The following is a 72,089-nucleotide window of genomic DNA, read 5'->3' on the forward strand; positions in this document are numbered from 1 at the left end:
CCTACTCTAGAGTAAGAGGCACTCGGCTGCAGGCACTGCCAAGTGGTTGCTGCTTGCTGGGAAGGAGAAATCACGCACCTGTCAGTGCCTGCAGCCAAGCGTCTCCTCTAGAGTAAAAACACCAGGTAAGAAGAAGCCTCCTTAAAGCACACACCGGGAAGGGGAGCCCCCCCCCCCCCAATAGTGGTCCAATAGCAAGTGTATCTTTCAGCACCCCGGAGCACAAACAGATATCTGTCCTCCCGATTTCAGGAGGCCCCCAAAAACAGATCAGGGCCCCCATCGAAAGCCAGGACACGAAACGGGTGAAGGTTTACCCCGAATGCACAACCCTAGTAGGTACATTTGGGCAGATTTTGTGAGTCCCTTGATTATTTGTAGAGCATCTATTTTTCTGCTGCCTGAAGGGGTGAGAATCTTTCATTTTCTGGCCTTCATCCTACGAAACCCTGGCATTTGTATTTAGGCAAGGGCACTCAGAATTCTTAGCCAGAGAGCTGTAGTAACTCAATAAACTACTTTTTTCAAAGATTCTATAAGATACAACAGTGGCAGTAAAAGTGGAATCATACCAACAAAAAAAAAAGGTGTTAGAACTTACTTTCAGGGGATGTCTTCTTTTTCCAAATTGGCATTTTAATGAACTGTAATTTATTATTTTTGAAGTAGGGTTTATGTTTCAAGCATCCTCAAAATTTTGAAAAATCTGCTAGGGTTTATTTTCAGGGGAAACCGGGTAGTACTTTCATTGTGTAATATGGTGAGCTAGCAGAAAGGAGTGTGTGTAAGAAGAAGAATGAGATGGAAAGATTCAGGTGCTCATTTGGCCATAAACTTGCATGCCTCAGTCTACTATCGTATGTTGCATGCAGAACTATGCTGCACTGAGCTATTTACCACCACATCAGACCTACCACAGAGCTGTCAAAGCTATCCCAGGTGCTCTATGCTAGGTTAAAAGTGTGTGTGTATGTTGGAGGAGGGGGTGTCTGTGTAGTCAGATATGAAGCAATTACTCCATCCACTGAGGTTCACCAGGGTTCTCCTGAGGTCTAGGTACCTGATGTAACCATGTTGGATCTGGCTATGGGGACATTTTGTTTATTTCTGTTGGATGGAAACTTTGCCAAACTAGCATAGACTGGCACATCTCCCATGGTTGCAGTTTCCAGATATTAGGAAATCCTGTTAGTATTTAAAAGAGACCAAATGATTGGCTTTGGGCCCTTCCAAGCAGCTCTATATCCCAGAATATCAAGGCAGAAAATGCACATTAGATAACCCAGTTCAAAGCAGATACTGTGGAATTTTCTGCCTTGATATTCTGGAATATAGTGTCGTGTGGAAGTGCCCTTTGTCTCATGTGTTGCAACACCACTCTTTTCATCTCCTTGGGCTATCTAGGGGCTCTTCCAGATAGCCATATAATATCAAGGGAAATGATCCATAGTGTCTGCTTTGAGCTGGGTTATCAGAGTCCACACTGCCATATAATCCAATGTGGATTAGTGCAGCTGTGTGGACTGGGCCTAAAAGTCATTACCAGGGGAATAACAGGCAAAATCATGTCCACAACTTCCTCTTTAGATACGGAACCTTTCTGCAAATGTGGTACAAGTTTTGAGCTTCACTTTAAGTTCATGGGGGGCATTTTTCAAAACTCCTCTAAGGGAGTTTTACTCCCCCCCCCCCCACCCCACCAAGAGATATTTCCTTTATTCCGGGTGACAACCCCAAGTTAAGAACAAGTCAATTACAAGCAAAGGAGCAAAGCAAGGCAGAATCTGCACAGGAATGAAATAAGAGAAGCAGATTCTCCAGCAAGACAGAAACAGAAATATTCAGAGAATGAAATAGATTCCCCAAAACAGAAATTTCTGAAGATTCTGAAGCAGCAGATTCTCCATCAGAATGAGCCTTCTTGATGGATAGTAGGGGTGTGCAATTCGGGGGCGGGGGAGCTGTACCATTTTTGGTCCCATTTTTGGCTGCCCCCAGTGTCTGACAGCTGCTTGTAAGGGGAAAATTGCATCCAAAGCACTCCCGACAGGTGGCCATCCAGCCTCTATTTGAAAGCTTCCAAAGAAGGAGCCTCTACCACACTCTGGGGCAGAGAGTTCCACTGCCGAACAGCTCTCACAATCAGAAAGTTCTTTCTACTGTTTAGGTGGAATCTGCTTTCCTGTAGTTTGAAGCCATTGTTCCTAATCATAATCTCATTTGATAATGAATCATAAAAACATGGAAACAGTTTATTAAACTACCAAAACTTTGTTTTTGTGGGACATTCTGTAGCACATTTTGCTCTAGTTTTTCAGTGAATATCTCAGCCTTCTCTTCTTCAGGCTAAACATGCCCAGCTCTTTAATTTGCTCCTCATAGGGCTTGTTCTCCAAACCCTTGATCATTTTAGTCGCCCTCCTCTGGACACATTCCAGCTTGTCAATATCTCTCTTCAATTGTGGTGCCCAGAATTGGACACAGCATTCTCAGTGTGGTCTAACCAAGGCAGAAAAGAGAGCAGCATGACTTCCCTGGATCTAGACACTAGACTCCTATTGATGCAGGCCAAAGTCCCATTGGCTTTTTTGCCACCTCATCACATTGTTGGCTCATGTTTAACTTGTTGTCTATCATGTATCTATCACTATCTTTTCTAAACCAGAAAAAAAAGACACCATTCGAGGAATTTATAATAAAAGGATTAAAAAGAGAAAATAGTGAGCAATTAAAACAAATAAGTGAAATATATAAGAGACACAGGAAAAAAAGAAAAGACTAACATTAAGAGAATTGTGGAAGGAAGAAGGAGGAACAAAGATAACAGAAAAAGAATGGGAAGAGAGATGAAAAGCAAGACAAATAAAAAAACATGTCAATTAGAATAAAAGAAAATTATGCATATGAGTACTTACAAGAGGAGTCTGACAGGGGTCGTGGGCGGGGTCCACGGCGGGGTGGGGGAGGCAGCAGGCTGGCGGATGGCCGGAAACAGGGAGTGTCCCTCTGGGCCAAAGATGGTGGATGGGCCCTGGCGGGGAGGAAGGGGCTTGCAGGCGTGGAGGAGGGGGGCCGGCAGCGCCCCCTCGACCTCCCCCCCTGCCAGGAGGGCCCGGAGGGGTCCCTGTTTCCTCCTCTTCCCTTTGACCCTGGCCCCGCCTCTATCTTCGGGGGCCCCTGGGGCAGCTGGGAATTTATGTCCGAGAACAGCCCCCTCCGGTGGTACCTCCCTCCTCCTGTTCAGGAGGAGGGGCTGGAGGGGGCCCTGCTTCCTCGGTGGGGGCCGCGGCTGCCTCCCCTCCTGGGGCCCCGGGTTGGCCCCGCCTGGTTGCGATTCCCCGAGGGGGGGGAATATGGTGGGCTGTACCAGGCGGGGCGGCACTGCTTTCTCCTCGGAGAATTTTCGGGCACATATTAGAGCCCTGTGTACACTAGCATTTTGCGCTGCACGGTCACCAAGGGCCCAGAGGGGCCTCCTTGGACAGTGGGACACTCCAGGCATCATCTCACAAGTGTACTGGGGGGCAGGGAGCAAGGGAGGGAGAGAGGAGGCCTGGCTGTGATTGTGATGCGGCAGGAGTGATAGTGACGTGGCAGAGGGGATTTGGGTCCCTTCATCTGAGTCTGAGAGGCTCAGTCACTTGTCCTTAGAGGGCTTTGCCACAGCCTTCCTCTGAGTGTGCCCTGCCCAAGCCCATCCAGGGCCGAGCGAGGGGGGCTTTGGACCTTCCTCTTCACACTTCTAAGCCACGCTCATTCACTATAAAGAGAGCTTTGCCTGACCTTCCTCTGAGGCTGAGAGAGTATGGCTCGTCCTCTAACCACCTCCTCCCATTGAGAAATTTCTCCTTAAGCGGACACTCCAGCCTCTTTCCTGGCATGGAGAAGCACTGAGCTCATCATCCAATGTTCCAGGGTTGAAAAGAGGCTGAAATGTCCTGAAAGGAGGGAGCTCTGCACAGGGGCCAGTGATCTATCTATATAAATAAAAATGTAATGTTCGTTTGTGGGATTAACAGAACTCAAAAACCACTGGACGAATTGACACCAAATTTGGATAGAATGCGCATAACAACCCAATGGGTGACCATCACTCAAAAAAAAGATTTTATCATTTGGGGGTTGTAGCTGTTGGGATGTATAGTTCACCTGCAATCAAAGAGCATTCTGAACTCCACTAATGATGGAATTGGCACACAGGACTTCCAAAACCAACAGAAAACAGTAGATGGGTTTGATGGGCATCGACCTTGAGTTTTGGAGTTATAGTTTACCTACACCCAGAGAGGACTGTGGACTCAAACAATGATGGATCTGGACCAAACTTGGCATGAATACTCCATATGTCCAAATATGAACACAGATGGAGTTTGGGGAAAATGGACCTTGACATTTGGGAGTTGATAGAATTGAACCAAAGTTTCCACACAGAACCCCCATGACCAGGCATGTGTTAATGTTTTTAAATGTTTTATGGCAGGCATGTAGCCGGGGGGAGGGGGGGGGGCTCGGGGGGCTTCAGCCCCCCCCCCCCCCCGAAATTCTCATGGTGGTTCGCGAAAAGGCCTTACTGGTGCATTATTTAAACTGTTATGTTTATTCATATCATGATCTGATCACCATACTCAATATATCCCATATGCATGGGGGTATTGGGGTAATGATACAAAAGGTTTGCTAGGCTAGACCCTCTTTCACTCAGACTCAGCCCCCCCCGAAACTCAGCCCCCCCGAAACCCCCCCTAAAAAAAATTTCAGCCCCCCCCCCCCCCCGAAACGAAATCCTGGCTACGGACCTGCCCATGACCAACAGAAAATACTGTGTTTTCTGATGGTTTTGGTGACCCCTCTGACACCCCTTTGTGACCTCCACAGGGGTCCCAACCCACAGGCTGAGAAATGCTGCCTTAAGGCCATCCAGTTCAACTCCCTTCACCAGCGCAAGAAGACATAACCAAAGCCCTCTTGACAAAGAGCCACCCAGCCATAGATATCGATAGATAGATATGATGCACGCACACACACATATATGTATATGACAGATATAGTATCATAGATTTGAAAGGGACCCCTCAAGGAGGACAATGATATGTTGCATGTTCCAGGGTACACAATCCTGGACCACACAAACCACATAATCTCTACTTCAACACTAACAAAGAAACATCAAGAAATATTGTTTACCCACAAGCATAAAGAAATTACATATATTAGAAACCAACACTTTCTCATTACTTTATTTTCCAGATCGCCACGCTGGGCCACAGCAACGTGTGGCAGGGGACGGCTAGTATAATAATCTTAATAATGTGTCATTTATACACTGCCCTATCTCCCCAAAGGGACTTGGGCGGTTTACAGACAAAAGAACAAGGTGGCAAACATTCATTGCCAAAACGAACAAACATCAAACAGGAATAAATCACCGGGAGCCGCCTTGGGGAGGGCGATGGGGAGGCTCTCCTGGGCCTGTTGGTACTGTGGTGACCTTGGAGAGGGCAATACAGTCGGGCCAGCAATCCTGTTCAGAGCTTCTCCCTCTTACCACACCTTACTCCCATCTTTACAACTGAAAAATAGGTGGGGTGGGAACCATCAGAGTTTCCTCATCTTGTTTCATTGTCCAACCGTCAGCAGTCTCTTGTGTCCTATGGGGTTCCATGCAGATCAATAGGAAACCAAGGAAAACAATGGTTTAAACCTGGCTTGTTGTCTCTTGTGTCCTATGGGGTTCCATACAGATCAATAGGAAGCCAAGGAAAGCAATGGTTTAAACCTGGCTCGCTTCCTCTTGTATTCCCTGGGGTTCCATGCAGATCAGTAGGATCCCATGGAAAGCAATGGTTTTAACCTGGATCACTTTCTCTTGTATCCTCTGAGCTTTGGGACAGAACCATAGGATCCCATTAAAGAAGTGGTTTTACGACACCATAAAGCGGTGTTTTTCAACCTGGGGGTCGCCAGAGGGTTTGGAGACCCTTCTGAAACACATATTTCTGGTGATCTTAGGATTCCCTTTGGAAGAGGAGGCTGAAGATCTCTCCGCCTGTCCTTCTCTTCGTTTTTGGAAACGGATGGCAAATCCTCCCACCAAAAGCCCTCCTCTGCTCAGCAAAGAATATAATTTTATGGTTGGGGGTTACCACAACCTGAGGAACTGTATTAAGTGGTTACGGCATTAGGAAGGTTGAGAAACACAACCATAAAGTCAAAAGATCAGAAAATTCCAGTGACGAAAATGAAGGAGGAAGTCCTGATGGCTCTTCGTCATAGAGGATGGAGCGACACTCTCCCCCCCCCCCCCCCATATGACTGGATTTGAGCACACCTTCCAAAGGCACCAAAAAGCCAGAGTCAACACCACATGCCTCCTTTCTGTTCTGTTCTGCCTGTCTTTGTCCCATTCAAAATGGGATGGAATGTTTGCCATGTAGGTGTCCTGTGTTCCACCCTGAGTCCCCTTGGAGAGATAGGGCGGAATATAAATAAAGTGATATTATTATTATTTGTAACTGGTGTCAGTCTTCTTAAATGGAAGAGGCTTTGGTCAGGGGAAGGGATCTCTTGGTTTTTGGATATTGTTGTTTCTCCTGATTGAAAAAGTAATACTGACCTTGTGAGGAATGTAAAGGGTGAATGTGCTGTCAGCCCTTAAGTTTCCAGTGTGAGTCTGATGGGGAGGCAGAACTGCAAAAGGGCCATTCTCTCTCACCCATGCTTTCGCCTCTTAATGTGATGAGGTGGTGACTGCTTCCAACCATCCTCTTCACAGTTCCAGTCCAAACCACAATCACAATATCATGATGGTTTTTAAGAATGATTCCAGCAGAGGTCTGCCATGGCCTTGCTCTGAGGGCAAGAGAGTGTGATTTGAACAAGCTCCCTTGTTTATAGTTTATCGTTGATGCATTGCATGGAATAAAATGTCCTTGGTTGCCTCCTGCAGTTTCTGCAGTCAAACTCCTCTTATAGAGTAAGAGGCACTCGGCTGCAGTCACTGGCAAGTGGCTGCTGCTTACTGGGAAGGAGGAGGAGGAGGAGGATGAAGCGGAGGAGGAGGAGAGGAAGATACACACAAGCCCAGTCAACCCACCGACCTACTTTCCAAGGGGAATGCATGTGTGGCGTACAGGCCGAGCCCCCCCCCCCCCCCCCCCCCCCCGTGGTCCAATAGCAAATGTTTCTTTGGCACCCTGGAGTACAAACAGATATCTGCCCTCCCAAATACAGGAGGCCCCCAAAAACAGACCAGGGCCCCCATTGAAAGCCGGGACACAAATGCACAACCCTAGTGGGTACATTTGGTCAGATTTTGTGAGTCCCTTGATTATTTGTAGCTCATCTATTTTTCTGCCGCCTGAAGGGGTGAGAATCTTTCATTGTCGTGCCTTCATCCTACGAACCCTGGCGTTTGTATTTAGGCAAGGGCACTCAGAATTCTTAGCCAGAGAGCTGTAGTACCTCAACAAACTACTTATTTCAAAAATTCTAAAAAATACAACAATGGTAGTAAAAGTGGAAAAGAGATGTTAGGATTTCCTTTCTTCTTTTTCCAAGTTGACGTTTAAATAACTGTAATTTATTATTTTTGAAGTAGGGTTTATGTTTCAAGCATCCTCAAAATCTTGAAAAATCATACTAGGGCTTATTTTCAGAGTAGGTCTTATTTTTGGGGAAATAGGATAGTACTGTAATTGTGTGATGTAGTGAGCTTGCAGAAAGGAGTGTGTGCGGAAGAAGAATGAGACGAGGGAAAGATTCAGGTGCTCATTTTGGCCACAAATTTGCATGTCTCGTCTAGTATTGTATTCTGCATGCAGAACTTTGCTGTACTGAGCTATTTACCACCACATCAGATCTACCACAGAACTGTCAAAGCTATCTCAGGTGCTCTATGCTAGGTTAAAAGTTTGTGTGTGTGTGTTTGGGGGGGGGGGGGGAGGTGTCCGTGTAGTCAGATATGAAGCCATTACTCCATCCACTGAAGTCTACAGGGATTCTCCATAGGTCTAGGTACCTGATGTAACCATGTTGTTTGTTTATTTCTATTGGATGGAAACTTTGCCAAACTAGCATAGACTGGCACATTTCCCATGGTTGCAGTTTCCAGAGATTGGGAAATCCTGTTAGTATTTAAAATAGACCAAATGATTGGCTTTGTCTCATGTGTTGCAAGTCCACTCTTTTCATCTCCTTGGGCTATCTAAGGGGCCTTACAGATAGTCATATAATGCAGAATATCAAGGCAGATTGGAGGGGACGTGGTTTTAAAAAGGGAATTTTCATATATTTCCCCAATGCCCATATGTCATGATTTACTGCCATATTGGCCTATTTCTACAGTAGGCCTTTGTTCACAGAAAATGCTGATTGTTTGAGAAATCAGTGCTCCAAAGAAGAAGTTACTATTCAAGGGTAACAACATATCCGGACAAAACCAGCTAGCTGTTTGCTAGATAGAACCCCCAAGTTTCCCAGTCGCTCTGAAGCCATGTTTGCAACAGACTAACAGATAAGATACAGTCATGGTTAGAGAACAATGGACTATAGTTATGTTATAGTTGTGCCATTGTTAGGATCCCACGTGTGCTATAATGTCAATCAAAAATCATAAACAACTAATGAACAACTGCATAGTTAGCTTAGACCAATGAAATGATTTGTCTTTGGGAACCAATGAGATGATTGATTTCTATGTACCAATCAAACTGTTTTAATGAAAGTCATAAATAATCAATGCAACCAACTTTAGGTTGGACAAACCCCTTTATTGCATTTCTATATGCATGTTTGTCACTATTGCTTCAGCTGCGCAATAAATAGCATTTTGCAGTTTTAAAGATTCAACTTTCGTGGTGTCCTTAGAATCATAGAATCAAAGAGTTGGAAGAGACCTCATGGGCCATCCAGTCCAACCCCCTGCCAAGAAGCAGGAATATTGCATTCAAATCACCCCTGACAGATGGCCATCCAGCCTCTGTTTAAAAGCTTCCAAAGAAGGAGCCTCCACCACACTCCGGGGCAGAGAATTCCACTGCTGAACGGTTCTCACAGTCAGGAAGTTCTTCCTAATGTTCAGATGGAATTTCCTTTCTTGTAGTTTCAAGCCATTGTTCTGCGTCCTAGTCTCCAAGGAAACAGAAAACAAGCTTGCTCCCTCCTCCCTGTGGCTTCCTCTCACATATTTATACATGGCTATCATATCTCCTCTCAGCCTTCTCTTCTTCAGGCTAAACATGCCCAGTTCCCTAAGCCGCTCCTCATAGGGCTTGTTCTCCAGACCCTTGATCATTTTAGTCGCCCTTCCTCGCCCTCCTTGGGAAGGGGCAATCTGCTCTTGGATTTTGGATTTGTGGATTATCTTGATCGTTTTTGCCCCTACAAGATGATCCACAATATCTGCTTTGAATTGAGTTATATGAGTCCAGATTGCCATATAATGTGGATTAATGCAGCTTTGGAATGGGCCTAAGAGTCATTACCAGGGGATAACAGGCAAAATCATGTCCACAACTTCCTCTTTGGATACAGAACCTTTCTGCAAATGAGGTACAAGCTTTGAACTTCACTTTAAGTACATGAGGGGCATTTTTCAAAACTCCTCTATTGGAGTTTTACCCCCCCCCCCCCCCCACCAAGAGATATTTCCTTTACTCCAGGTGACAACCTCAAGTTAAGAACAAGTCAAATACAAGCAAAGGAGCAAAGCAAGGCAGAATCTGCACAGGAACGAAACAAGAGAAGCAGATTCTCCAGCACAGCAGAAACAGAAATATTCACAGAGAATGAAATAGAATCCCCGAAACAGAAATTTCCAAAGATTCCCCAGGAAAAGCAGCAGATACTCCATCAGAATGAGCATTCTTGGTGGATAGTTGGGGTGTGCAATTCGGGGGGAAAAACTTTATAATTTTTGGTCCTATTTTCGGCTGCCCCCTTGTTTTGTTTTCCGGGAAATGCCCAAAATGTGGAGGGAGGGGATATTGTTTTTGTGCTGGTAAAATTCGGTCCATTGCTGTGAATAGGGAAACTTTAGAGGTTTGTAGTTCCCAGGGGGGCTGTCTCTGGAGGAGAGGCCTGGGGAAGCTGTAGCGATCTACTGGTTATGGGGCAGAATTTAAGAGTAAACGTTAATGTTAGAACATGGCCTATATTGCAGGGTTGGAATAAGACCAGCCATTCTATGATTCTTAAAGGGGTAGTAGCAGTCGGGGCGGAGTTAATTTGCATAAGGGAATCTGATTGGTCATATTTAAATGAGCAGATGCCAGAATTTTAAAAAGGAGGGAGTTAAGGATGACAGTTGGAAGAAAAAAAACTGAACGTTCTGAGAAAGAAGTCAGTTAGAGAGAGAGGGAAGAAAAGCCGTTAGATGAGGATAAGTTAGGGGGGGGGGGGGGGTCCATGAATATAGGTCCCCATCTGTATTGGCTGAGCCTTGGATTGCCCTCCGCCTGGTCCATTGTCAGAGGTTCAGCAGCCAGATCAATGAATATCCCTGAATCTGATAGTGCCAAAAGGAATCATGCACACCCCTAACAGATAGTGGTGTTGCTTCATATTTAGCCATCCACCCGTGGGCAGCCACATGCCTCTTGACCCCCAGCCCAGTGTCTGAAAGCTGGTTATAAGGGCACCGAAGTGTGCAGGCAGAATCTTAGTCTCCTTCTACTTGATATAGAATCTTGCCCATTTTCCAGTTATAGTCTTATGTCAGCTATCACCTTCCAGAGCAGGACTACAGAACAGAAATCACAGGCTAAACTATATTATGGTTCTGGCCCAACTTATCTGTCTGAACGCATCTTCCCTTATGAACCTGCTAGGACTTTAAGATCATCCGGGGAGGCCCTGCTCTCAATCCCGCTTGCGTCACAAACACATTTGGAGGGGGCGAGAGGCAGGGCCTTCTCAGTGGTGGCCCTTGGCTATGGAACAAGACTTGGTTGTTTGAACAAACATTTGAAAATGCAAGGAAAAAGACATAGGAATTGGAACGACTGGATGACGAGGTGGGACAATGTTTTTATTAGGAGATGCATATTATGTATGCTTCTAGTATTCTTCTTATGATTTATATTATGTGTTAATGTTTTTAAATTTTTTATGGCAGGCATGTAGCCGGGGGGGGGGGGGGGGGCTCGTGGGGCTTCAGCCCCCCCCCCCCCGAAATTCTCATGGTGGTTCGCGAAAAGGCCTTACTGGTGCATTATTTAAACTGTTATGTTTATTCATATCATGATCTGATCACCATACTCAATATATCCCATATGCATGGGGGTATTGGGGTAATGATACAAAAGGTTTGCTAGGCTAGACCCTCTTTCACTCAGACTCAGCCCCCCCCCAAAACTCAGCCCCCCCAAAACCCCTCTGAAAAAAATTCAGCCCCACCCCCCCAAAACGAAATCCTGACTACGGGCCTGTTTTATGGTGTTTTGGGGCAACGAATCATTGCCATTGTAAACTGCCCTGAGCTCCTGAGGGCTGAGAAGGACAGTATACAAATATAGTAAAATAAATAAATAAATAAATAAATATTGCTCTTGAACAGGTTTACAAAAATCTTTTATTGATACATGAAATGCAATACCTAGAAACTCTTACATTCTGAAAAAAAATGCATTCTAGAGTTTAAATAGTTATAGTTACTACTAGTTATAAGGACCACAGGTAAACCTTCACAGTGATTGAGGTGGCTTTCAGACTTTACTGGAAGAAAGAAAAACATGAAAAATACGACAGGAACAGAAATATTCACAGAGAATGAAATAGATCCCCCAAAACAGAAATTTCCAAAGATTCCCCAGCAAAAGCAGCAGATTCTCCAGTATGAAATTCAGAAAAAACTGTACTGTTTTTGGTCCCATTTTTGGCTGTCCCTTTGTTTTGTTTTCTGGGAAATGCCCAAAATCCGGAGGGGGGGGGGGGTATCATTTTCATGCTGGTAAGATTCGGTCCTTTAAAGGCTTGTAGTTCCCAGCGAGGCTCTTTTTAGAGGAGAGGCCTAGGGAAGCCTTTCTCTCTCTTGGTTTTATTTGCCTCAAGCAACTGCTCCACTGAGGGGGGGGGGGGGGGCTTCAGGAAGGGATGGGGAGGTTGCAGGGGAAGAAAGAAGAGGAGCTACTGCTGCTAGGCCCCTGCTCTTGCCACATTTGCCTCAGGTAGACTGCCACTCAGCTCTGTTAGCCACCATTAGCTGTTATTGATTCGTATCAGCTGAGACTTCAACTGCCCCCCCCCCCCCCACCCGTCAGCCTGGTCTGTTTTTGGAGGTTTGGCAGCCAGATCAATGAGTTTCCCTGAATCTGGTATTGTCAAATGAAATTGTGCGCGCCCCTAGTGGATAGCGGTATTGCTTCATATTTGGCCATACTCCAGTGGGCAGCCACATGTCCCTTGACCTTCAGCCTCAGTAATGTTATCAGCACATTATAAGTAAATGTAGGTTATCTTATCAACATAGAGAAATGAATAGTAGACTAGAGATAATAAAGTCCATCCTTTCCTGGAGTCGGATTTCAGTGCAGGAATTCAACAGTCTCTGTCTTTATCCTCAAAAGAATTCTTCTTTTAGCAACACAGTCTTAAGGAGTACTTAGAACTCCTCCAGAACAGAGCCTGTACTACTGAAGAGAGTGTAAAGAGAGTTGCATTAAGTATAATGTGATAACAGACTACATCCTGAAGAAGATAATTTTTCGAAACAAGGAGAACATACTGGGAGACCTTGTAGAAATTTTGTTACCTAAGGAAGACTCTGCTGCATAAGAAGTACTCCTTAAGACTGTGTTGCTAAAAGAAGAATTCTTTTGAGGATAAAGACAGAGACTGTTGAATTCCTGCACTGAAATCCGACTCCAGGAAAGGATGGACTTTATTATCTCTAGTCTACTATTCATTTCTCTATGTTGATAAGATAACCTACATTTACTTATAATGTGCTGATAACATTACTGTTAAATGCTATAAATGCTATAAAGTCTAGACAATTTACTCCATTAGAGAACATATTATCCTGATTTATATTATTTTCTTGAGAGTCTTATAAAATACACATACATACATTCTTGTTTCTATGTTACTATAGATATTTGTGCATTGTTTGCTTCAGCCTCAGTGTCTAACCACATGCTTGCAAGGTCACAGAAGTGTGCAGGCAGAAACTTCGTTTCCTCCTACTTGATATAGGATCTTGCCCATTTTCCAGTTACAGTCCTATGTCAGCTATCACCTTCCAGAGCAATGCTACAGAACAGAAATCATTCAGGCTAAATTGATGTTACTCTCAAACAGATTTCCAAAAATCTTTTATTGATACATGAAATGCAATACCTGGAAACTTATATTCTGAAAAATGCATTATATTCTTATATTCTGAAAAAATGAGTTTAAATAGTTAAAGTTACTACCAGCTATGAAGACCACAGGGAAACCTTCACAGTGATTCAGGTGGCTTTCAGACTTTACTGGAAGAGAGAAAAACATGAACAATATTATGAGCATCATCCAAATATTTCATAAGATCATTGTGCAACTTTTAAGGAAACAGACTTAATGATAGTGTTTATATGTATTTTTCTCCCTGTGTAGTGTGTACCTTCATTATTCTTTCTGCTTTTAAATGGCTACAACCTGCTCTCAAATGCAACTCTTTCCTATCTCTATGTAATAAAGGGGCGTCATTAAAGAGTAGTTGTTGGAACATTGGACTGTAATTCTGGAGACGAGAGCTAGAATCCCTGCTCAACCATAGAAACTGGCTGGGTAACCTGGGGCAAGTCACACTCTTTCAACTGCAGGGGAAGGAAAAGTCATCCCTCCTTGAATACATACTGCGAAGAAAATTCTATGTAATGTCCAGCTTAGAGTTGCCATTCAAACAGTGGAGCAATCATTTTTTTCTCTTGTACTCTTTGAAAAATGACAAAGATCTCTCTCCAGAACCACTCACCAGCCATAGAAATCCATGGCCTTCCAGGCATCAATAACTTCAGCAATGTTTCCTGCTGTCTTCCCATTGGGCAGCATCAAGTCATCAGCACCATTTCCATTGAAGTTCCCACAAGAGGCACAGAGTTTTCCTCCCAGGCTCTCACTGACTTCCACCTTCACTTCTCCACAGGGTCTGAGGAGAACTTTGACTTCAGAAGCTAGATCAATCACAACCCCATGACGAGAGATGCTTATAGAAATATTTTCAGATATTGTACCTGGGAGTGATACTCGATGTCCATTTACCTGAAATGTAGACAAACAGATATCAAAGTGTTGGATTAGAGTTGAAGTAAAGAAAAAAATATATGCTGAAAAGACTTGGTTATCTCCAAAATGGAAGACACACATACATTCTATGTCTTCAAGAAGCCCGAGGGCCCTTCCACACAGCCTTCTATCCCAGAATATCATGGCAGAAAATCCCACAACATCTGCTTTGAACTGGGATATATGGCAGTGTGGACTCAGACAACCCAGTTCAAAGCAGATATTGTGAGATTTTTTGCCTTGATGTTCTGGGATATAGGGTTGTGTGGAAGGGCCCCAAGAGGCACGTTTGTTTGCAGAAAAGTACTTTATACTTGAATTTTGTAAGACTAATGGTGAATTCCAAATCCAGTTTTCAAGCAACCAAAGAGGCAACTGTATGCATGAGCATCACCTGAATGACTAATATTATAATTGGCCAGACTACATGATTGGAAATAGAAGATGGAAAAGAGCTGTTCTCTCTGCACAAACAACACTAGGAGCAGATTGTGGCACAGACTATGAATGGCATCTATCAAAAATAAGAGAGCATTAAATCAATCATTCTGTTAAAATACAACCTGAAGAACATCCCTGTAATATGCCAAGTTGTAGTGTAAAAATAGATTAGCCTTATTAAACCTAATTGATTAGGAACCAGAAGGGAGGAATGCAAAAATCCATTATCTGCAAACAAAAAATGAAAAAAAAAGTCTCGGTGATTGGCAAAGGAAATTCTTCAAGGACATTAATCAGAAGCAAAGTAAAAAAAATGTCAAAAAGAAAATTAAAATCCTGAACGTTTCATCCCTGTAGAATTCTTTCCAAAACTCAAAACATGTGTTTTTCAACCATTTCCTCTAATATTTAATTTTTGTTCTATCCATGTTACTTTTCTTTGTCAAATTTCCTCCACCAAGTTTCTTATACCCATTTGCCAAATTTGTTTTAAAGAATGAAAGTGAATACTCTCATCTCCTAATGCTATATTTTAGTTCTTATTTTCCAAATATATCAACTTTCCCACATAATGAATTGACTCTCTCTTCAGAACTATGTGCAAGCAAAGTTCATTGATTAATCCATTGACTATATCAACATTAAAGACAAAAACAAAAAAGTACACAAATAGACACTAATCACTATCCTAAGACTCCTGTAATAGTGAATGAACATACATTAAAACTTGATTAAGTTAAAAACAATTAAAATATCATCATTAAAATGCCAAGGTAAAAATTCATACCAAAGAAGTTAAAAACAAAGGCTAAACCAGCTATTACACTATTATTATTAAAATAGACCAGCTATTACACTATTGACTCTCTCTCTTCTTGCGCCCTAAACATAGGTATATTTTGTGCTGCAGCATTTCTAATATATATATTCCTGTGTACATTTTTGATGGAGTGACAGCACGCATCCCGCACTTCCCCGTGGCAAGAGTCGAGCACAGCCTCCAGATGTCAGAGATGGAAAAATATGGGAAAAATCTATACCTCTGTTTATGTACTGTCTGTCCTTGTTAAATGTATAATGGCATTGAATGTTTGCCGCATATGTGTTCTGTAATCCTCCCTGAGTTCCCTTGGGGAGATAGAGCAGAATATAAACAAAGTATATTATTTTTTTCTGGGTTGCAGACTACAGAAGTCTAGCCATTTTGGAGTGCAGGTGTGCTTTAATCTTTTTATCAGTGCAAGAAGTATTATACGTTCCATTATTCCTCAGCTTCTCTAATTGATCTCATCCTGCCTCAGACACTTACCCAAGTTTCATTGCTGCTTTTTACTGTGATAAACACTCCGTTGAAAAAGACATGTATGGTTGACACAGCTGCCAATTCCCAGTTGTGACAAACTTGGACCACTGCTATAATCCTGAACCAAAAGGGGTCATTTTGATTACAAAGAGAAGCTATTTCATAAATCCCTTCGGAGAGGATTTGTCCAGAGGTGCCATCAAATGAGGTCAGCTGTGCTCCAGGTTGGAGTATGCACTCTCCCATGGGCCCCATGCAACCACGCACACCGTTATGGAGGGAGCATATGGCGCCTTCTGGGCAGTTGGTTTCCTCACAAACGAATTGGCCGGAAGCGTGGCAGGTGCAGTTCTTCAAACAACCTTCTAAGATTATACCTTCGCCAGCCTGCAAAATGCACAGCATCAAAAAGGAGACGATGTTGAAAATGGAATGTAAATACTTGTGAACACATACTGAAATCAAGAGAACTCTACAAATATATCTTGCAAAACAAAAAAGACTATGCATGTAGGGGCAAATCCAAATGTTTCATAGTCCTAAATTCAGAGGTACTCAGAATAAAAATATTGTAAGACTAGGATTGGCACAAAGGGCCCCTTGGTGGTGTAGCAGGTTAAACCATGGAGCTGCTGAACTTGCTGACCGAAACGTTGGCAGTTAGAATTCGGGGAGCCGGATGAATTCCCACTGTTAGCCCCAGCTTCTGCCAATCTATAGTTCGAAAACATGCAACTGTGAGTAGATCAATAGGTACTGCTTCTGCGGGAAGGCAGAAGCACTCCATGCAGTTATGCTGGCCACATGACCTTGAAAGCGTCTAGGGACAATGCCGGCTCTTCAGCTTAGAAATGGAAATGAGCACCACCACCCCGAAGTCAAACATGACTAGACTTAATGTCAAGGGAAACCTTTGCCTTTAGGATTATGAAAATAATTCTATGAAGAAATGGTTTGCCATCCATGCCTCTACTTCAATTTGGGATCATAATTGTAATGAATAATAGTGATGATTTTTCTGTTTGGAGGCTCCTTGAAAAGTACAGGAGAGAATGCTTCTGGAGCATGGCCATACAGCGCGGAAAACTCACAGCAATCCACTTAGCGGTTCTCTGAAAACTTAGAGAATCATGTTGACTACCTAGAAACGTAACAGAAACTATATTTGGAAGACTCCCATTTCATCAAGACAAGCAGTACATTCTCCTCCATTATGTCATAAGCCTACTCGGGTCTCAGAGAGGAAAGAAGATTGCTCCTAAAACAGAGGTTAGCAATGTGTAACCTTCCAGATGTTATTGGATTACAAATCCTATCACACCTTGCCTTATGTTGGATGATGCTGATGAAAGTTGTAATCCCATAATACCCAGGGTTCCTAGGTTCTTTGTCCCCTTTCTTATGAGAGTCAAGAAAAGCTATATGCACACATGAGTGGATCAAAACTTACAACAGTTGAACTTACCTTGATGTAGCGCCCCTCGTGTACACAGCCACAGTTCTCCATTGGCACACACCTGTCTCCATCAAACAGGTAGCCATTGTCACACTGGCACCCTTCAAAGCATGTTTTGGTACATTGTCCTGGAGAGGACAATCCGGCACAGGTGAAATCACATGTCCTTGTACATAAGTCATAATGGCTGTTGGATGGGCAGGTGAGAGCTGAAAAAACAGAAAGAGAAACTAGTAGCAAGCGCTGACAGAGAAAGGATAACTCCTATTGGGTACAAGGTACACATTGCCGGAAAAATATTTTGCTGACAGATGAGACAGATTTTGTTCTGATAGCAAGAAAGTATGATGCTTTGAAAAATTTAATATGGGAAGCTTTTGTTTCTTCTTAAACTTTCTATACAACTTATATTAGTATCTATATTAAATCAGGGTTAAACAGAATATATTATTTGTACTGTACTTTGTGGTGATTTATAGCTATAATCAGTAAATATTTTTAAAAACAAATGCAATTTTAAAATTTATTTCATATAATCATTTAAACTAGATACATGTTGCATATCTCTTTCTAAAATGCTTGGAACCACTAGTGTTTTGGATTTTGCATTCTCTTGGATTTTTAAATAGGCGTATTGATACATGCACACCATGAGAAAACTTAGAGTTGGGATAGAAGTCCAAACATTAAAGTAATCTATACTTCATATACACTTTATACTTATAGGCGTAGTCTGGAGTTAGTTTCATACAACATTTTTTAAAAAATTTATTAATATCTACCTGAGTAGTAGCACCACAGTTGGTTTGATTGTGTGGAGAGATAGAGATAGAGAGAAAGGATAAAGCAGTGGTCCTCAACCTTTTTTTGACCAGGAAGCACTTGAACAGGGACTACTCTCCAACATTAGTACCAAAAGGGATGTGAATCGGTTTTTGGTCAACTTTACATTCAGTTTGGTTATTTGGGGTGCTGATTCAGAAAATTGCATTGGATAGACCACATCAGGTCTAGTTACAGAACATATGCCATCCAGTAGTCACCACCTGCTCGCCCACAGAAAAACCATTTTTAATAATCTAGAGCTGATGTGGTAGTATTTATTTATTTTGCTTATTTGTATCCTGTCCTTCTCACCCCCCCGGGGGGGGGGGAGCGGACTCAGGGCAGCATACAACAGGCAACCGTTTGAGGCCATTAAACAGATTCATATATAATAAATGCAATTGAAAAAGTAATTAAAATATTAAATTATTAAAACATTCATTTAAAACCATGTAAATAGAAATCATAGTCAAGGTCAAAACAATTGACAGTAACATAGCGTCAGTATTAATCCCAATTGCTGCATCTATTGTTTGAACGCTTGGAACCACAACTATGTTTTAAGTTGCTTTCTAAAGGATAGGAGGGAGGGGGCTGTTCTGATGTCACAAGGAAGGGAGTTCCACAGATGAGGAGCCACCACTGAGAAAGCCCTGTCTCTCATCCCCACCAGTCGCATTTGCGAGGATGGTGGGACTGAGAGCAGGGCCTCCCCTGACGATCTTAACCTTCATGGCGGTTCATAGTGGGAGATACGTTCGGACAGGTAAACTGGGCTGGAATCGTTAAGGGCTTTATAGGCTAACGGCAGCACTTTCGTGGGTAGTCACCCTCTCCCTCTCCTTTCCCGACAACCCCATTGCCTCAGCATTTTGACAGGGTTTCGCAAGACCAGTCACTCTCATTGCCACATGGTTTTGAGGCAACAGTGTAGTAATGGTGAGGCCACAGACCATATTTTCATTCTTGCGGACCACTGGTGCTCCGTGGACCACAGATTGGGAACCACTGGGATAGATAGATAGACAGACAGAGAGCTATATTAGCTATAGTTCAAAAAGCAGAGCTGTGTAATCTTTCCATTGTAGAAGAGATATATTGCAGCTATTGACGTAACATTAAGTAGTAGATGAATGAATGAAATAGTTCCTTGTCTTCACAGTGCACTCTCCAAAAACCATTTCACTTAAGGCTAACTTTAAAGTATTTCAGAAACAATGTTTGACTCAGAATCCCATTAGCCCTTCAGCCATCTTCATCCATTGTGCAGTAGCCATCCTTCTTGCTACCTTTAAAATCCGAACCACTTGAGTCACCTTTAAAATCCGAACCACTTGAGTCTAATAATTCCAAAGGGCAATGGACTAAGGAAATCTAAAGAAAAACATCTAAAGTCTTGATGTGCAGTGTGTTAACAGAATATTATAACATAAAAGGGATAACTTACGGCAGAAAGTGTTTGTTCTCCAGGCTCCAATTGCAACTCCAGCAGCCTGGCATGCAGCGACATAAGCTTGAATGCTCCGACAGAGGGTCTCTCCTGCACCACTGGATGCACACATTTCATACAAGCAACTGTTGAAGTATTCAGTAGGATTCACCAAGGAGTGGCAATCGTTGAATGGGCCTGTTGTGGCTTTTATTATTCCACAGGAACTCTCCGGCTGATATGGGGCTGTCTTAGTTGCATCACAGATGGGGCATTTTTCCCCACAGCTATCTACACAACTGACGCCACCAATAGGAACTTTCCAAGAGATACCAAATTCATCGATATTCTGGGTACTTTTCCCATTTGGTAGGGTGAAATCATCGGAAATATCATTATTGAAGTTACCACATAGGCCACTGACATGTCCTTGATATGTACTAGGTACGGAGACAAAGACATAAGAAGAGGAATCATAAAGGATTTTGAGGCCAAAGTTAGACTGGAGGATTATATTGTTCCCTTCTTGGTTGGCCCAGAGTTTCTCATCATTTGTACTCATTGGCAGAGTGTAGAGTTCTCCATTCACCTGTATTAATAGCAAAAAAATAAATAAAAATGAGACTATAGATACTGTCATTGGTACATATTTGCAGTGCATATGATTATAATTAGTTTAAACCACACATTTAATGGGAGAGATAGGACCTAAAGCATGGAGGGAAATTTTCTCTACTCTCCCACCTTGCAATCCATCCTCTAGCATATTTCCTAAAGATAGGATTGTGAAATCAGGATGTAGGTCCAAAACATGAGACATAGGATGTTTTTAGGATATGGTCCTAGGTGATGTTAATATGGACACTCTCTGATGATGTCACTAAGTTTGAAATCTTAAGCATCAGCACAAATTGCATGTAGTGTTCCACTCAAATCAAAAGCACCAACAAATAAGGTGTGTGTGTGTGTGTGTGTGTACATATACATTTTTAAGGCAGAGATATCTCCCAGATATTTCTCTTCCTTGCCCTAAGGACTAAAACAGTGGTTCGCAACTTTTTTTTGACCAGAGACCACTTGACCAGGGACCACTTTGACCAGGAACCCCTTGACCAGGGACCACTTTGACCAGGGACCACTTTGACCAGAGACCACTTGACCAGGGACCACTTTGACCAGGAACCTCTTGACCAGGGACCACTTTGACCAGAGACCACTTGACCAGGGACCACTTTGACCAGGAACCACTTTGACCAGGAACCCCTTGACCAGGGACCACTTTGACCAGAAACCCCTTGACCAGGGACCACTTTGTCCAGGGACTACTTGACTAGGGACTACTCTTCAACATTAGTACCAAAAGGGTTACGAATCAGTTTTTGGTCAACTTTAGATTCAGTTTGGGGTACTGATTCAGAAAATTGCATTGGATAGACCACATCAGCTCTAGTTTCTGATACAGAACATATGCCATGGTCAGCAACAGGGAAGGAGTGGTGTGAAATAAAATAAAGGCTCATGGGACCGATTTTCATACTCAGCCCACTGGTGGTCTGCAACCCACAGGTTAAGAATCACTGGACTAGAGAAAGGGTCCATGCCCTAAGTTTCAGAGTCAGCCACTGAAATTTGGCAATCCTGGTTCATGAAGTTTGAAGAAATAAAGGAGATGTATGTTTCTCTAAAATTATTCTAAGAACTTAGGACCCAAAAATTCTGGCCATGCACTTTACTACTGTTGTATTCAAAGTTAGAATGATCCTTCATACATATATTGCTCTTATCCTTAATGTTGCTACATGTCATATACACTTTACTTACTAGCACTATCCTCTGAATTGTTGTGCACCAGCCCACCCACCTATATCGAGGCTTGAATTATTCTAATGTTGTTGGTTTTGATGCTTGTTTTATATTTTGTTATAATTTTGTTTTATGTTGTTTTAAATTGATTGCTATGTATTCTAATGCATTACATTTTTAACTCTGTTGACCGGGCTTGATCCCCTGTAAGCTATCCCAAGTTCCTTCAGGGAGATGGCGGCAGGGTATAAAATAAAGTTGCTATCATCATCATCATCATCATCATCATCATCATCATCTTTGGGTTAATGTTTCTTTTTCTAAGAGACAAAACTCATGGTAAGACTTACCTTAATGTTCCACTTCATTGCTTTCTCAATAATAGCAATGTATTCATGAAAAAGGACCACAACCTTCTTGGTCAAGGACCTTTCATTCTCCACCAGAATGGAGAAGTTTGCCAACTTAGAATCTCTTGCATGAACTTCAGTTAAAATATAGGTGCAAGTCCCCTGGAAATCATAAGCCCGTCCATCAAAAGTCAAGTAGTGGGATCCAGCTGTCACACTGCATTTGCCGTGACCCACAGGATGGCAACCTTGGATGCCATTCTCCACTTTGCATTCTTCATGCGCACCACAAGAAATATCTTGGCATTCAACAACTCCATTGTCACTGCAGCGGCAGTGCTTCTGGCAGTTTGAAGTGGGATAGAACTCCTCTCCCTTCTTGTAGTACTTCCCCTGGTACGTACAGCCACAATCGCCAAGAGGAACACACTGATCTCCACTCAAGACAAACCCAGAATCACAATAGCAACCTTCTTTGCATGAGGGTTCACAGCCATATGGAGAAGAGATACCATAGCAAGTTGCTGGACAGCCGTTTCCACAGAGCTCATAATGGGAGTTTGGTGAACAAGCAAGACCTAGGAGAAAAGACAAAACAGAAGGTGGGGAATTTCAAGTTCACATTTAAGCTGTTGTATGTAAGAGTATGATTTGTTCTTTGGGTATTGGATAATGATGATATGTGAGGACATATTTGAAGTTATCACCTCTAATAAAGTCAGCTGAGTTCTTTTTTTTTTTTTTTTTGGTCTGATGCTCTTATTGACATATTCTAATTAATTGAGAATGATTCAACTTGTGTATTTGTGTTTTCACCATAGCTCCAAGTCCATGAAACTTGGGTATCTGAAACTTGGGCAGCACTGAAGGTGGGTTTTTAAAGGATTGATCAAGTTTTGTTACTACAAAGTATTTGTTTATTTTAGAGCACTATTTTCATGCCCTTCTCTGAGAAGGAGCAACAGTCTAGATTTGTCATAATCATCCCTCTAGAACAGGGGTCCTCAAACTTTTTAAACAGAGGGCCAGGTCACAGTCCTTCAAACTGTTGGAGGACTGGATTATAATTTGAAAAAGAAATGAATGAATTCCTATGTACACTGCACATATCTTATTTGTAGTGTAAAACACACTTAAAAACAATACAATAATTAAAATGAAGAACAATTTTAACAAATATAAACTTATTAGTATTTCAATGGGAAGTGTGGGCCTACTTTTGCTGGTGAGATAGGATTGTTGTTGTTGTTGTTGTTGTTGTGTGCTTTAAAGTAGTTTCAGACTTAGGTGGACCCTGAGCGAGGGCCAGGGAAATGACCTTGGAGGGCCACATCCAGCCCATGGGCCTTAGTTTGAGGACCCCTGCTCTAGAAGAAGCTTCAGAGGCAGCTCCATATGAGCTAGAATTTTAGTAGGGAAAACTATCAAGTAGAGAAGTTGCTTCCCTTTCAAGGTCTTCTGAAACTAAAAGGCTTTCAAGGTCTTCTGAAACTAAAAAGGTGTGTCAAAATGGGGAAGACCTTGGTGCCTGGTAAATTGAAGGGCGTTAAGAGGCAGACTGGACAACATTGAGGTGATTCCCTAATTGTGTGAAGAGGAAGAGAAAACAACTAGGGGATTAGATGGTGAAAAAGAGAAAATTAGCTTTATGGAAGTGGAGTAGATTGGAGACTCAGGCCCCTTCTACACTGCCATATAAAATCCAGATTATCTGCTTTGAACTGGATTATATGGCAGTGTAGACTCATATAATCCACTTCAAAGCAGATAATATGGATTATCTGATTTCATAATCTGGATTATATGGCAGTGTAGAAGAGGCCTAAGATGCAGTGGCTAAGTAAAGTGAGAGGAAAGCGCACCCAGGTGGTTGGAAGAAAAGAGTATCTGGATAGTGATGGTAATGGGGAAGACCTCAGGCAGATATCTGTCTTCGTGGTCAAATACATTTTGGCAGCACAACTGTCAATCAAAACATAATTCAATAAAACAGGAACATAAACACTTTTGCAATATTATTTTTTCAACACAAATAATTGTTTTTTATGTGCACTTGTTCAGCAGTTACCTACAGACTATTGCAAAATGAGTTGAAGAGATGATACTTACTGCAGAAGGTGTCCGATCGCCATTGTTCAATTTGGACGTCCAGGGCCTGACAGGCTGCCAAATAAACACTGATGGCATTACACAACGCGTCATGCTGACCATGGTACTGGCAGGTGTCAAAGACACAACCATCAAAGTAGGGAGTTGGGTCAATGATCCCATGACAATGTCTGAATGGGCCATCCTTTCTGATGAGGATCCCACAGTATTGGTCACCCTTATATATTCGTTTCTGTTCCTCTCCACATACTGGGCAGTCAGTGGTGCAACCCAAAGAGCAACCTGGGGTCTCTGCCACCTTCCAGCTCTCTCCAAACTGGGATACGCTAGAAGCTTGGTGCCCATCCTTCATTATCAAATCATCATTGGGGTCTGTATTGTAGTTGCCACAGAGGCCACAAAGGGCATTGGAATAAGTGCTGGGCACAGACACTTTGACATAACTCTTCCAGTCAAAGGTTACTGTCAGGTCAAAATTGGTCTTGATGACGGCCTCATTCCCACGGATGTAAGCCTGTATCATGTCTTCATAGTAGAAAGGCAAGTTCACAAAAACATCATTCACCTAAAATGTGATACAAGAGAAAGTATACGGTCATATTCCTACAGAGGTATTTAATGCATCATTGGATGAGCTCTCTGAGATACTTTGTTAATATGAAGACATCGGACATGACATTATGGACTATACAATCTGTAAATCTGTGATTTCAAAGACAGTTAGTAAAATAGATGGTTACTAATTGATGGCTACTTGATTGTTTTGTTCTGTTATGTCTTTTAAAGACTTTGAAGAAACCAACAACTGAATGACCTAGCTGGACTGTCACCTTAACTTTCCAGTCATTGTTGTCAATGCCCTTTGAGGTTCTGGAGAGCTCCTAGTCACTGCAGGGAAGGGATTGGGGGTGGATTGACACAGTGCCCACAATGGCCAGGAGCCCTGCAATTGTTTGGCAGTGCCTATGGTGACATGGTCCCAATCCATCCCCCTTTCCTTGTGTTGATACATCCAGAGTAAAGGAGATGGCCTTGTGTAGCTAAATTTCATTGAAACTCCACAGGATTCCATGACTTTCCTTAGTAAGGAGCTAAACCGGCCAATATGGTTTACCGTGCATTAAGGTCCATAAGTTTGTGGATGATGTTTAGACATTCAGTCGTGATTTCTGAGCCACTATGTTGTTGTTGTTTTTTTTTACTGGAATAGACAAGCCCCTTGGTATATAATATAAATTCTTGCAATCCTAAGAAATTCATTACTTTCAGTGTAGGAAGTTCTTGAACTTGGGTCTGTCACTTTGTTTGCCTTCAGTCTGCTTCCCATCAGAATGGAGGAACTGTGTATCAATAACCACAGATATCCCCAACCCCTCCCCCCACCTGATACAAAAACTTCCATATCCACTCATTTTCCTCTTGTCAATACCTGAATCTTGCGTTGATGCTCCTGGCTCAGGACAATGGTTACATTATAAGTCTTCAAAGTTACCACTTTAGTGTAGGACACCTTTTTGTTGCCTCGGTTGTTGTTTTCCACATCAACGGTGAAAGGTGTAAGGGTTTGGTCATCAGCGCAATAGCCTACCAGCTGGTAGACACAGGTCCCCATGAAATCATATCTTTTCCCATCAAAAGTGGTATAGTGCGGATCTCCAGATGCTAAACAAGTAGCGAACCCAGCAGGAAGACAGCCTCGGACGCCATTGTCCACTGCACACTTCTCATTAGCTTTACAGCTGGCTGGTTTGCACACCACTATCCCCAGGCTGGAATCACATGTACAGTGAGATTCACAGTTGTCATCAGCCCAGAATTCCTCCCCGGGTTTATAGTAGAAGCCATTGTAGGTGCAGCCACAGCTCCCAATGGGCACACATTTGTCGACGCTGATGACATATCCGTCGTCACACTGGCAGGTTTCCACACATGGTTCATGGCATGAAGAGGAAGCAGTGCGATCAGAACAGGTAGCTGTGCAGGCATTCCCACAGAACTCATAATGGCTATTTTCTGAGCATGGCAAGACTGTAAGACAGAAAGAAGGGAGGGAAGATGTTAAATTACAGGTACAAAGTAAGACCTTGGTAGAAAAGGGTTCAAAGAAGGAGAATTAATCCATTTGGGAATGAATAAGAATTGTGGGGAAACAACGAAAAGACAGCAAGAAGGGGAATATAAGTTGCAGTTCTCATATTGCATGGTTGTCTGGGACTGACTTGGATCCCAGCCATGCTACCCAGTAGCTATTTACATCATTACCTGGTATGGATTCCTAGTTCAGAAGACATTGCACCTTTAGTCTTTGTCAAAGCAGATATATAAGGGATAAATTTGCTACTGCTGTAAGTATTTATAAGTATATATAAGCAGAAAATTTTTGGAAGGACATAAATGATGTTATACGGATGATTCTAAAAATTAAAATCTCAAGAGATCCAGAATACTTTCTATTAGGAATGTTAGAGACAGAAGAAGATAAGAATAAAGAGTTATTGTTTTATTTTCTGACTACAGCAGTGAGAATAGTATATACCAGAGACTGGAGACTAAAAGAGATGCCCAAAAGAGAAGAATGGTTGAATAAAATACTAGAGATTATGAACATGGATAAACTTACCTATCGGCTTTCACTAAACCAAGGCTTACCAAAGAAAGAAACCAAGTGGGATCCAGTAAAGGATTATTTTAGACAGTTGAAAATAGAGCTTATATGCTAAAAAGATTCAATCGTAAGAACAAAGAATACGGAGGGGAAATAGACTATTCATAAGATAACACTTTCTAGAGGAAGATCACACGACCGACGGAAGGAAGAAGGAGGTCAACAGTTTTTTGTTTGTTTGTTTCCTTTTCTTTTTTCTTTTCTTTTCTTTTTTATATTTCCTACTTTACTATATATGATATTGTTCTCCCACTTTCAATGTTTTCTATTATTCTCTTTTACATTTCCTACTTTACTATATATGATTTTGTTCTCCCACTTTCAATGTTACAATATCTACTTTTTTACTTTAAACAAAACCCTAATATTATATATATATATATATATATATATATATATATATATATATGGGATGAATTTGCTACTACTGTAAGTTTTTATCCAATGAGTGAAATCACAGTTGTACTTGATGTCATTGTTGCCAGCTGTAGAGTTTTTAAATCATAGCATTTATCTCTGCCCTGCATGCACACCATGTATAAAGCCATATGAATTTACACGGCAATTACATGATTAAAATAATGGCCCTGAGCACTGGAAAGGAACAGGAAATGGAAACAAAGGGGCAGAAAGTAAACATTCCCATGGTAATGATATAGTTTATGGGGTGGGGGTTGCTTATTTACCTTCTGTCCACCCGTGCTCTGGGATTTTGTAAAGTGTGTCAACACTAGGGCTGTCCTGAAAAGCACTTGCCATGTTTCGGTCTCAGATTTGAGCCTTGCATAGGACATACTTATTATAGACTTTCTTGTGAGTTTTTTTGTTTCTGACTTGATGCACACTACAGCGCATATTGAATCATAGAATCATAGAGTTGGAAGAGACCTCGTGGGCCATCCAGTCCAACCCCCTGCCAAGAAGCAGGAAAATTGCATTCAAAACACCCCTGACAGATGGCCATCCAGCCTCTGTTTAAAAGCCTCCAAAGAAGGAGCCTCCACCACACTCTGGGGCAGAGAGTTCCACTGCTGAACAGCTCTCACAGTCAGGAAGTTCTTCCTAATGTTCAGGTGGAGTTTCCTTTCTTTCTTGTAGTTTGAAGCCAGTGTATCACGTCCTAGTCTCCAGGGCAACAGAAAACAAGCTTGCTCCCTCCTCCTTATGACTTCCCTTCACATGTCCTTCATTTATACATGGCCCTCATCATGTCTCCTCTCAGGCTTCTCTTCTGCAGGCTAAACATGCCCAGCTCTTTATATTATATTGGGGGTTTACATCTTTTGGACACTCTAGCCTTGAGCCAGCTTTGATCTGCATTATATGGACTTTGTACATGGAGTGTAAGAGAGCAAAAGAAAAAAAAACACAAGGCAGTGACACAAAGTCCATGTGAAAGGTGACAGAAGAGAAAAGCAAGTCAGAAAGAAAGGCAATATGAAAACAAGAGAAATAGCACGGTAACTGGAACAGCATAGGGCAAAGCTGGATGCCCTTACTGACATTACGTGTATACAGAAACATTCGCATCTGATACAAGAACTGTTGGCTATGATCTTGTCATCCAAATTACAATAAAGCTATTGTCTATACCTGGGACCACTTGATCCGGGACCACTTTGACCAGGGACTGCTCTCCAACATTAGAACTAAAAGTGTTATGAGTCGGTTTTTTGTCAACTTTAGATTCAGTTTAATTATTAGGGGTGCTGATTCATAAAATTGCATTGGATATACCACATCAGCTCTAGTTTCTGATACAGAACATATACCATCCAGTAGTCACCATCTCTTTTCCCACAGGAAACCATATTTAATCATCTAGAGCCATGGACCCTTATTTAGGTCTCGCGGCCCACAGGTCTATATGGAGAAAGAACACTCACCACATCCAGAGGGTGTCCTCCAATCATATATGGTGGCACCCGCTTTTCTGCAGGTCTTAGCATAGGCCTCCAAAGCCTGGCAGAGGATGTTCTGGGCTCCTCCATTTAGGCACACATCATAAATGCAATTATCAAAGAAGTCATCTGGATTGACTATGGAGTGACATTCTCTGAAGGGCCCTTCTGAAGTTTTGCTGATCAGTCCACAATAGCCTTCATCACCATACAAGTCTCTCTTGCTGTCATCACATGTTGGGCAATTACTTTGACAGTAATCCCTGCAGAAAGGGTCCCGGTCCCTCACTTTCCAGCTGCTGGCCCAGCTTACAATGGAAGGAGCCTTGGTCCCATTGAGAAAGGTCATATCATCTCCTGGGTTTTGATTGAAGTTTCCACAGAGCCCACACATAGCTCCGTAATAACTGCTGGGAAGAGTGATTACCAGATGCCAGTTCCAGTCATATGTAACTTGGAGTCCAAAATCTGTCTCAAGAACTGCATTGGAACCACTCTGGTAAAGCCTGATCTTCCCATCCTCAAGATTCAGTGGCAGGCTCACAATTGCATCATTTATCTTGGGAAACAAAGAATGAAAACAAAACAAACAAATAATTATTATTTTGGTTTGCAAAGAATTGCACAGCTGTATCAACAGCCCCATGTTACCATGAGCTTAGGAAAGAGGAACAGCTAAGCAAGCACTGGAAAAATCAGCTCTAGGGGAAACAGCACTAGCATAATATAAGATGAAGCTGTTTAGAAGGGTTTTTGGGGTGGAATAGATTTCCAAAAGGGGAGAAAGTTTCTTGACATCTGCACCTCCATTGCTTAATATTTAATATTGATTTTAGCCATTATCACAATTTTATGATGAGCAGGTACCTAGACAACTCTAGTCTGCTCCTCCAGACTACAGTGCTAGACCTCTTCGCAGCGAATGCTAATTTCCTCACCAAACTACAGATTCTAAGATTTTGTAGGATGGAGCCATGATAATTGTTTGTGGGGATGTGAAGTGTCAACAATGAATTCACTGTGTTTTCCAAGGTTTTCATGGCCAGAATCACTGGGTTGTTGTACGTTTTTTGGGCGTATGGCCATTTCCAGAAGCATTCTCTCCTGACATTTCGCCCACATCAATGGCAGGCATCCTCAGAGTTGTGAGGTCAGTTAGAAACTAGGCAAGTGAGGTTTTATATATCTGTGGAGTGTCCAGGGTGGGAGAAAGAACTCTTGTCTGCTTGAGGCAAGACTGGCTGCTTCCTGTCTGGGGGAATCCTTTGTTAGAAGGTGTTAGCTGGCCTTGATTGTTTCATGTCTGGAATTCCCCTGTTTTTGAATGTTGCCAACTAGCACCTCCCAACAAAGGATCCACCCAGACAAGAGTTATTTCTGCCACCCTGGCCATTCTACAGATATATAAACCTTACTTGCCTAGTTTCTAACAGACCTTACAACCAATGAGGCTGCCTGCCATAGATGTGGGTGAAATGTCAGGAGAGAATACTTCTGGAACATGGCCATACAGCCTGAAAACTCACAGCAATCCAATGAATTCATTTATACACTGGAGGGGTCTTTTATCATATGACCAGCTGACATACCCTGACTTTTCCAATTTCCTGCTTGTAGATGGAGATCTTATATCCATGCAGATAGATGTGGGCCAGACGCACATAGGATACTGCCTGGCTGCCCCTATTGTCATTTTTCTCATCGATAGAGAAAGGCACTAGTGTAGAGTCATTTCCACAGTATTTGGCAATGGTGTAAGAACAAGTGCCCTGGAAATCAAACTTCAGCCCATCAAATGTACTATAATGCGGGTCTCCCCAACCCCAGCAGGTTCCTTTGAAGTCCGGGACACACTGGGCTTCACCATCCTTAACTTTGCATGTTTCTTTTTCTCGGCATGGCAAAGCTTTACATGGATCTGAAATGGAAGGAAAACACAAAAGTGAATGCTAGATGTAAAGACAGGGTGTGTTTTAAACATAGATTTGAACCAATAAGTACATCCATGTCTAAATGCTAATTGTAATGAGGAAGGATGAGAAACCATGTACTGCCAAGTGGTACTGGTATTCTCAAAATGGGGCAGCAAATGACACGTTGTGATTATTGAGATGCCTATAATGGCCTCTGTTGGTATGAAGCAGTTATATAATCATTTTTTTCCAGGTTATGTATTGGAACTAAGCTTAGAGTGGCTTTTGAAGTTTGAGGAGGGGGTCATATAATAACACAATTCCTGTCCTACAAGTTCTGACTTCACCAATTGTTGGATTTGTGTGCCTTCAATTCATTCCTGACTTAAAGGTAAAGGTTTCCCCTTAACATTAAGTCTAATTGTGTCTGACTCTGAGGGGTGGTGCTCAATTCAATTTCTAAACTAAAGAGCCAGCATTGTCCATAGATGCATCCAAATTCATGCAGCCGGCATGACTGCACGGAGCTCCGTTACCTTCCCACCAGAGCAATACCTATTGATATATTCATATTTGCATGTTCTCAAACTGCTAGGTTAGCAGAAGCTGGGGCTAACAACGGGACTCATCCCGCTCTCCAGATTTGAACCGGCCACCTTTCAGTCAGCAAGTTCAGCAGCTCAGTGGTTTAACCCACTGTGCCACTGGGAACTCCCACTCCTGACTTAAGACACCTTAAAGAGACCCCATCACAACGGCTTCTAGCAAGATTTGTTTGTCATTGTGTTCCTTACTTTGATCATGTATAGATTCTCTAATAATATATATGAGGGCCGATAGATTCTTTATTAGCACTGTTTACTTCTGAGATCAAATACTGCTGTTTTATTTACAGCAACTGCTGTATTTTATTGTTTTTACCAGGGAATCCCATGACTGTATGATGTTGTGTTTATTGTCTGCGTGTATGCTTTGTTTTGCACTTGTATTTTACATGTCACACCTTGAATGTTTTGTGCGCCGCCCCGTGCTTCTGGCAGGTGGTGGTAGGACATAAATAAAAGATCATTATTGTTGTTGTTGTTGTTATTTGTAACACAACAAGATGAGGCCGCAGCAGACACTCTGCTGGCTGTTGTATTGGATCACACGTCAGACACTTCCCAAGTGTCTAGGACTGTGTGATGTATCGGTGAATAATGTGTACAGATCCCAGTAAGGTGGCTTTTGGCAACTGGCAGATGCTAATTTTGTCAGTGCCGATTGTGTTTAAGTACAGGCCAAGGTCTTTAGGCACTGCACCCAGTGCTGTTGTTATGATTGTTATTATTATTCCTCTGTGTCTGAGAAAATGTCACTTGCCCAAGGTCGCATAGTGAATTTCATACTTGAGTGGAGATTATAACCTAGGTCTTCAGAGTTGTAGTCCAGTACTCAAACTACCAAACCATGCTAGAAATATAAGATTCTGTAGGAAATAGTTAGTATCAATAATAAAGAGAACCATAGCCATTCATTGTGTTCTTAGTGATAGGGCATGAGTGGAACAAGATGGTCTATTCACCAAGCATAAATATTAGAATATGCACCTTAAACATATAGCTATCTGGTTAAGATTTTAACTCAATTTTTAGCAATCAATATGCTTGAAATAATCTGTTTACCCTTATTGATGCAACTCAGGACTCCATTGTGGATCTTGCAGGTCTCACCGGTGCCACATGTGTGGGATTCACAGGTTACCCCCCGTCCTGGAATGCAAGTACAGATGTCCTGGCATGCATTCAGCAGAACCTTCTCATTTGGCTGGTAGGAAATTTAACATAATGAAAAGTTGGGGCAATAATACTGGAACAAATAATGTGTACATTTATCAATAAACAATGCTTTTGACAAAAAATAAATAAATACAAATAAATAAACAAAGGCATTCGTAAATTAATGTGAATGTTTTATGTTCAGATTTTACATCATTATATAATTTTGTTTGATTATGCTTGGTTCAATTTACTGATGTTAGATCCTAATGTTGTTTTCATATGTGGGGTTTTTCTGGGATTATAATGTTGGTACTTGTTGTTTTGTGGAGGGATTAAATGTTTGCTGATGTATGTTGGAATCCGCCCTGAGTCCCCCTGGGGAGATAGGATGGAATATAAATAAAGTTTTATATTATTATATTATTATTATTATTTTGGTACAATATTGAAAATGAACAATTTCTCATTTGATGCACCTTTTGTAGCAAGAAGAATTTACTAAGTAGGGATTCTCCCTCTTCTATATTTCAAAGATAAGACCTAAGGCATTTTAAGATACATAGAAAAATGCCAGACAAAACCCCTAACACGGCATTTCTCGACCTGGGGGTCGGGATCCCTGGGGGGTCATGAGGGGGTTTCAGAGGGGTTACCAAAGACTATCAGAAAACATATATTTCTGATGGTCTTAGGAACCTCTTTGGCAGAGAAGGCTGAAGATCTCTCTGCCTGTCCTTCTCCTACTTTTTGGAAACAGACAGCAAATCTTCCCACCAAAAGCCCCTCTTCACTATGATTGGTCAGCCTCTCAGCCAAGGGGGGTGGAGGTGCTTCTGAGACTCCAAGTGAGGAGGGGAAAGCAGATGTGCTCAGCTCACGGCAGCGTGGTGCACTTGTGTGAGTAAGGTAGAGTGTGTGAGGCTGTGCCAGTGAGTCCCTTCAAGGCATGGTGGCTCTGTGTGGAAAGTTTGTCCCAATTCTATCATTGGTGGAGTTCAGAATGCTCTTTGACTGTAGGTGAACTATAAATCCCAGCAACTACAACTCCCAAATGTCAAGATCTATTTTCCCCAAACTCCACCAGTATTCACATTTTGGCATATTGAGTATTTGTGCCAAGTTTGGCCCAGATCTATCATTGCTTGACTCCACAGTGCTCTCTGGATGCAGGTGAACTACAACTCTAAGACTAATGGTCAATGCCCACCAAACCCTTCCAGCATTTTCTGTTGGTCATGGGAGTTCTGTGTGCTAAGTTTGGTTCAATTCCATCATAGGCGGAGTTCAGAATGCTCTTTGATTGTGGGTGAACTATAAATCCCAGCAACTACAACTCCCAAATGACAAAATCAATCCCCCACAAACCCAAAACAGTATTCAAATTTGGGTGTTGTCCGGTATAAATGCCAAATTTAGTTCAGTGAATGAAAATACATCCAGCATATCAGATATTTACATTTCAATTCATAGCAGTAGCAAAATTACAGTTATGAAATAGCAACAAAAATTATTTTATGGTTGGGGGTCACAACAACACGAGGAACTGTATTAAGGGGTCACAGCATTAGGAAGGTTGAGAATCACTGCCCTGAGAAATGTTGAGGATAATATCAGTTTCTTGTATTTTGGGGCTGAAAAGAACATAAAGCCAATAAATAAAGCCTAATTCATAAATAATGTAATAGAGCACTTTTTCAGAAGGGGTGTTTGAGTAAAATACAGGTCAGAAGTTTCAGCCTACCTTGTAGTAGCGGCCATTGTGGAAACACCCACAGCTTTCTGCACGGACACAGCTCAAGCCATCGAAGAAGAAGCCTTCATCACACTGGCAGCCCTCTGCACAGGTCTCTGGGCACGGTTGGCGGTCTGTGATCTTGGCACAGCTGGTGGAGCAGACATCGGCACACACCTCATAGTGGCTGTTGGTGGGACAGCTCAGAGCTAGGTTAAGAGAATGAAACCCAAATGAGATTTTTTCAATAAATGTTTTTGCTATTTCAGATGGAATAAAAAGATATGTGTGTTTGTGTGTTTGTGTGTATAGGTCTACTCTAGATGGTAATAATAATAATAATAATAATAATAATAATAATAATAATCTTTATTTATACCCCACCACCATCTCCCGAAAGGGGACTCGGGGCGGCTAACATGAGGCCAAGCTCAAAAATAATACACAAAATAAAAGAAAAATTACATCACAACAAAATATATGAAGCAACAAAATGAAATAAACAGTGCAGAACAATATAATAGAAATCAAATACAAAGAGCAGGCCAAAGGTGCAAGATAAAATGTTAAAATGTTAAAACGTTAAAACCCTGGGTGAGATAGCAATAGAAAAAAAAATTATTAACAATGTGTCTATAATATTGACTTTATTGTATTACCTCGAACCCTAATTCCAATAATGCAAATAGAAAGGAAGTTATAATCTTTTATCAGTGTCACAAGCTAAGTAAATTGTGGTTTATGACCGCAGTAGCCTCTATGACCTAAGCTATATTGCAGGTGGGGAAATGTTTCCATGTAATAACAAATCATATGCTCTAAATTCCTAACAATTCGCTTTTATTACACCTACTATGCACATACCAGAAGTTGTACAAAGTTGGAAAAGAAAAAAAAAGTCCTTTCCTTGTCACAAAGTCAAAAAGGCCCTTATGTAAGTCTAACTGGAGAATGCAAAAAGTTACGTGAGTTGGGAGCTTCTAAGTCACTGGGGATGGGTTGTTGTAGGTTTTTTTGGGGCTAAATGGCCATGTTCTAGAGGCATTTTCTCCTGACGTTTCACCTGCATCTGTCACAAGCAACCTCAGAGGCATCCTCACCTCACTACCTCTGAGGATGCTTGCCATAGATGCAGGCGAAACGTCAGGAGAAAATGCCTCTAGAACATGGCCATTTAGCCCAAAAAACCTACAACAACCCAGTGATTCCAGCCATGAAATCCTTCGACAATTCACTGGGGATGGATTCACGCCAAACTGTAGTATAGGCTTCAAATGAGTGGTAATATGGACTTCCTCAAAACGAGTTAAGTATCCTAGATAGTTCAAATTAAATAAACCAGTTTGCTTTGAGTCCTAGGTTTGGGGTGTCTGCATTTCTGGAAGATTCATCAGTCTTTACTTTGCAGACCAAAACATAGAAGGGAAAACATTTCTTTCCTTTCCCTAACCTTATGACATGAATACTTTAAAAAAGCGGAGTCCCTAATCCAGAGCTTTCCAAACATTTCAGGTTGGTGACACACTTTCTAGACATGCATCATTTCATTGTGTCATGGTAATTCAGTTTTACTAGCAAATTAGAGATTAAACTAACCCCTTATATGAGATGCAGGCACATTAATTGTAATATGTGAATTCTGCCAAATTGTAAGCCACTCCGAGTCCCCCGTGGAGTGAGATATAGTAGGATAGAAATAAAGTAAACAAACAAACAAACAAATGTTTGGGGACAAAACATATTTCAGGAAAAACTTTCATTTGTATACATTTTAAAATATTATGTATTGCTTACTTCACGCTCAGAGATTTCTCATTACCTTCGTATGACACATCTACACATTGCAGCTAACACACTAATGTGTCATGACACATAGTTTGGAAAGCTCTGGCCTAAATATTAGAATGTAAGGTCAGGTAATAATCCTGTTTCATTTCTCAACCTATGCATACCCCAGTGCAGAGTCTCCAGTACTCACCACAAAATGATGAATTTCTCCAGGACTCAACGGAGACACCTGCCTCTTGGCAGGCAGAAACATAGCTCTGGATACTTTGGCACAAGACTGGCCTGTCTCCATTGCCCACGCAAAGATCATAAATGCAGTCACTGAAGTACACGCTAGGGTCCACCTTGCTGTGGCAGGCTCTAAAGGGGCCATCTGATGCTGTCAGGATGCCACAGTAGTTGTGCTGCTTGAAAACTTCCTTCTTCCTTTCCTCGCAGGTTGGGCAGTCACTTCCTGAGCATCCATCTGAGCAGGCTCCAGTTGCCCCTGGGACTGAAACCTTCCAGGCAGCCCCAAAAGCAGCTGCATTGGAGGCTTTGCTGCCATCAGGGAGCAGAAATTCATCATTTTTCTGCTCATTGTAGTTCCCACATAAGCCTTGTACCTGGCCCTGGTAAGTGCTTGGGACAGTGACTGTCACATGGTAAACCAAGTCATAGCTCACAGTGAGGCCAAAGTCAGTTTTCATCAGGACTTTAGTGCCATGTTGATAGACTCTGAGCTTCTCAGAAGCAATTGTAATAGGAAGTGGCTGGAATATACCATTCACCTAAAGGAAAGAAGATGACAATTTTCTTGTTGCACAGAATATTGGCTTTGTTGGGGGTGGAGGGGGGTGGAGGGGTTGAAGCAAAAGATTGAGGAGAAGGTAAAAGTGGGGGATGGCAAAAAAAAGGCAAAAGAAGACCACTTTTGGGATGTCATCCCATGAGCAGTGGGGAAGTGGGGAAAAGCTGGAGGAAAGCTGAGGGAATTATCATTCCCTTTCCTCCATTCCTTTCCATCAAGTTCTGTCTTCTGGAATGGCCAGCATCCCACATCCTTTCCCCATCAAGGTCCATCTTCCCCCCAATTTTACCCGTTTGGAGTTGAGTAACACCTGACTTCTCAAAAGGTATTCTTGGCTCAGTTTATCTACACTTCCAAAACGGAGTTATACTGAGTCCCATCAGAAATGGTCTTGCACTATATGGTGGCCTCCATGAAATTCCATTTTGGCAGTGCAGAGAAACAGAGAGAAGGAACAGAGAACACTGCGTCCGATGAAAAAGGGGGAAAAAGTATGGTAATTATAGTTATGTATATTTATTAAAAAAATGAAAAGAAAAAAACATTTTAAAAAACTGTAGAGGGCAGATGGTTTTGGGTAGCTGTTCCCATCAGAGCAGAGAAAATCTAAGAATGGGCTTTATATTTTCAGTTGTCTGCTTGATGGAGAAGAGAGTCCTTCGCAATATTATTTAATTACAATGTCCAATTTAATGGGTGAACCAAGACAATACCAGAGAAAGAAGTAAGATCCTAAAGATCTAAGGGCTGACATTTCCACATTGCATAAGACTCACCTTAATCTGTCCCCGTGTGTTTTGCATTAACGTAAGTACAATCCCATAGACCTTGACAGAGACCATCTTGGTAACCGAGACTTTCCCATTCCCCCAAGGCTCATTCTCCACATTAACACTGAAGGAGGTCAAGGCACGGATGTCTTTTTTGGTCTCAGCTAAAGTATATGTGCAAGTGCCCTGGAAATCAAAGGCCAGGCCATCAAATGAAAGGTAGTGAGGGTCACCAGAGGCAGAACAGGTGGCATTGCCAACAGGGTAGCATTTACGGATGCCACCTGACAGCCTACATTCCTCATTGGGACCGCAGGAGACTGCTGAACATGTAACGGTCCCCCCAGCTTGGCAAGTGCAGCACTCTTGGCATGTTGGGTAGAAAGACTCTCTTGCTGAATAATAGCGACCTTGATAGAAACAGCCACATTGTGATAGAGCGACGCAACTATCGCCACTCAGTGCAAAGTTCTCATCACACACACAGGCTTCCCGGCACTCAGCCGAACAAGGGACTTGGACGTAGAAGCTGCCACAAGTCTGGCCACAGTCCCGAGCGCAGAGTTCATAGTGGGAATTTGGAGCACAAGAAAGACCTGCCGGATTGGAAGGAAAGGGAAATGAAAAAAGTGATAAGTACTTGGCTAGATAAAAGCTCTAGAATGACATCCTAATAGGACTTGAAAGCTCTACATAGTCGGTTTGGAGATCTCTTAGCTGGCAGCTGCATCAACCACTCCCTAATGCATCCATGCCCAGGGAAATAAATACATGTTTCCTTCCTTTTCAGTGGTGGTATCATCTCACACAATTTATGAACCCACGAACCTGCATGATCCCTTCGATCTTCAGGGGAGGCCCTCCTCTCGCTCCTGCCTTGTGGGGACGAGGGAGAGGGCCTTCTCCGTGGTGGCCCCTTGGCTCTGGAACTCGCTCTCCAGGGAGATTAAGAAAGCACCCACCCTTGCAGCCTTTAGGAAAAGTTTAAAAACCTGCCTTTTTCAGTGTGCTTTTGAAGAAAGAATAAGTAATTTCCATGCCAGGTCCTGTCCCAGTGCCAATTTGTCTTTCTGGTGCACTTTATCTCACCTCTTAGTGGAGATTAACCCGAGTTTTCTCACTAGACACAGTATTCTATCTATCTATCTATCTATCTATCTATCTATCTATCATCTATCTATCTCACCCACGGGTTTTACAATTTTACCCTTTGCATCTGGCCTAGTTTGCCCTTATTTAATTCTTCTATCGTTTAATACTTCATTTTATTATGTTATTGTCACTATGTTATTATATTATTATGTTATTGTTAAGCATTTTTATTTGATGTTACTGTCTGTTTTGTATGCATTTTATTTTGCCTTATTGTAATTGCTTGAGCTTGGCCTCATGTTAGACGCCCTGAGTCCCTTTGGGGAGATGGTGGCGGGGTATAAATAAAGTTTTATTATTATTTATTACTAGCAGTCCCCTGCCATGCATTGCTGTGGCTCAGTCTGTGTATATGTGTTTTGTGTGTGTATATATGCGTATATGTGTGCATACATATTTGTGTATATGTGTATATATGTGTGTTAGCATACATATGTGGTTTGTGCATGCGTTGTAATGTTTTTTAAATTTTTTTTGGCTTTTTACGTCTCTTTCGCTGTGTTTTTCAGTGTTTTTATGAGTGATGGTCACTCGTTGGCCTGATAGGTGTCTTGTGTCCAACTTTGATGTCAATTTGTCCAGTGGTTTTTGAGTTATGTTAATCCCACAAACAAACATTACATTTGTATTGATATAGATTATTTATTTATTAAAACCCTATGCTCTTTTGAATTTGATGAGTCTAATACTGAATGCTTAGCATGGAGATAAAATGGGTTTTTTCACCAGGCATCTTCAAGCCAGACTATGGTTGCTTACAGATCTCATTTAACATAGCATACGAAGACACTGTTGCTTTCATTTCCATTTTAGTCTCCCTTTGCTTGTGATTAGGCCACCCAAAAAGGTGGCTCTGGATAGATGTACTTACTGCAGAAGGTGTCAGATCTCCACTCATAAATAGTCACCCCTGCAGCTTGGCAGGCTGCTGCGTAGCTTGCAATAAGCTGGCAGATGACACTTTGCTGGCCATCAAAGAAGCAATAATCATACACACAGTCTTGGAAGTATCCTTCTGGATCAATCTTGTTATGGCACTCTCTGAATGGGCCTTTCTGGGCCAGGATAAGCCCACAGCCCGTATTGAGTTTCCGCTGGTGGTCCTCAATGGTTGAAAGCCCAGAGCATTCTCCTTTGTCCACTTCCGTGCAGCCCGGTATCTCCTGTACTTTCCAACTCTGACCAAAGGCCGGTGCATTTGAAGCGACATTTCCATCCTTCATGGTCATATCATCGTTTTTGTTGCCGTTGAAATTGCCACAGAGGCCACAAAGGGCACCAGCATAAGTACTGGGCACCATCACAGTGACACGGCTTTGCCAGTCAAAAGTGACTGTCAGATGGAATTCAGTCGTAACCACTGCTTCTTGTCCTTTTCTATACACTAAGATTTGGTTTTCAATGCTGTATGGTAGATTGGTCAGCAAACCATTGACCTAAGACCATGGGGGGGGGGGGGGGGGGAGGAAATGTTCAAATGATAGAAGCATCCTTGTAATGCACGGTTTCACCAGAGCAAAAATGAAAACAGTAAGAAACATCAAAAAGATACACACACAGACTTTCATACCCAGAAAAGCATAAAGTGCCTTCTCAAATATATTTGCATATTGATCTACCATCTCATCACACAAGGGATTTGGGGTGCCTTATGACACTGGAGCTCCTCTTCAGAGACAGATCCAGTCAAACTCAATTACATGACACAGACTGTGTGGCCTGCCTCATTGATGGCCGAAGTGGCGAGGAAGCACTGCAAGTCACTTCCTTGCCAACCACAATAAGGGAATTGGCTTTTGGAGCTACCTGCAGTTTTTGGCCTCCCCTCCCCCCCCCCCCCCCCCCCGGGTCTGATGAGGGAAATGCCAATGTAGCTATTTATTTAATTATTTACTTTCCATAGTTACATTCTGCCTTTCTCACCCCAGAAGGGGACTCAAGGCAGCCTTACAACAGGCAGCAATTTGATGCCATACATACAAGTGTCAAATAAACAATTACAATTGCAAAAACCAAATAATTAAAACAAGAATTATTAAAACATCAATTAAATTGGGTTGTTGTAGGTTTTTTCGGGCTATATGGCCATGGTCTAGAGGCATTCTCTCCTGACATTTCGCCTGCATCAGGAGAGAATGCCTCTAGACCATGGCCATATAGCCTGAAAAAACCTACAACAACCCAGTGATTCCAGCCATGAAAGCATTCAACAATAAATCAATTAAATTAAAACATCAGTTCAAATCATGCCATCCAAAACATAATCTAGGGCTGCTCCGTTTATCAATCACATTGATTCCTGGTCACTTATTAAATGCTTGTGCCAGTAGGACTAATGACCAACAGGTCGGAGTTTCTAATCCGGGGAGAGTGTGGATGAGCTCTCTCTGTCAGCTCTAGCTTCCCATGAGGTGACATGAGAGAAGCCTCCCACAAGCATGATAAAACATCAAAACATCTGGGTGTCCCCGGGCAACATCCTTACAGAAGGCCAATTCTCTCACACCAGAAGCGACTTGCTGTTTCTAAAGTTGCTCCTGACACGGGGGGAAAAAAAAACAACCTTATTGCACTGCATCAAAAGCAGGGTCCCACAACCACATCTTAATTTTTTCCTGAATGTCAGGAAAGATGAGGCTCATCTAATTTTGTTAGGGAGGGAGTTCAACAGATGAGGGGCCACCAATGAGAAGGCCCTGTCTCTCGTCCCCATCAGTCACGCCTGCGAAGGAGGTGGGATTGAGAGCAGGCTGTCCCCAGACAATCTTAACGTCTGAGATGGTTCACAGAGGGAGATACACTGCCACACTTTCTCCTGTCTGATGAGGGAAGGGATAGGGTGCCAATGTGCATAGAAGCCCCCATGTGATGGGGAAAAGAGAGAGATTGTGCAGGTCAATGCGGGGTACCATGCGCACATTCCATTTTGCCAGTGATCGCCAATGAATTGGGGGGGGGGGGGGGCATCAGTATGATGAGATCCCTAGAGTTACAGATTGCTATGGCTTTTCCCAAATGCAAATACAGGAATATTTGGCCTTTAACTGCTTTGGTTCTCTCATTTCTGAAACCAACAAAGTAACAGTTCCTTATCATAAATCAATAAAGCAAGGTAAGTTTCACTATTTCTTTTAAAAGCTTTGGTCAAATATAGAGTCCCCAGTGGGGAGATGGTGGTGGAGTATAAATAAATATTATTATTATTATTATTATTATTATTATTATTATTATGAAAGTATTGGTTTAAAAAAACCTTAGTAATAAAACAACTCGTACCAATGTTCTCCATGTTCTCCAGTAAAGAAATGTTTACTTCCACATCTTACATTTCTGAAGGTTATTTGAGCTAGACTAGAAACTTCAATGCTTTAGGTCAGTATAGAATAATATATAATGATATGATGTAAAATGTAGGACCAGAACAAGACACCATGCTGAAATATTTCAAAAGCTAACCAGCCCCTGCAAAGGGATCATGCCCAAAATACTCACCTTAACCTTTCCAGGGTATTCTCTGCTAATTGTAATGGCAGTCCCATTGATATGGATCTCCACAAGCCGTGAATAGGACACAGACTGGCTGCCTCGGTGGTCATTTTGGACAAGAACTTGAAAATCCATAAGGTCTTTCCCTTTTTCACACAATCCAACCAACTGGTACATGCAGGTGCCCTGGAAATCAAATCTCTTGCCATCAAAACTAAGGTAGTGAGGGTCTCCTGAAGCAGAGCAAGTTCCAAAACTGGTGGGGTAGCAATTCTGAATGCCCCCTTCTACCCTGCATTGCTCCCCAGTCTTGCAACCTCCTTGTTGGCATTTCACTTGCTTAGTCTGCGGATCACAGGTGCAGTGTCTTGTACATGTGCTGTCTGCCCAGAATTGCTCACCAGGAGAGAAGAGCTTGCCCTCAAATACACACCCACAAGCAGACTTGTGGATGCATCTTCCAGATTCCAACACAAAGCCTGCATTGCACTCACAGGTCTCCACACAAGGCAGCGAGGAACAGTTCTTGGGACCAGCTGGATCATTGCAAGTAGCTGGGCATGGCGGTCCACAGGCCTTGTACTGACTGTTCTCAGGGCAAGGTAGAGCTGTCAGAGATAAGAGACAAGAATCTATGAGAAAAGGACATGGCGCTTCTATGATACAGTATGTTTTGCTAGTAGAATGGCCATGGCAGTCCACACCTTAGTCACGTCCAGCTTGGACTACTGCAATGCTCTCTATGTGGGGCTAACTGGAGTGCCGTATTGTGAGAGGATGAATCGCATGCTGCGACAGCTCCACTGGGTGCCGGTCCACTTCCAGGCTAAATACAAAGTGCTGGTCGTTACTTATAAAGCCCTAAACTACGAGGGTTGAATGAAAAGTAATGCCTCCACCTTCATAACTCCTCAACAGATGGAAGTACTGGAATGCGGCAGGTACTGGCTTGTTCAGTAGACTCTCCTCTACAGTTCCATTTTTGCAGGAAGCCTTAGCATTGAACGGTTGTGTTGTTAAAGTGCAAAGTATGGAACCCTGCGCAGACGGTCGGTCAATGCGCATTGACCAACCATCTGCACAGGGTTCCATACTTTGCACTTTAACAACACAACCGTTTAATACCTTCTAGGATTGTCTGCTCACTCCATTTCTCTCCAAATGCCCATCCTAGTTATATGTCACCTTGTCATGCTCAGTATTTTAAAATTTTAATCATTACATTTCGCCCTGCCATAGGTTTTTAATGTGTCGTGGTGTTACTGTTATTGTTTATTGCTTTGCTTATGAGTTTATTTATTGTCTGTATTGCTGTGTTGTTTTTATTGATGTATTTGGGCTCGGCCTCTTGTAAGCCGCACCGAGTCCTCCGGGAGATGGTAGCGGAGTATAAAGGCTTATTATTATTATTATTACTATTATTATTATTATTATTATTATTATTATTATTAGCAACATGCAGTCATTGAATTCTTGACAGCAGAAGATGTCACCCCAAAGGAGATTCATCAGAGACTGCAAGCTGTTTATAGTGATTGTGTTGATGTGAGTACTGTGTGTCATTGGATGAGTAAGTTTAAAGATGTTGACACCTTCTGATGTCAAGAATTCAATGACTGTACATTGCTTAAATCACATTGACCAACCGTCTGCACAGGGTTCCATACTTTGCACTTTAACAACACAACCGTTCAATCCCTTCCAGATTCAGATAGACAGAGTTTTTGAGCACAATACTCCTGACCTCACGATCGTGTTAAAAAATAAAGTATGGATTTCGATGTGGCAATCCCAGGTGACAGCAGGATTGAAGAGAAACAACTGGAAAAGCTGATGTGATATGAGGATTTAAAGATTGAACTGCAAAGACTCTGGCACAAGCCAGTCAAGGTGGTCCCAGTGGTGATCGGCATCCTGGGTGCAGTGCCTAAAGACCTTGGCCTGCACTTAAACACAATTGGCGCTGACAAGATTACCATCTGCCAGCTGCAAAAGGCCACCTTACTGAGATCTGCACGCATTATTTGCTGATACATCACACAGTCCTAGACACTTGGGAACTGTCTGACGTGGGATCCAATAAAACAGCCAGCAGAGTGTCTGCTGTGGATTCATCTTATTGTGTTTCAAATAATAATAATAATAATAATAATAATAATAATAATAATAGTCTCCCGCAGTGACTGCAGAAGCAAAAGAAACAGACAAAAAAAACCCCAAAACCAATAAACCTTTCCAGTATTTTCTGTTGGATGTGGGAGTTCTGTGTGACAAGTTTGGTTCAATTCCATCATTGGTGGAGTCCAGAATTCTCTGATTGTAGGTGAACTATAAATCCAAGCAACTACAACTCCCAAATCTTGAGGTCTATTTTCCCCAAACTCCACCAGTGTTCAGATTTGGGCATAATGAGGAATTGGACTGGAAGACATTGTTTTTTAAATAGATTTTTATAGTTTTTATAGCTTTTTTAGATTTTATATGTATTTATGATACGAATTAATTGCTTTATGTATGTGTGTGTATATGTGTGTGTGTGTGTGTGTGTATATATACATATGTGTGTGTGTGTATGTGTGTGTGTGTGTATATATATATATATATATAGCATCTAATTGTTGTTGTGTGTGTGTATATATATAGCAGCTAATTCTATATATATGTGGCATCTAATTGTTGCCAGCTTGTACGCCGCCCTGAGTCGCCTTCGGGCTGAAATGGGCAGGGAAAAAATGACGTAAATCAATAAATAATGAGTATTTGTGCCAAGTTTGGTCCAGATCAACAGGCCGAGGCCCTGAGGTACAAGGCAGGCTGCGCAGAGGGATAACACCACCCCACTTTCTGCCTAGATCTCTGTTGCCCCCTTTCTATTATCGACCACAATATCAGGCATGGGCTAACTTGGGCCCGCCAGGTGTTTTGGACTTCAACTCCCACAATTCCTAACAGTCTACTGGTTGATCTATATCACTCTCTTTCTATCTACCACTATCTTTTTCTGTCATCTATCACTATCTATCCATCGATCTATCTCTAACTTTCTATATCTCTCTGTAACTATATCTACCACCCCCTTTCTATCATCTACCACTAGCTCTATCTATCTATCTATCTATCTATCACTCCCTTTCTTTCATTTATTTAACTCTCCCTCTGTCTTTATTTCTATTGTTTCCTTTCTATCATCTCATTACCTATATCTATTGCTGTAATAGAATCATAGAATCATAGAGTTGGAAGAGACCTCATGGGCCATCCAGTCCAATCTCCTGCTAAGAAACAGGAAAATTGCATCCAAAGCACCCCTAACAGATAGCCATCCAGCCTCTATTTGAAAGCTTCCAAAGAAGGAACACTCTGGGGCAGAGAGTTCCACTTCTGAACAGCTCTCACAATCAGGAAGTTCTTCCTAATGTTCAGATGGAATCTCCTTTCTTGTAGTTTAAAGCCATTGTTACGCATCCTAGTCTCCAAGGCAGCAGAAAACAAGTTCGCTCCCTCCTCCCTATGACTCCCTCTCACATATTTATACATGGCTATCATGTTTCCTCTCAGACTTCTCTTCTTCAAGCTAAACATACCCAGATCTCCTCATACGGCTTGTTCTCCATACCCTTGATCATTTTAGTCGCTCTCCTCTGAACACATTCCAGCTTGTCAATATCACATTCCAGCTTGTCAATATCTCACTTCAATTGTGGTGCCCAGAATTGGACACAATATTCCTGGTGTGGTCTAACCAAGGCAGAACAACTCCCAAACTCAAGGTCAATGCCCACCAGATCCTTCCAGTTTTTTCTCTTGGTCATGGGAGTTCTGTGTGCCAAGTTTGGTTCAGTTCCATTATTAGTGGAGTTCAGAATGCTCTTTGATTGTAGGTGAACTATAAATCCCAGCAACTGCAACTCCCAAATGACAAAATTAATCGCCCCCAACCCAACCAGTATTTAAATGTGGGTGTATTGGGTATTTCTGCCAAATTTTGTCCAGAGAATAAAAACACATCAGATATTCATGTAGCCAAGAAAAATATCCTAGCACACTGCCATATAATCTAGATTGTCAAAACAGATAGAATAGAGTAGAATATAATAACTTTACTGTATTTTGTACAATGAAATTTAATGCTTCCCCCAACACATCACAAAAACAACACCCATCCCTCCACACACTATACACAATATCAGCTTTGAACTGGAATATATATATTCCAGTTCAAATTTATATATATATGTTGTAAATAAATAAATAAATTATATGAGTCTACACTCCTATATAATCCAGTTCAAGGCATATAATCTGGAATTTTATATGGCAGTGTAGAAGGGGCCCAGATCACATGATGTCTGGTGATATAATATAATACATTTTGGATAAAATATGTGCTCTGTGCTCATCCTCCAAGAATACTCACAGCAACCTGTGGGTGTTCTCCAGTCAGAAATAGCAATTCCTTCTCTCTGACAAGTTTCTGCATAGTTTTTCAGAGCCTCACATAGGACTTCCTTGAGGCCGTCATTCAAGCAGACGTCATAAACACAGTTTTCCAAAAAGATCTCAGGGTTAATCACAGAATGGCACTGGCTGAATGGGCCATTCCCTCCTTTGGTAATCCAGCCACAGAACGGTTCAGCTTTATACTTGTTGGCCATTTCTGAGGAACACGTTTTGCATTCGCCGCGGCAGTCATCCCAGCAGAACCGGTCCCCGTCCTCCACCTTCCAGCTCTGCCCAAACTCCACAGGACTGGAAACCAAGGCTCCATTTGGAGTAGTGAAGTCATCAGCAGGGTTTTCATTGTAGTTACCACAAAGGCCGCACACACTTTCTGAAAAACTACTGGAAATCTTTACCACCAGATAGCTGTTCCAGTCATAAGAGACTTTCAGTGAGAAATCAGTCTCAACAAAGACAGAGCCCCCACTCTGGTAGAGACGGAGTTTTCCTTCTTTCAAGGAGATGGGGAGCCGGGAACGCTGGCTATTCACCTGCAAGACAAAGGTCAAGCACAACAAATGGCTTAAGGTAGTTTATGCTCCACTGAGGCAGGCAGAGTGAGAATAGAGCTATTTTGAATTGCTGTACAATTCGGTTAAAACGGTTAAAACGATTTGACAAACCACATCCCCATTTACAAACTGGCTCAGGCACTGCGGGCTGCGGAGGAAGCTCTGCTCTTGGTCCCACCCCATTTCAAGCACGGCTGGTGGGAAAGAGAGAGGGGGCCTTCTTCGTGATCGCTCTGCTTCTGGAACTCCCTCTCCAAAGAGGTAAAAATGGCCTCCACACTCCTCTCATTTAAAAAACAACTGAAAACACACTTACATGCTTTAGCTTATGGAGAGGAGGAAGACTAGAACATCATGTATTATACCTTTAACTGGAAACAGGCTGACCTACCCTGGTTTGTTGAGCTGCAGTCCTTATTAAATAATTGTAAAGTATTTTAGCTTTATTAGATCCTTATTATGTGGGTGTATGTTTGATTGATTTGGATTGATTATGTTCTATTTAATTATTTATATATCTTGGGGTTTTTTTGTTATAAGTTCTTATATTGTTTTGTTTATTAGTTTTAGTTTGTTTATTGATTACTGGCCCTAAATTGTTTGGGTCCAGGTTAATTGACTAATCGCTCCTCCCTATACAGACCATCCTGTGCACTGAGGTCAGCCGAGGAGGACCTCCTCTTGGTCCCACCCCCATCACAAGCTCGGATGGTGGGAACAAGAGAGGGATCCTTCTCCATGATCACACCCCGTATCTGGAACTCCTTCCCTAAAGAAATAAAAATGCCCCCCATCCTCTTCTCCTTTAAGAAACTTCTGAAAACACATTTATGCACTTTGGCATATGGAGAGGAGGATTAGGACATTTTAACCCATTGGCACGCTGGCTAACCCACTTGTATTTTATGGCTGCTACGATACATCTTAAATGAATACTGGTGTTAGCCATTTTAATGTAATTGTATAATAATTTATTTTAAGGTGTATGTTATAATGTTTTACTCATGTTTTAGTTTTCTATGCCTTATTGGATTGTTTTTTATTATTTTCATCTCAATGCACAATTCTTTGTTGTAAGTTTACTGTTGTTTCTGTGCATTATCATATATTATTTTGAGGTGGGTTTGTATTCATTTGAGGCACTGGATGTTTGCCTTTTGTTTTGTGTCTGTAAACCGCTCTGAGCCCCTTCAGGGAAAGAGTGCAGACTAGAAATACATCATCATCATCATAATCTTTGGCATTGAATGTTTGCCATTTTTCTGCTGGAAACTGCCCTGAGTCCCCTTGAGGAGACAGGACAGGTTACAAATAAATTATTATTAATATTATTATTATTATTATTATTAAAAAAAACAAAAATATAAGATAGAGTGATTTGTCATGGATGTGCTGATTGTCATCAAAAAGATTCATAAGTTCGATCAAAGCTCTTTTGTCTTAGGAAACACTCCATATATATTGCCCAAATATTACTTTCCAAATTTACTTCTGACTGCTTACCGTTTACAACATGCTTAATTACCTTCTCATTTGAATGTCAGATGAGCTTACAATTCAAAGTCACATTTTAGCACAGCACTATGATCTTTAGATTGAGCATTTTTTAAATCAAATATCTTTCTATATGGCCAAGTTTCTGCATCTTTTCCACAGTATTAACTTTGATTGTTGGATTATGTAATTTTAACGTTTGTAATGTTTATATTGATATGTTTATGATTTAATTGATAATAGTATGTTATCATTATGTTCAGTTTCTGTATGTGAGGCATTAAATCTTTCCATAATTATGTTGGAAACTGCTTTGAGTCCCCCACTGGGGTGAGAAAAGCGGTATACAAGTGAAGTAAAGAAAGAAAGAAATCTCTCTCAAAGTGTAGCCAGAAAGAATATTGCCTTATGGTAGAAAACCTAATCTAGTGTTTAAGTTTGCTTAGGGGAAAATTCAGTTTCTATTCGAATCTTGACTCCCTTTTCTAAAGAAAGTCTGAATCCAATAGTTTGTCCCAGTTGGAAATGTGAAAAATTTAGATAAACCCAATCGAATCAGTACGTCTATTTTGCTTCAAACAACAAATCGATTCGGTCCTTAGTGTTGATGACTCACACATCAAATGAAAGTACTTGCTAACATATCAGAATAGTACTCTCCATATTAGGAGCTTTCAGTATCATGTCGTTCCCATTATGAATTGTGAGAAAAGTTATGTATGATATGTAAACAAATCAATCATGAAGCAAATGGAGCATATATCTTTGGGCAAGCAAGAGTAAAAAAAGAACAAGACTGCCTTGTAGTCTTACCCGAACAAGTCCAACCTCATTTCTTGCAACTGAGATGGTGATGTTATAGGCAGTTACTGTTACTGAACCAACATAGGAAACCCGGGTATTTCCCCTGTTTTCATTCTTGGCCTCAACGCTGAAGATAGGAAGAGTTGCATCATGGCTACATGTCTTAGCGATGGTGTAGGTACAGGTGCCCATGAAGTCAAATCTCTTTCCATCAAAGGTTTGATAATGGGGGTCTCCCTGAGCCCAGCAGATGGCTTCAGACTCTGCCACACACACAGCGTTTCCTTCTATGACCTTACACTGCTCCTTCTTCCTGCAGTTGACCATGCTGCAAGGTGACACTGGTTTGCCTAGAACAAAACAATTCTAATATTTCAGTAAAAGCAAGAAGAATAAGTGTCCATCAGAGGGAATGCCTCCAAAATGAAATCTATGAAAAAAAGAAGGAGAGGTACATTTCAGGATGTGAAAACAATGGCCTTTAACATTAAACATTTGGTCCTTTTTCTTCATAGAGTTCATTACATGGTCTTCAGCATTATTTGTTTTCTTTTTAGCCATAATGAGGCCTTTGAGATCCACATCTACTAGAGAAGTCAAAGTCAGCTTTAGAATATTTTAGATATTTTGGTGATCACAGGCAGAGAATTTACTAAAGAAAACTTTTGAAAAACCAAACAAACTTTGTCATCTGGGCCGAGCTTTAGCACAGCTGGTAAAACACCAGCAATTATAAGATCTACCAACTGAAAGGTTGCCAATTTGAAGCCCCGGGTTGGCGTGAATGTCAGCCCAGCTTACTGTTGACCGAAGCAGTTTGAAAACAGCTTGAGCTGTAATTAGAGAAATTAGGAACCGCTAAAACAAGCAGGGGAGGTATTTTATGACACCATAAAGAAAAAGATTAGAAAAATGCCCAGTGACCAAAAGGAAGGAGGAAGTCCTGATGGTTCTTCATTACAGAGGATGGTGCGACAGCACCCCCCATGGCTGGATTCGAGCACAACCTTCCAAGCGACCAAAAAAGCTGGGTTCTGACACAACATACCTTCTTTCTGTTCGGTCTGTCTCTGTATTGTCTATCCAAAATGGCTTTGAATGTTTGCCGTGTTTGTGTACTGTGATCCACCCTGAATCCCCTTGGGGAGATAGGGTGGAATATAAATAAAGTGTTATTATTATTGTTGTTATTATTATTATTATTATTATTATTATTATCATCTCATTGACCTCTTATTGTTGTTGTTTTTGTTGTATGTCTTTAATTTGTTTCCAACTTGCAGTGACTATAAGATTGAGCTTTCTGGGGCTGAGAGTATATTATTCATATACTCACCGAGTGGGTTTCCATGGCAGAGCAGGGAACAAAATTCTGGTCTTCAGAGTCATACTCCAACACTCAGACCACTACATCATACTTCCTTCTTTGTTTGACATAGCCAAAAGTGAGGCACACATTAGATTCAATGGCCTGTTAGAATCATGTACTAAACACTCCTATGCCCCTCCGTCAGGCTGAGGCTAGAGAACTTGCCAGACTCAGTCTGATGGAGGGGCATGCATTGCTCTCCCAACTGGTCTCATTCGCAAGTTCTTCAAAACTTTCCCTCAGGGCCCTTCCACACAACCTATATCCCAGAATATCAAGGCAGAAAATACCGCAATGTCTGCTTTAAACTGGGTTATCTGAGTCCACACTCAGATAATGTGGGATTTCCTGCCTTGAAATGTGTCAGGCAAAGCTAAGCTGGAAAAGTTAGGAATACTGCAGCAGCCAAAAGCAATCACATAGGTTGAAACAAATTTAGATTTCCTTTGGATTCTGTAATTTCTCATTTGTGATCTGAAATTGTGAGGACCTTTGTCACGTTTTATACACCTTTCATTCACTGTAGCAAAGCCTAGATTTGATACACAATTTAGGATACTTACTGCAGGTGCACAGGGCCACAGAGCCATAGCCATCATATTGTGCGACACCTAGGATGAGGAGTCCAAAGGTTGCGCTGAGATGCGTCATGGAAAGAGCTTTTGCTTCTTTGCCTAAATAATATTCACCCCATGAATACGGAGTACCCGGGATTGATTTCCATTGGATATTTTCAATGGCCTTATTCTGTATTCTGATCCCACTGCTTTCTGAGGTGTTTGTAATGAGGATGGCATAATTAAAAAAATTGACCATTCCATCAATGTGGTAGGATGTGCAATAGCTTGTCACAGCTGGAATGTTGATGATGAATGGATCATAGGATTCACTTCCTCTCGTAGACCCAGCAAAGAAGAATATGACTTGGATGCTAGCATTGGCAGTGAAGTATTGCGGCTGAGAAGGAGGCACATCATATGTGATAACTTGCCCAGCCACCACATTATGAGTCGTTTGTGTATTTCCAGACTGATATTTGATGCAAGTGTTCTGGGAAACAACTACATACACAATGTCAAGTCTGCTTTGCAAAGGCAGAGGGGGCATAATGAATGTGTTACCCCAGCTAGAAACAGGCAGGAGCTGTTCAACAACATGATCACAACTTGTAATTCTCCAGGCACAGCTGTGCCCACTCATGACAGCTACAGGCAGAGTTGATTCAATCCTAGTGCCAGATAAATCAGATGAGCTTTGTAGCTGGACTGTTTGGAAGGCGCTTAGGTTCACAACAAGTCTACTTCCTGTAGGATATGTTCGCCCTTTGATTACTACAGTTCCTTTTAGAAGAATATCAACTCTGGTGGGGACCTGGTAGGCTACAACTGCAATTTCTTTGTATGTGTTGGCCATATTACCCATTGGGGTTATTGCATAGTACAATGAGCCAAGCTGCTGAACTGGGTACACAACAGTCGTGGCACTGGTTTGGAATTTGTAGTTGCGAGACAAGACAGAGATATCTTTGTCAGCTCTGATAATTACAGTGTTCTCAAAGATATCACTTCCTATCATCTCTATTGAAGTTGGAACCTCTACACTCACTGTCTCTCCTTTATTGACTGAGGCAATTCTCTGGAACGCTGACTTGTTTACCGTCACTGTAACACTGGTTGCAGGATGATGCCCAGTGATAAGAAACTCAAATTTAGGACTGGGTTGGGTTTTCCAGCTGTTCTGCATGAAAGCTGTGATAAATTCCCTTCCACGGGAACTTGCTCCACAAGGACCTGAAGTAAAACAAAGAAATAAAACAAAGAGAAATTGCTAATTATTAGAAAGCAGTTATAGAAATCTATGACATAAAGTGTCAATGTTTGTTGTTTGGGTGGACAAGTTTTCTAGTCAGTTATTAAATCTGTATTTTGAGAGATGAATATTTCAGGGGTCCTGGAAGTTTTACAAATGTGACTAATAAGAGTATATACAGAATACTGCAACTTATTATGTTCATGTTTGTATGCTGCCTTTGAAGTTCCCTGATTTTCAGCATCATTTGTAAATTGCTCCACTGTATCGTCAAATCCACTATATTATTTGCTCACTCAGGACGCTTCCAGACAGCACTAAATCACGGGTTTTAAACAGGGCCAAAAAATCCTGGGACTTCAGAAGAGGTCCACATACAGACATGTCGGTCCCAGGATTTCTGCCTCCATTGTCCAGACTTGATGCTTTGTTGTGAGATTTAGAGCCTCCCAAGATGGCTGCTGTGGGAATTCCACCGGAAACTTCACGTTTTTTTTAAAAAACCCTCAAGATGCAGATATCTGAATATGCGAAGAATCACTGCAGCTAATTACTGAAAAAGTTCCGTTCTTTGTCCTGGTCAGCGAAACTATGCCCTTCACATATTTCATGAAATTTCTGGTGCACAAACAAAGTTTTTGCCTTCTACTCAAGTGTCACCTTCTTTTTAGGAACCGACCAATCATGGACAAGCATCTAAAACACGGGAACAAACCAAGATTAAAAAATCCCATGATTTCCAATTGCACGGACATACAGACATGCAAAGATCTGCATATTCGGCTCAAAACCGCAATATTCCTGCACCTGGAAATCTCACATTTTTTGCCATTTGTAGCTATTGCTTCTGCGTTCAGAGGGAATGGCATCAGGCCACCCTCTTGTTTGCTGTGGAAGCTCCTGGGATAAAGGTACTGTCTGGATGGGTCCTCAGTATTGTCATTCAGTGATGGTTCTGTTATCAAGACTCTATGTAAACAGAACTTTTATGGCAATTGTCTCCTTTGAGCATTAAGCATAAAACTTTAATCCAAGCATCCATGCAACTGTGTTCCTATCTTGATCTTACAGTGATTAAGGTAGAAAAAATGACCACAACAAAACTTTGTGTGTTGTTGCCCTCTGTTTTTAAACCAAACATTATTCATTCGCCTTAACCTCCTTCCTTAATATATGCCTGGCTTGTTTTCTTTGGAATGGTGTGGTCTGCAAACATTTTAATGATTCTGAGGGCAGACAATCTTGACTGGGTGTGTGCTGATAAGTGAAGGTTTTATACTTTGGCCTCAAGAAAAGGGATTAGGCACATAAAATCCAACATGTCCAGTAGAGGAAGACAAGAATGCCATGCTTCTTGAGTTCTCGTTTTTTCTGCAAAGGTTAGATATATGACAACCACACTCATGCATAGGAATTTCAGTTTGGCTAATGTGAATACCACCAGGCAGGTACAGACCCTGAACTTCTAAGCAAGCCTAAATTATAGTGAAATGTACGAGAATCCCTACATTTCATGAGTGTTCAATACAGGAATGGAATGGCTACTATACAGGAATGACCCTAGAGCCTCGGGTGTCGGCGGTAGCCAGGCGCGCCTTTGCACAACTAAAACTTGAGCACCAACTGCGCCCATACCTTGAGACGCCTGATCTGGCCATGGTAGTCCATGCCTTAGTCACATCCCATTTGGATTAATGCAACATGCTCTATGTGGGGCCGCCTTTGAAGATAGCTCAGAAGATTTAACTGGCATAGAGATCTGCAGCCAGATTACTAACTGGGGCTCTGCACAACGAGAGAAGAACTCCCATACTGCGGCAGCTCCACTGACTGCCAGTTCGCTTCCAGGCTAAATACAAAATGCTAGTTATTACCTATAAAGCCCTCAACAGTTTGGGCCCAGACTGTCTAACAAACTGCCTCTCCTTGTCAGAGGCGGCCCTAGGTAATTTTCAATGGTAAGCGAACAGTATTTTGGCACCCCCCCCAACCAATCACTGATATTTATTTTCTGTTCATCATGGGAGTTCTGTGTGCTATATTTGGTTCAATTCCATCATTGGTGGAGTTCAGAATGCTCTTTGATTTTAGGTGAACTATACATTCCAGTAACTACAACTCGCATATGTCAAGGTCTATTTTCCCCCAATAACGCCTCAAGAGCACCCCTGGGCAAAATCAACTGTACTGCGGATGCTTACTTTGCGTAATGGGTTGAGCCGCCCCTGCTCCTTGTACAAGTCTGCCAAGGCCCTTTGATCAACAGAGGAAGCCCTGCTCTCGGTCCCAACCCATCACAAGCATGGCTGGTGGGAACGAGAGAGGGCCTTCTCCGTGGTCGCTCCCTGCCTTTGGAACTCTCTCCTCAAGGAGATCAAAATGCCCCCTCCTTACTCTTCTTTAAAAAAAAGCATAAAACTTTTTTATGCTCTCAAGCATACAGTGAAGAGGAGGTATAAAATCCGTAGTATAGACTAAGTAGAATGGAAATGGAACTAGTATGATGCTCTGCCTAGGCATTGTTTTTATTGGGTGCATGTTGCATATTTTAATTAGTTGTATAATGTTTAGTGTTGTTTTATGTTTAAATTTTCTCTCAGATTTCTGTTTTCTAAGCATTAAATGTTTTCCTGTTTTGCTGGAAACCACCCTAAAGTTGTTTTTATTATTATTATTATTATTATTATTATTATTATTATTATTATTAGATACACAACAAGATTAGTACACAGCAAACAAGATCACTATGCTGGCTGTTGTATTGGACCAAAAGCAGAACACTTCCCAAGTATCTAGGACTGTGTGATGTATTGGCGAATAATGCGTGCATATCCGAGTACGATGGCTTTTTGCAGCTGACAGATGATAGTTTGGTCAGCGCCGATTGTGTATAAGTTCAAGCCAAGGCCTTTAGGCACTGCACCCAATGTGCCAATCATCACTGGCACCACCTTTACTGGCTTGTGCCAGAGTCTTTGCTGTACAATCGTTAAATCCTTATTATTATTAAGATAGGGTAGAATACAAATAAAGTTACTAGGTTCTTGTAGGTTTTTTCGGGCTATAGGGCCATGTTCTAGAGGCATTTCTCCTGACGTTTCGCCTGCATCTATGGCAAGCATCCTCAGAGGTCGTGACCTCACTACCTCTGAGGATGCTTGCCATAGATGCAGGCGAAATGTCAGGAGAAATGCCTCTAGAACATGGCCCTATAGCCCGAAAAAAAAACCCTTCAAGAACCTAGTGATTCCAGCCATGAAAGCCTTCGACAATACAAATAAAGTTGTATTATTATTATTATTATTATTATTATTATTATCACAACAAAATTAGTAAACAGCAAATCAAATCAAAACATTTATTTCGGTCATTGACCAGCACAGGAAATAGTGTCACGTTTCCATACAAACCTGGCATGTTTGGTACATTAAAAATATAAATACAACTACTAAAAACACAATATGGGTGAGGGAGCAGAAGGGGAAACAGGGTAAAAACATACAATGCCCAGATCCATCACCAAATTGTAGATTCAGGGAAGAAGATTACTGGACACACAGTTGACTTTTGGAACTAGTCATTCCCTGGCGGATTTTGTATGCTGCTGCACAAAACTTTGCGACATTGTAGGTTGTAGCTGAATTAGTATCCGCAAGAAGCAGGGAGGTATAAAATTGTCCTGAATGGCCTGGGTGCTTGTCTATCAGGGGTAAGATAAGCCTGGCACGGGTATCCCTGTAGAACGGACACTGAAGGAGCACATGTTCTATTGTTTCCACATGACCCGAGTCACAGGGGCAGAGTCTCTCTGGGAAAGGGATCTTCCGGTAGCGGCCCTCGAGTACAGCTGATGGGAGAGCGTGGCATCGGGCCAGGGTGAAAGCCCTCCGATGAATAGGAATCTCTAAGTATGTTAAATATGCCATAGGGGAGGCAAGGTATCTGCTGTCTTCACTGACAGGGAAGGTTGGAGCCGAGGCCAGATCTAGTTGGCGCTCTGTGTCTGTGATACGTTGTTTAATAAGTGCTTTGGCTTGATTGTAATCCATAGCTAATAGTAGACCTGGAGAAAATCCCAACGAGGAGATTTTGGATGCTACCGCCTGCTTCCATGTGGATTGGAAGTCATCCTCCATGGTTAGTGGGGCAAGGCCAAGGGGTGCACGGGACAGTCTGAGCCAGAGGTTGAGTATGGCCACCCACACCCTGGCCTCCACTCTCATAAAACCAGTCTCTAGTCGCAGGGTGGCATTAGAAACACATTTAGGTACCTGCAAGGCCGATCTCAGAAACTTGGACTGGACCAGCTCTAATGGGGCAAAACTGGGGAAGGGGCCCAGCTGAGCACCATACAAGAGTTGGGCTAATGACTTGGCTTCAAACAGCTTGAGCGCTGCCGGTGTGAAGTGGCCCCCTCTTGTCCTGAGATATTTGAGAATGGCAATTGAGCTCCCCTGCGCGGTGTTGGATACTTGATCCCCATGAGCTCTTCTGCTACCATTAGATTGGAAAACTACACCTAGATATTTGAAGGATGTAACTTGTTCAATTTTATGACCATCTATGCTCCAAGAGTAAGTCCTGGGCCTATTAGCGAAAGCCATGATTTTGGTTTTCTTATAATTGAGTTGGAGCTGATCTGTGTTGCAATGTTGTATTAATGCTCTCAAAGCTCTTTTGAGCCCAATGGGTGTTCTAGAGAGTACAGCAGAATCATCTGCATAAAGCAGGATGGAGATGTGTCTTTCCGCCAGCTTTGGGGGGTGGAAGTCCATGTTTTGAAGCTGGGCCACTATGGAGTTTATATAGAAGTTGAACAGCAAAGGAGCCAGAATGCAGCCTTGCTTGACACCCTTGCATGTTTCAACAGCCTCAGTGAGGTGGCCCTGTGGGTTGCATCTTACTTTGAGTGTGGTCTTTTCGTGAAGTTGGCGTATTAGATATAGTAGACGGCGATCAATTGTAGAACTCTCCAGTTTTTCCCAAAGTTTAACTCGCGAGATGGAATCAAATGCTGCTTTAAAGTCAATAAAAGCAGCATATAGTGAGGTTATGTTTTGGGAGGAATATTTTTCCACAAGGTGTTGCAGCACTAGGCACTGATCTATGGTGGATCGACCTTCCCTGAATCCAGCTTGCTCCTCAGCTAATATGCTTTCTTGTTCCAACCAATCTTGGAGTTTCCATTGTAGATGTCTAGCATATAGCTTGCTGATAGTGTTAAGGAGGCTGATTGGTCGATAGTTCGCAGGATCATCCTTTTTCCCTTTCTTTTTGTAGATGGGAACAATGATTGCAAGTCCCCAATCCTTGGGGATTTGGCCATGGTTGTCAATACATGTAAAAAGTGAGGCTAGGATGGGGGTCCAGAAATCCAGGTTGTTCTTGATGGCCTCTGCTGGGATAAGATCTTCTCCTGGGGCCTTGCCTGATCGTAGTTGGGCAACCAGGTTCTTAATTTCTGTAGCTGATACAGGTGGCCATGGTGGAAGGTTCTCTGTATCAAAGTTGGGACAGTCCCTTCCAGTAGAGGTGTCCATATAGAGATCCTGGAAATATGCCTCCCAGATCCCCGGAGGGATGTGGGAATCCACAATAGGTTGATCAGATCTTTGGGCATTTGATGTAATATGCCAGAAAGTGGCTGAGTCTTTCTCTTTGACAGCTTTGATAAGCTGAGCCCAGTTGTTTTTCATAGCTTCCTTTTTCTTATATGCGAGCATCTGCTTGTAGTGCCTCTTTTGTTGAAGAAGGTCTTGCGCTGCTGATGGTGAGGTATTGGATATGAAGGCCTGATAAGTGGCAACAAGAGCATTTTTAGCATTGACGCAATCTTTATCAAACCAGGGCTTGGAGTATTGCTGTTGCTGCTTCCTTGATGTAAAATTGTTAAACCTTAGGTGCTTCTGTATTTCTTGAGTGATGTTTATATAGTTGTCAAGTAGTATGTTGGGGGATGTTGATGATGTCAAGGCAGTCTGTAGCCCCATTAGTCGATCAGAGGCCAGGAGCTCAGATATTCTTTGGTTCAGACAGGGAGTCCATTTGGCCCTGACATGGGTTCCTCCTGGAGGTGATAGGGAGGGTTGGAAACATTCCAGTAAACAGCAAACAAGATCACTATGCTAGCTGTTGTATTGGATCATACATCAGACACTTCCCAAGTGTCTAGGACTGTGTGATGTATCGGCGTATAAAGCATGCAGATCCCAGTAGGGTGGCCTTTTGCCGTTGACAGATGGTAATTTGGTCAGTGCCAATTGTGTTTAAGTGCAGGCCAAGGTCTTTAGGCACTGCACCCAATGTGCTGATCATCACTGGGACCACCTTGACTGTCTTTGCAGTTTGATCTTGAAATCCTCGTATTGTGTCAGTTTTTCCAGTTGTTTCTTTTCAATCCTGCTGTTGCCTGGGATTGCAACATCCAGTCTTGGTTTTTTAACATCATGATGATGATGATGATGATTGATGATTGATTATTAAAAATTGTGTGCCTATATTGGGTGTGTTTATACCCCCATAGCCTTGATAAAGCTGTATTTGTATAATTGGGGTGGGGGGTGGGGTTTGAAGAGAGTATAGAGCTGGGAATAGTCAATGGAACAATGCAATTGCGTGAAATGTTTTTTTAATTATAAAATTAATTAATTTAAAAAACTCCATAGCCTTAAATATTGAACTCACCACACAGTAGTGCCAGCCAGGTCCAGAGCAGCAGCCATTTTGTTTCCATGACTATAAAATAGCAGAAGAAACTACATGCAATCTCAATGTACAGGACATTTCCCCTTATTATTGAAATTTTATGTCACTGACATATTGTAACTTCAACCATTTCAAGAAGAATCCCATTGCTACTACTTTTTCTTGAGTTGTTAACAAGTCAAAAATATACTGGCATTAGAATTTAGCTCACCTCCTTTGAAAAACAGTTTAAACAATTCCAAACTCTTTTCACTAAAATGAATAATAATTGTTTCAGAATCTAGACATGAATTGTATCTTGACTTCCATACCTGTTTCAATGAGACCAGATCTTCCCATTGGAATTATTTGTTTTTGATTATTCTTTACTCTCTTTTCTAAAAGAGCGCCATGACTTTCTCTTCACGATGTGATCAGCAATCTGTTATTTTTAGCTTGAATTCTTATAATGCTAATGATTTGTTCATTCCAATAACTCCAATGAAGAAGACTGCACAATTTTTTCAGCACGTTCTGACATTCCATTAACGATGCTTTGGCAAGAGTAAAAATAAAATAATGTTCTGTGTTCCATAGAAGTTGGAATAAATACTTGGGTTGGGGCTTCAACCCTAGAATTTCCCAGTCAACATAGCTATTTCAGGCTATATGGTCAGGTTCTAGAGGCATTCTTTCCTGACGTTTCGCCTGCATCTATGGCAAGCATCCTCAGAGGTAGTGAGGTCTGCTGGAACTAGGAAAATGGGTTTATATATCTGTGGAATGACCAGGGTGGGACAAAGAACTCTTGTCTGTTGGAGCTAGGTATGAATGTTTCAATTCATAGAATCATAGAATCAAAGAGTTGGAAGAGACCTCATGGGCCATCCAGTCCAACCCTCTGCCAAGAAGCAGGAATGTTGCATTCAAATCACCCCTGACAGATGGCCATCCAGCCTCTGTTTAAAAGCTTCCAAAGAAGGAGCCTCCACCACACTCCGGGGCAGAGAGTTCCACTGCTGAACAGCTCTCACAGTCAGGAAGTTCTTCCTTGTGTTCAGATGGAATCTCTTCTCTTGTAGTTTGAAGCCATTGTTCCGCGTCCTAGTCTCCAAGGAAGCAGAAAACAAGCTTGCTCCCTCCTCCCTGTGGCTTCCTCTCACATATTTATACATGGCTATCATATCTCCTCTCAGCCTTCTCTTCTTCAGGCTAAACATGCCTAGCTCCTTAAGCCACTCCTCATAGGGCTTGTTCTCCAGACCCTTGATCATTTTAGTCGCCCTCCTCTGGACACATTCCAGCTTGTCAATATCTCTCTTGAATTGTGGTGCCCAGAATTGGACACAATATTCCAGGTGTGGTCTAACCAAAGCGGAATAGAGGGTTAGCATTACTTCCTTAAATCTAGACACTATGCTCCTATTGATGCAGGCCAAAATCCCATTGGCTTTTTTTGCCGCCACATCACATTGTTGGCTCATGTTTAACTTGTTGTCCACGAGGACTCCAAGATCTTTTTCACACGTACTGCTCTCAAGCCAGGCGTCCCCCATTTTGTATCTTTGCATTTCGTTTTTCCTGCCAAAGTGGAGTATCTTGCATTTGTCACTGTTGAACTTCATTTCGTTAGTTTCTGACCACCTTGATTAGCATTTGATGTCCTGGCAGGTTTTTGGTGTGGTTTGTTAGTGCCTAGTGGTATCTTTTGTTGAGAAGTGATTAGATGTCCCTGATTGTTTTCTCTCTGTTGTTTTGCTGTTGTAATTTTAGAGTTTTTTTAATACTGGTAGCCAGATTTTGTTCATTTTCATGGTTTCCTCCTTTCTGTTGAAATTGTCCACATGCTTGTGGATTTCAATGGCTTCTCTGTGTAGTCTGACATTGTGGTTGTGAGAGTGGTCCAGCATTTCTGTGTTCTCAAATAAAATGCTGTGTCCAGGTTTGTTCATCAGGTGCTCTGCTATGGCTGACTTCTCTGGCTGAAGTAGTCTGCAGTGCCTTTCGTGTTCCCTGATTCGTGTGTGGGCACTGTGTTTCGTGGTCCCTATGTAGACTTGTCCACAGCTGCATGGTATACAGTAGACTATACGGTATACGGTAGAAAACCACAGTGTCAGACTACACAGAGAAGCCATTGAAATCTCAACAAAAGATTGCCCCAGGCACTAACAAGCCACACTAAACAACTACCAGGTCATGAAATGCTAATCAATGTGGTCAGTTGAAACATTCACACCTAGCTCCAAGAGACAAGAGTCCTTTGTCCCACCCTGATCATTCCACACATATATAAACTCATTTTCCTAGTTCCAACAGACCTCACTACCTCTGAGGATGCTTGCCATAGATGCAGGCAAAACGTCAGAAGAGAATGCCTCTAGAACATGGCCATATAGTCTGAAAAAACCTACAACAACCCAGTGATTCCAGCCATGAAAGCCTTCGACAATACATGGCTATTGATGTTTGGGGAATTTGGGAGTAGAACCGTAAAAAAAGTCTCGAAAACTCTAGTGCTACCTACTTACATACCCATTTTTTCCAATGACTTATTGCATGGAGTCATCCTCCTATAGAATTTCTGTCATCACCGATTACTGGGGTGATCATTCCTGCTCCCATTATTGCATGATCTCAGAAGCTGCACTACACTGAAGCATGCTAGTAGAGAAGTGGATTGTGGATCGTTGCACAGATAAGTCTTAGGACTGGAAGTGGTGGGTGCAATCAAATCATTTATGAACTAAAAATGATCCTCCTGCTTAGAAATCTTTTAGTCTTCAAGTTGTTCCTTTCCAATTTCATATTATTTATCCAATTTGTGCCAACTAGATTAAGATGAGAAGTGGCATTCATAATAATAGAACTCTGTGGAAGAAAGTTTCATGCGGTGAGATGGATTGCATGCTAGATGTCCATAAACCAAGAAATATATACCTGGACAGCTCCTTATCTCTTTCAGCATCACTAAATCAACAAAGAAAGGAAACTACTTCACTTACCTGCAGAAAGCATCTGGCTGGTTCCTTTCTTAGAATAGCTGGATTTATATAGTACTTCACTTTCAAATGGCTCAGCCAATGCCTTCTAGGGGCAGGGAATTGCTGATAACATTATTTAATCAACTGACAACCCAACCCTTACAATATATGTCTATATACACATCTAAGTACAACAGTACCCCAAACCTGAATTATCATGTTACAGATGTAAAATGAGATAAGTGACTCAAGAGGTTTCAGGAACAAGAAGGAAATTTGTTTTTTTTATATATATATATTTAAGGTTAACCCCTTTCTAAAAGAGAAATGGAGAGCACATTACAATTCATGATGACTGTCCAGAGATACCTAGCTCAGTGGAAAGTTATGTAGACATCAATTCTGGTTTGTTTAGACGTCTCCCATTTTTTCCCCCTCATTTAGAAGTCTCTCAAATTGTGTCTCCAATATTTCATTTTTAAAAGGGAACCAATACATCATAAATTCTGTTCTCTTTTAGTATTGAACAACAAATCCCCATACTATGACGGTCCCAGTACAAATGTGTCCTTTTGAGGCACTTTATCTCATCCTTCAATGAAAATCAACCCCACCATTTGTCCCATCTGAATCTCCCTCCAGATACCCTACTCTATTTATCTATCTCACCCAGGGTTTTAATTTTACCCCTTGCATTTGGCCCAGCCCACTGTGTTCAATTCCTTTATTATTTTATTTTATATATTGTGTTTACTTCATTGTTTTATTCATTTTTGCTTGCATTTGATTTGATATTATTATCTGTTGTTTGTATTTTACTTTGCTTTATTGTAATTCTTGGGCTTGGCCTCATATTAGCAGCCCCGAGTCCCCCTTGGGAAGATGGTGGTGGGGTATAAATAAAGATTATTATTATTATTATTATTATTATTATTATTATTATTTTACTAACACAAAAACACAGTATGTCACAGCAAACGAGATATATATGCTGGATTTCATATAACAAAATCACAAGTCAAACACTTCCCAAGCGACTAGGACTGTGTGATGTATTTTCGAATGATGTGCGCAGATCCAAGTAAGGATCTGCGCACATCAGTTGACAGATTGTGATTTTGTCAATGTCTATTGTTTCCAAATTCCGGCTGAGATCTTTTGGCATGGCACCCAGTGTGCTGATTACCACCTGTACTGGTTTATGCCACAGTCTTTGCAGTTCAATTTTGAGGTTTTGATAAGGGCTGAGTTTTTCCTGTTGTTTTTCCTCAATGCAACTGTCACCTGGATAGTGACATCAGTAATCCAAACTTTTTTCTTTTCCACAATCGTGATGTCTGGTGTATTGTGTTCCAAAATTTTGTCAGTCTGGATTCAAAAGTCCCACATTTTATTATTATTATTTGAAACACAACAAGGTGAGTCCACAGCAGACAAGATCACTCTGCTGTCTGTTGTATTGGATCACATGTTGGACACTTCCCAAGTGTCTAGAACTGTGTGATGTATTGGCGAATAATGCGTGCAGATCCCTGTAAGGTAGCCTTTTGCAGCTGGCAGATGGTAATTTTGTCAGCGCCGATTGTGTTTAAGTGCAGGCCACAGTCTTTAGGCACTGCACCTAGTATGTCAATCACCACTGGGACCACCTTTACTAACTTGTGCCAAAGTCTTTGCAGTTCGATCTTTAAATTCGCATATCGTGTCAGCTTTTCCAGTTATTTCTTTCAATCCTGCTGTCACCTGGGATTGCAACATTGACAATCCATACTTTGTTTTTTAACACAATCATGAGGTCAGGAGTATTGTGCTCCAAAACTCTGTCTGTCTGAATCCGGAAGTCCCAGAGGAGTTTGACGTGTTCATTTTCTTTAACTTTTTCAGGCTTGTTATCCCACCAGTTCTTTGTTGCAGGCAGATGGTATTTGTGGCACAAGTTCCAATTAATCATCTGAGCAATGGTGTTACGCCTCTGCTTATAGTCTGTCTGCGTGATCTTCTTGCAGCAGCTGAGGATGTGATCTAATGTTTCATCCGCTTCCTTGCAGAGTCTACATTTGAGATCTTTCATCAACTTTTCAATTCTGGCTTTGATGGCATTTGTTCTAATGGCTTGTTCTTGGGCTGCCAGAATCAAGCCTTCCATCTCTCTTTTCAAAGTTCCATTTGTGAGCCACAACCATGTTTTTTTGTTGTCAATTTGGCTCTCAATTTTTCCCTGGAACTGTCCATGGAGAGCCTCCTTTTGCCAGTTTTCTCTTCTGCTCTGGATTGTGTTTTTATGGCATTCACTCTTTGTCTTTTGCACTTTAAGCAGTTTACTGCTATTAACTTCCCTGAATGTTGGTTCTTGACTGCCTTTCACATAATCTGCCAATGCGTGTTTCTCTTCTTCTACCATTTGTTTCACTTGAAGAACCCCTCTCTCTGCCTGCTTGTCCCAAAAAAACTACACAACACCTGACAGAGCGCCTTAAAACTGTGAAGCAGCCCAGTGTTCTTTTCTTGTATTTTAAAATTTAAGTTGAATGACATTCAAGTTGGAAAAGGCTGCAGCTTCTAGTAGTCTGAGATTCTTTTCCTGCTGTGCAACATTTGATTTGTGAGTCACAACAGCAAAATAGTAACAACAAACAAACAACTTTATTGATATTCTGCCCTCTCTCCCCAAGGTGACTCAAGGTGGATTACACAACAAAAGTTGGCAAACATTCGATGCCAGATCCAATACATAAATAAAAACATAAAGCAAAAAGTTAATCTATATCTAACATAACTGACATTAAACATAAATTATATAAACAACACTTGACATTAATTTAAAATCATTATTAAGATGTAATACAGCCAAAAACTGCAGCCATGATGTCTGCATTTCCCCGCAAGTACTTTGGAAAGAAATCCAGAGTGAGTGGATTTCCCCCCAGATAATTTCATCACTTTTTTGTATGGAGACATGACTGCAAGAACAATATATTAATATTCTAAACAAACAAACAAAATAATAAATACATGGAAATATAATTGCAGCTTAATGCCTCAATGTTATTATTGATCCCATTGAATCAAATTGAATCAGATTGGACTACTGCAATGCGCTCTACGTGGGGCTGCCTTTGAAGATGGCTCGGAAGCTTCAATTAGTCCAACGTGCGGCAGCCATGTTACTTACAGGAGCGGGACGCAGGGAGCACACAACCCCCTTGTTGTACCAGCTCCACTGGCTGCCAATTTTCTACCGGGCCCAATTCAAGGTGCTGGCATTGGCCTATAAAGCCTTAAACGGTTCCGGCCCAAGATACCTATCCGACCACATCTCGACCTACGAGCCCACCAGGACTTTGAGATCTTCCGGGAAGGCCCTGCTCTCGATCCCGCCTGCTTCACAAGCACAGCTGGCGGGGACGAGAGATAGGGCCTTCTCGGTGGTGGTCCCTCGGCTGTGGAACACCCTTCCTGTGGACATCAGACAGGCTCCTTCCCTGTTGATATTCCTCAGAAAATTAAAAACCTGGTTGTTCAAGAAGGCGTTCGAACAAGAAGTGCAATGATTGGTAATGACTATAGGAATGGAATAACGGAAATGATATTGGATTGTGATTTGGATGATGAGATGACGCTGAATGGTTTCGTAGTATTGACAATGTTTTGTATAATGCTTTTTGTATAATGTTTTTTGCATAATGGTTCGAGAATTGTTTTTATACTGTGTTTTGTATTTTGTTTTTCTCATGTTGTACACCGCTGTGAGTCGCCCTTGGGCTGAGAACAGCGGTATAGAAGCAAAGTAAGTAAATAAATAAATAAACAAATAAATAAATAAAATTCCAACTGGTCCAACGGGCAGCAGCCAGGATGTTAACTGGGGCCCCTTATAGAGAGAGGTCAACCCTCCTGTTCAAGGAGGTCCACTGGCTGCCATTTATTTTCCGAGCCCAATTTAAGGTGCAGGTGCTTACCTTCAAAGCCCTAAATGGTTTGGGACCATCCTACCTGCGTGACCGCATCTCCGTCTATGAACCCACACGTTCACTTTGTTCATCCGGAGAGGCCCTGCTGGTGATTCCGCCTGCATCGCAGGCGCGTTTGGTGGGGACTCGAGACAGGGCCTTTCCTGTGGTGGCCTCCCGACTCTGGAACACCCTCCCAAAAGATCTTAGACATACCTCCTGCCACATCAGCACTTTTAATCTTGTACCCATTACTCTGGCCCGGCCCAATTTTATAGTGTCTTGATGTATTGTTTATTGCTTGTTGTTAATATTGCTTAACTGTTTTTTAATTTGCTTTAGGTGTTGTATTGTTGTGTTGTGTTTTGAGGCCTTGGCCTATGTAAGCCGCATCGAGTCCTTCGGGAGATGCTAGCGGGGTACAAATAAAGTTAATAATAATAATAATAATAATAATAATAATCAACAGAGTGATTGTATTGCTAAATATTGCTTTGCCCATTGATGGTACGTATCTACTCTCGTTGGACAAAGACATACTTGTTGTAAGGCACCAGATGAGTATTTAAAGAGTTCTGTTTCAGGACAATTCTAAAATAATGGGCCTTTTCACTATAATTCCAAGAAGGGAATCAATATTTCTACTCTTGCTGTTTAGCTAGAAATGAATCAAGTTTAAACATTCATATTTGCTCTCTGAATAATACATAGAAACCATTTGCTTTAATAGATACATTGTATATTGTACTGCTATTACTACTGTTCACCCCTTTGAGTTTCTTTTAGAGAAAAAGGTAGTGTATAAATATATATAATTTGTTGTTACTATTCAGGGTTTTATAGAAAAAGCAAGAGATCATTAGAAATAGCATTGTTCAAATGCTAGGTAATAATATATCGAGGAAATAAAACAGAAGTATCTTATTCTGTCAAAGAAGAAAAGTAGAAGTACAATATCTTTCCAGACTCATTGGCTGGAGCCTGCCAAACATGATTCCCATCAAAATTTGCTGAATTTTTTTTCTTCCTGATTCTTATGGTCCTCTGGAAGCTCTATGAAGCTCTATGAAGATATCCCAAATTTCTGCATCCCGCCAGGGACTTATTGCTCTGTGCCCCATTCCGTCGCAGCTTCCCTCCTTCCTTATCACATGGGGAGAAGCCCTTTTTTGGCTTCCTTATGGAAAGACGGGGAGCCTGCATAAACATTTGTTTTGGTGGTGGCAACATTTCAGCCACGGAGCTGCCCCAAAAGTAGTTATCTGGGGTGTGATGGGAGCCATCGGGCTCTGTGGTGGAAGTCCAAAAATACCGTCAAGTCACCAAAATAAGGTATGTGTGAAGAGGTCCCTAGTTCTATTCATATTTTAGCTTGGCCTCCAGCAGATTGTGTTTTATTTTCTCCTAGTGTACAATCCAGAAAGGAACTAGCATTCAGTGTAGATAACAATTACAAACTCTTGCTTGTGACGGTAACATTGACAATTGGAAAGTGAAGGAAAGTGGGTAAAGGCAGAGGGAACCATCTTGCACCACTTTGGGAGTGAGATGCCTCTGATGATCTGTCACAATGTCAAAAACTTCCCTTCAGTCATTCAATGCCATTCATTTTATGGTGGGCAGGATATCATAACAGCATAAACAGAAAATTGGTATTTAATGTCTTGGGAAATCCATCCAAAGACAAGCAAGAATATACATTTGACAACTGGAAACCTGTTTCCAATTTAAACTATTATGGCCTGTGAAAGTTTTATATTTCTGAGGCCCAGGCTAATTGACAAATCATATCTCCCAGTATGATATAGCATAATGACAAACACTTAATCTGATATGGAGAAAGTATATTTGTGATGCTGGGTGGGGGAAAGTTTGTGAAATGGGATAGTTCTTTCCCTGGACTCAGCAATTAACCAGCTGTTCAGGGTTTGGGACATGTTCCATTAGCTTGGAATGATTGAAAGTACAAAGACTATCTTTTAGTTCAGTAAAAGGAAACCAGTATCAAGGTATCATAGAATCACAGATTTGGAAGATACCACAAGGACCATCCAGTCCAACCTCTTGCTGTGCAGGAACACAGGATCAAAGTGCTGAAGAGAAGGGAATAGAATGATATATGTGTATGTTTTTAAACACACAGCCTAGGAGAAGACCTGGTCTAGTTCTAAAAAAAGATTGTGTAAAAAAGATCTTGAAGTCCTTGTGGACAACAAGTTAAACATGAGCCAACAATGTGGTGCAGCGGCAAAAAAAGCCAATGGGATTTTGGCCTGCATCAATAGGAATATAGTGTCTAGATCCAAGGAAGTCATGATACCCCACTATTCTGCCTTGGGTAGACCACACCTGGAATATTGTGTCCAATTCTGGGCACCACAATTGAAGAGAGATATTGACAAGCTGGAATGTGTTCAGAGGAGGGCGACTAAAATGATCAAGGGTCTGGAGAACAAGTCCTATGAGGAGCAGCTTAAAGAGCTGGGCATGTTTAGCCTGAAGAAGAGAAGACTGATAGCCACGTATAAATATGTGAGGGGAAGTCATAGAGAGGAAAGAGCGAACTTGTTTTCTGCTGCACTGGAGACTAGGATGCAGAACAATGGCTTCAAACTACAAGAAAGGAGATTCCATCTGAACATTAGGTAGAACTTCCTGACTGTGAGAGCTGTTTAGCAGTGGAACTCTCTACGCCCGGAGTGTGGTGGAGGCTCCTTCTTTGGAAGCTTTTAAACAGAGGCTGGATGGCCATCTGTCGGGGGTGCTTTGAATGCAATTTTCCTGCTTCTTGGCAGGGGGTTGGACTGGATGGCCCATGAGGTCACTTCCAACTTTATGATTCCATTATTCTATTTCCTTGGATTAAAGCAGTTCAGTGCTCTTGATTCTTGGCAGCCAAAACAGACTGATAACTATTAATCCCACATTCCTCTCTCTCTGCCAGAGGAACAAACCTGTCATGATTTAATCAGGGAGATCATAATTTGTAGGCTAAGATCCAATTGTATATTTCAGCATCTAGTGCCAGTGGATTAGGAAGTTTTACCCAATCCCTTCCCCAAAATAGTTTGCCAACTTTTTGGAGCAGATTTTGGGGTATTCTAACAACTACAGGTGAGAAGAGGTTGCTCACTGTAGGAGAGACATAATGATACTATTGGATTCTGACTCTGGTTGCACTCATTCTCTTTCCCTGAACAGGTGCAGTACTGATGGAATCCAAGTTCATTACCAGCACTATCAGTCTGTCTGCTTGTCTGTTCATCTGTCAATGTATGTATGTGCAGATATATTTTCATTTTCAGCAGCCACGTGGTGTGCTGCAGCTGGAAAAAATGGTGGCGGAGCATGTGCCGTTACGGCTGGCCAAAAAGGCCGAACCAGCCAGAGCCTGTTTGTAAAAACAAAACTATGCACAACCCTAATTGATAGGCCTGTTGGGGAAAAATAGACAATTCTTTTAAAAATTCTGACACTCATTTAGCTGCCAAATCTTCCACAATCTAGGGCCCTTCTACACTGCCATATAAAAACCAGATTATCTGCTTTGAACTGGATTATATGGCAGCGTAGAATCATATAATACAGTTCAAAGCAGGTAATATGGATTGTCTCATTTGATCATCTGGATTATATGGCAGTGTAGAAGGGCCCCTAGCTTTATTACAATCAAAACCACATATTGGGCCTCCACCCCTCACCCCTGCCTCAGGAAATCGGCAAAAAAATTCATGTAAATATTTGTGGAAGCAAATGATCTCCATATGGAAGACACTTCCTTTGTTGACAGAGGTCTTGTAAAATAGGGCAGAGTTTATTTTGCCGAAATGCCTGATTCCGGTTGGCACAGGGCAATCTCTGAGTTTAACTGTGCAAAAACAAAGATTGCAACATTACTCAACACTGACAATAATGATACATCCATTTATAACTGGGCAATGCTTGTCATTAAATCATGTTTGATTTATTAGGGCTTTACATCTTCAAGAACTTTGATAAGCAATAGCCCTGCTAGGTCTTGGAAACTATAGCCCATGACTTTTGTGATTAAATCGAGTAATTTTTAAAGTGGCCTCCCTTTTTTATTATTTCCCACCCACCCATCTTACAGAGCATTACCATCTTTTTCCATTATACCTTATCACTTGTCATGCTGACTGAGGGTCTGAGATTTAAAGTCCAAAATATTCAGGGTTTTTTTTTTCATATGGCACAATTGTAGGCAGTCCCCGAGTTATAAACATCTAACATACAAACGACTCATAATTAAGCACGGAGGTGAAACAACAGGAAGTGAGAGAAATCTAACTCTAAGAAGGGAAATTCACTCCTGAAAGAGTTATCATGGGGGAAAAGGTGAATCAACTGAAGCTTTACCACCAATCCTTGCTGTGCACGCCATGTGTTGCTGTGGCCAACTTTCTCTCCTTCTTTCTCTCCTCCTTTTTTTCTCCCCTTTCTTTCCTCTGTTCCTCTTCCCTTCCTCCCCCCTCCCCAATTTTTCTGTCCCTGCCTCTTTCTCCCCTTCCTTCCTTCTCTACCTATTCTTGGACTACAACTCCCAGCAGTCCTCCTGATCAATCTACCTACCTACCTACCTACCTCTCTCTATCTATGTTATCTATTTTGAGGATTGCTGGGAGTTGCAGTCCAGGAATAGGAAATTGGAAATACGCCGGGATTGGGGTGCCCTCAAAGAAATCCAAGGAGAAGAAAGCTTGCAACTTGGAAGCAGTGCGTTTGGATCATCCCCCTCTCCTAAAGGCCTGGTCTAGGGGATGCTGGGAGCTGTAGTCCGGAAGAGAGAGTGAATATGCTTATTGTGTGGGTTTTTTTTTGGCCAGGGGGAATCGTTTTGTGCATGCACTGTAGCTTTTTTTTTTTGCTTTTTTTGCTTTTAAAGTCCCTTCAGCTGTGTTTTCCACTATTTTTATGAGTGATGGTCACTCGTTGGTCTGATTGGTGTATCGTGTTCAAATTTTGTGTCAATTCGTCCAGTTGTTTTTGAGTTATGTTAATCCCACAAACTAACATTACATTTTTATTTATATAGATATTTATATGGCTGGAGTTACACTTTTAAAATTGTACCTGTTCCAACTTACAAACAAATTCAACTTAAGATCAAACCTACAGAACCTATCTTGTTTGTAACTTGGGGACTGCCTGTCTAGCATTTTGAGACCACTTTTTGAGGCTACAAATTCTGGAGGATAGAACCATGACAAGTTACATTGGTATCAAAATGTAATTCCAGTTGCAGGTAATAAATTGTAATCAAAACAGCCATCTTTGAAAATTTCAGAAGAAGTTCATTTATTTTCATAAGTCTCCATGGGCCAGCTTGTTTTTGAGCACAACAAAACTCTCTTGGGAGGCATAGCCAATCTGGCTCTGTCACATGCTCTCCCCAGTCTTTCAGGGCTGAGAGAGAGAGGAAGAGAGGAGGCAGAGCCCTGGCTGCTAGCGTTTCTCCAGCTCAGCTTTTTGGACCATTCTCCAATTCAGCCGCCGGTCTAGCAGCTATAGCCAGTTAGCCAACAGCCATGCTTCCTCCTCTCTCATCATTTTGAGAAGGAGATCGGGAGCACATTAGGAGCCTTCGGTAATGCAATGGGTTAAACCCTTCTGCCGGCAGGACTGTTGACTGAAAGGTCAGCAGTTCACATCTGGGGAGCGGGATGAGCTCCCACTGTCAGCTCCAGCTTCTCATGTGGGAAAATGAGAGAAACCACCCACAGGATGGTAAAACATCCAGGCGTCCCCTGAGCAACATCCTTGCAGATGTTGAACCCTGCTTAAACCAGAAGGTCACAATACTGATTTTTTTCTAGATTCCAAAGAACTCTCTGGCAAACAGCCAGCCTTTTGGAAATACCAGTTGTATGTTTACACCAAGAAGTGGGCATTGTTAATTGTTAGGCACTTTCCAATTTAGATATATTTTTTCTTTCAAAAAATACAAATGTTAGTAAGATAATTTCAAGAGAGTGAAACTATCTTCCCCTGACAGCACATCTTCATTGAAGAAGAAGAAGAAGAAGA

At 41.8% G+C, this 72,089-nt stretch overlaps 1 protein-coding gene across 1 annotated transcript; it reads right to left on the reverse strand.

Moving 5' to 3' along the window:
• Positions 1–13,365: 13,365 nt before the first annotated feature.
• Positions 13,366–49,575, reverse strand: LOC132780211 (IgGFc-binding protein-like). The gene is made up of 18 exons (XM_067460754.1): positions 49,258–49,575; positions 46,437–46,929; positions 41,945–42,546; positions 39,324–39,888; positions 37,307–37,896; positions 35,931–36,510; positions 33,962–34,161; positions 32,125–32,266; positions 30,137–30,465; positions 28,533–29,106; positions 25,411–26,009; positions 23,982–24,546; positions 21,873–22,450; positions 19,738–20,308; positions 17,475–17,674; positions 16,016–16,396; positions 13,955–14,241; positions 13,366–13,469 (listed from the first exon to the last, which is right to left on the reverse strand). The coding sequence occupies exons 1-18, from the start codon at positions 49,573–49,575 to the stop codon at positions 13,460–13,462; spliced, it is 7,584 nt and encodes a 2,527-aa protein (XP_067316855.1). The 3' UTR covers positions 13,366–13,459.
• Between the last annotated feature and the right edge of the window lie 22,514 nt (positions 49,576–72,089).

The sequence above is a fragment of the Anolis sagrei genome, chromosome X, assembly GCF_037176765.1.
Source record: "Anolis sagrei isolate rAnoSag1 chromosome X, rAnoSag1.mat, whole genome shotgun sequence".
NCBI classification, from domain to species: Eukaryota; Metazoa; Chordata; class Lepidosauria; order Squamata; family Dactyloidae; genus Anolis; species Anolis sagrei.

What these genes read in the sequence shown, in the direction of transcription:
- LOC132780211 (XM_067460754.1), bottom strand. Translation starts at nt 49,575, where the DNA reads ATGGTCAACTGCAGGAAGAAGGAGCAGTGTAAGGTCATAGAAGGAAAC. An exon ending in ACACACGGGGACAGATTAAG is followed by an intron (nt 36,511 to 37,306) that starts GTGAGTCTTATG and finishes TCTTTCCTTTAG; the next exon opens with GTGAATGGTATATTCCAGCC. An exon ending in AGGAAATTGGAAAAGTCAGG is followed by an intron (nt 29,107 to 30,136) that starts GTATGTCAGCTG and finishes TTGTTTCCCAAG; the next exon opens with ATAAATGATGCAATTGTGAG.